This window comes from Gopherus evgoodei, chromosome 8, assembly GCF_007399415.2.
Source record: "Gopherus evgoodei ecotype Sinaloan lineage chromosome 8, rGopEvg1_v1.p, whole genome shotgun sequence".
In the NCBI taxonomy this organism is placed as follows: Eukaryota; Metazoa; Chordata; order Testudines; family Testudinidae; genus Gopherus; species Gopherus evgoodei.
The window spans coordinates 107,745,296-107,817,384 of NC_044329.1; the positions used below are offsets into that span (position 1 = coordinate 107,745,296).

The 72,089-nt window shown below is 43.1% G+C and overlaps 1 protein-coding gene across 1 annotated transcript; it reads left to right on the forward strand.

Moving 5' to 3' along the window:
- The first annotated feature begins 8,539 nt into the window (after positions 1-8,539).
- DMBX1 (diencephalon/mesencephalon homeobox 1) lies at positions 8,540-39,725 on the forward strand. Its single transcript, XM_030573214.1, has 5 exons — positions 8,540-8,576; positions 27,159-27,324; positions 34,280-34,458; positions 37,265-37,619; positions 39,308-39,725. Exons 2-5 carry the CDS (start codon positions 27,171-27,173, stop codon positions 39,706-39,708), a joined length of 1,089 nt encoding a protein of 362 aa, XP_030429074.1. The 5' UTR covers positions 8,540-8,576; positions 27,159-27,170; the 3' UTR covers positions 39,709-39,725.
- The last annotated feature ends 32,364 nt before the right edge of the window (positions 39,726-72,089 follow it).

A 72,089-nucleotide genomic window follows, 5' to 3' on the forward strand; every position in this document is an offset into this window, starting at 1 on the left:
TCAAGTGCAGTAGCTATTTTTAGAAATCTCACATTGGTACCGTCTTTGTGTTTTGACAAATCTGCTGTGAAAGTGTTCTTAAAATAAACATGTGCTGGGTTATCATCTAAGACTGCTATAACATGAAATATATGGCAGAATGAGGGTAAAGCAGAACAGGAGACATACAATTCTCCCCCAAGGAGTTCAGACACAAATTTAATTAATGAATTATTTTTTTAATGAGCATCATCAGCATGGAAGCATGTCCTCTGGAATGGTGGCCGAAGCATAAAGGGGCATACAAATGTTTAGCATATGTGGCCCATAAATACCTTGCAACGAATGCCTGTTCTTACTTTCAGGTGACATTGTAAATAAGAAACAGGCAGCAATATCTCCTGTAAATGTAAACAAATTTGTTTGTCTTAGTGATTGGCTGAACAACAAGTAGGACTGAGGCTCTAAACTTTGTAGGCTCTAAAGTTTTACAATGTTTTGTTTTTGAGTGCAGTTATATAAAAAAAAAATCTACATTTGTAAGTTGCACTTTCAGGATAAAGAGATTCCACTAAAGTACTTGTATGAGATGAACTGAAAAATACTATTTCTTTTGTTTATCATTTTACAGTGCAAATAATTTGTCATAAAAAATAATATGAAGTGAGCACTGTACACTTTGTATTCTGTGTTGCAATAGAAAACAGTATACTTGAAAATGTAGAAAAACATCCAAAAATATTTAATAAATTTAAATTGGTATTCTATTGTTTAACAGTGTGATTAGTCACAATTAATTTTTTGAGCTAATCATGTGAGTTAACTGTGATTAATCAACAGCCCTAGTTTAAATCAAAATATTTCAGTTTTCCACTGAATTTTTTTGGTATGCCAATATCCAATGAAAACTGAATTTGTCTATGGGAGAAACCTATTTTTTGACAAGCTCTCTTTAATATAAGAAAATATGGATGTTTCCATAAATACACTGTAGAGATCTGAAGAGCAGCTAAAATTGGCAAATGTTCACCAAAGGTCTTATCCAGAAGACATTGAGGTCAATGCCAAGATTACAACAGGCTTTGGATCACACTCTAAATTAACATTTAGGAGTTCTTGAGATCCATCAAGTGTGAAAACTATCCTAAAGAAAATAAATACACATTGAATCTTTTTTATTTGTGTATTTCTCCGAGTGAGCTGAGAGGATTCAGATCTGGACTTCCATTGCCCATTGCAAGCTAGTTGTTGGTAGATGACACCATAAGTGAAAAAAAGGATAGAGTTTAGCTCCTTAAGTAACATTTCCCCCCAGGTCACGTGTGCAGATCAGCAGGGATATATTGCATGTAATGGTACTCATGGGTTTGTATCACTGATAAATATAGCTGGGGGAAAGAGGTGTCACGGTGTTCTGGTTTAGAGCATCTTAAACAAGTCACTTCACCTTTCTGTTCTTCTCATTCCCCTTGATCTGGCTTGTCTATGTAAAGCACTTCAGGGTAGGGATTGTTTTTCCACTATGTGGTTGTACAGCTCCAAACACAAATGGGGCCCTAATCTTGACTGAGGCCTCTGAGCACTACCATAACACACACACACAGACCTACACACAAATAATATCATCGACTTGTTGTAACCAAACTTTATATTCCATCCACGCTACAGACTTCCCTTTGCATTCTTTCTGCTAGCCTCCTTACCAGGAACCAGAGGCTGAAAAAAATTGATCTTTTTGCCTGGTTTCTCCTAATACTCTTGGTATATCTGAAATAATGGGGTACAGTAGAAAACAGCTTATTTCTGTTACAAACTGAAGCTAATGGCAAAAATCCTCTTGACTTCAATTGGGAGCAGGATTGGGCCCACAATTCAATTTTTTTTAAATAATAATAATGCAAGATTTAGCTGAAAACATAAAAATAGCCAAACTTCTGTAATTAAGCAAAAGCAGAAAAGTAAGAAAGAAGGGGGTGGGAGGGAATCAAGCTTTCTCCATGTTTCATGACATTCAGCTCACCTTGTGCCGGAGGATCAAAATTATAAAAGATGTGACATTGCAATCAAGGTATAAACTTTCTGTAGAGAGGTTCAAGTGGAGAGAGATCTCTTGTCACGAATAAAAGGAATTGAGAAGACTCCAAAGATGCGTTAAAAAGGAAGAGAAAGGGGGTGGTCCCTTTAAAGCAGGTACCTAAATCTGATTTGAAAAAAAAAAAAATCTTTAAGATGAAGGCTTTGCTAATAACATGTCCAGAAGATGGCTCCTGGCAAATTGCTTTGTTATTCTTGTCAAAAAAGTCCCTTGGAAGCAGTCAATTTTAAACCATATATCAAAATGATTAATTGCCCTTAAATGAGCAGATGTTGAAGTACCCTTGAATAGAGGCACAGAGGCTAAAGCCTTTTTGGATTGCAAACATAATGTATTCATGGAGTTGGAAAAATATCATTAGGGCTATTAATTAGCTATAAGCACCCAAGGTTTGGTGACTCCAAGGTGTTCACATGAAGAAAAAAAAAGGCAAAAAAGCTTAAGGGGGAACTAGTTGGCTGGAATAAGGTTAGTAGGTGTTTCCCACAGTGCTACATAGTCCAGATTTTAGGAATAGGGCAGAGGAGCCTTGCTCACTTCTGTGGGACTGTGTAGAATCCAGCATCAAGCAGATAATAGGTACAGAATGATGTCAAGGACATAGGATTTAGCAGAGGGACAGTACAGGCTCCAAACTCCAGTGATCCCCATGGGGCTCATTGGTAGGGGGAAATAAATGGACTAAATCTGACCTGGCATGGGGCTTTTATTTTAAAAAAATCAGTTCACATTAAATATTTGGAACCCACTCAAGGTGGAGCAAACGTGGTATGAGAGTTGAGGGTGCATGGCTGTATTGGGGAGCCATTTTTTTTTTGTTTAAAGAGGTTTTGTGTGCTCCCTCTCTCCAAATTAGGAACTTTTATGGCAGTGTGGACCCTTGCAAAATACAAATTCTCTCCCCCTCCACTAATCTTGGACTTTCCTCCAAGCCTCCAACAGCAAAAGAAGAAATACAGCAGCTACGGCTTGAGACATTTTAGTAACAGAAAATCCTTAAAAGTGAGCCTGTTTAGGTCTCTTTCAAATACTGCATGGAATATATTTTCAATGAATTCATGGGGGGGGGGGAAGAGGCAGAGGGGAAAAAAACTTTTTTAAATCTGTTTAAGTTTATAAACAAGATTAAAGAAACAATGTGAAGGGTCTTATGGAAATGGTGATAGTGCCCCTTTAAATAACAGCAAGTGGAGATTTTCTATATCACTGTGCAGTTTAAATCTTTCTTGATGGACTGGACATTAGTCCTCCTTAAATCCTTCAGAAAGCTGCTTTAAGGAAAAAGGCTGAGAGGAATTTCTTCTCGCTTTAATTGCTTAAGAAACGGTTCCCACAATAAGCTGTGGCCTAGATTTGCCTCTCATTTAAGTTCTGATTTTTAAAAGTTCACAAGTTAATCCCCTTTCAGTCTCACACGAATGCAGTTGGCATAGAGGACAAAGTACTGGACAATGTCTGGAACAGTTCAAACCAAAAAAAGATGCCCCATACCGAAAAACAAAACAAAACCAAAAGAAGTGGCCTTGATTTGGTTAAGTAGCTATTTTAAGACCTTGTTACCATTATAATTTGAGATGACTATAAATCATTTTGAACTGTACTTGCCATAGACGCAGGGAGAGAGAGCTTTCAGTTGTTTGCAGGTTTCTGCAGAGCCCATATTCCAAGGGGTTAGACAAAAAAATAACTTTGGCAATCTACAAATTAATTTCTGTATATATTTAGAACCTCTTGCTCTCCTAATTAGGATGCAAATAATTTACCAAAACTATGGAAGAGAGAGAGAGAACGAGTTATTTGTGTGTGTTTAATGCAGGAATTGTTTAAATCTTGAACAACTTGGGGTGCTTTTTTCCAGCTGATGCTGAACCAGTAACACAAAATAATTTTCTCTTCAACATACGATTTTTATATTTGCTGGACTAAAAAAAAAACACCATCAAGAAATATGGAACTTATGTCAAAATTAATGTACAAATAAAATGGGAGAAAAGCACATAAATATCCTCCAACCTCATGCAGTGCTTACTCCACTGAAACTTTAAATGTAGAAGTTTTAAAATGAAAAGAATCAGTTGTACTTAACTTCCAGCTATTCAGGTGGATGCGGATTAATATTTACACACACACAAACTCCCCCTCCCCACCAAGGTCTGTAATCACTTAGCAAAGATGTAAGGAATAGTCTTGAAGGGTGAGGATTTTTCAATTACTAGACCCAGTTAACCAAAATATTCCAGTTAATATTAATAAAATATTATTTCTAACTGGTGAATGAATAGATTTTTTTTCTCTCTCAAGCATAAGATCAATAGCGTTTGGGTGTGGGTGTGTGTGTGTGTGTGTGTGTAGATAGAAAAATCACTTTGGGTTGCAGATGAAAACACTGTAAATGAACATTTGCAGTATCTGCTCCACTCCCTATTTTTTTTAACAATGCTTGAAATGTAGATGTATATTTTTTCCCCAAGAAAAACAAAAATTCTGTCTCATGGACTTTAAACTGCAACTTTTTAGAGCAACTTATTTCCCCTGGGTAAATAAAAGGGGAAGGAAGAATCGACAGGGAAAAAATGTTTTACCAAGTGTTCCAACAAAATTAACTCATTTTTCAAAACGAACAGGAAGTATTTCTGACATCGTGTTCTTCTTTCTTGTATAAATCGCGTCCCTAGCGATCTACAATCTACCAATGTTTTAGAGGCAAACTGTGTCTATTTTCAGTATAACTCTCTTACAGGTTTATTTGTGTGTTGATATATTGCCCGCATCTATACATTAAAGCGGGGAATAAAGGCAATAGATCAGTTGTTAGGACAAAATAGCCTGGAAGAACTATTTAATCAAGTTACTCCTTCCAGTATATGCTAAATATATCGTTTGGCTAAATACCCAAAGAATTAAATTGAGCTAGTTAATTGTAAAGGTTGGGTTACAAGCAGAAATCTGTTCGTTTGATTTGTGACGTCGCACGTCCACAATTGGAAGATGCTTCTTTTTCGGTTACCCTTTTGTCATTTCTTCTGCAAGAAAAAACTTAAAGCCAGCTAAAAATATCCTTTTGTCAGGACCTCGGTTGATAGGGAGAGAGAATATCGGGGATCATATGCAGGGAGAATTGGGAACTGGGCATTATTATTCTGAGCTGTATGCAACAGTTCTGCCACCACCGATTAAAAATGTGTCGTGGGCTCCCCTCCTCACCCTCAATATTCAGTGACAGGAGGAGCAAGGGGATGACACCAAATAAAGAAGAGGAGTAAGTTGTTACAAACTTCCCAGGGGCTGTTATGCCCAGGAGAGAAGGTGGTTTGGGAAAGACGGGGAGAACAGTATCTTCCCAACTCCTAGATCCAGCTGGCACAACTCCCATTAACTACGGGTCTCCAGACAACCAAAAGTTCCTCCACCCAGGATTTTCTTGGAGCTGGTGTGGAGGAAGGGGGAGAGGGTTATGGCGAGTTTGTGTGTCCTTTTGAAGAAAACGATTGATTGGGGAGTATCATATCGTTTCTGCTCCGCCGATGCCATTTCGAGTGCATTTTATGAACTAATTTTAATTCACTCGAGTTTAGAGGAGAGTGTGATTTAAAAACCCGGGAGAATCCTTGGTAGTTTTCATCCTAGAATTTAAAGATCGACTATCTAAACGCTACCTTATTTTTTTTTTAAGGGTGAGGGGGTATAAGCGTAGTTCCTGAGCTTTATGACACCTTCATCGAACATTAGGGGTGCTAAGCACTTTAAACAAAACCCTCTGTCTCATTTTGTAAACGAATCGGTTTAAAGCACAGGAGCTGGAGATCATTAATAATAGCAACAAAAACAGCAAAACACCCTGTGTTTCGGTTCTCTTTTGCTGGAAAAAAAAAACTGTTTGCCAGATGCAAAGACTACGGGGATGCTTTCTAGGGGCCACGTGTAGGAAAGGGTGAAATTTACATGAAATTGATTAGGCTCTTGGGTACCCTTCCAAGTGTCCCCATTTCATTTCGCAATCGGAGTCTGCCTGGCCAGGGAGGAAAATGTAAGAGTCAACGCTACGGGAAGGTGGTGGGGGGGTCCTCTACAAAACTGCATGAGAGGCATGCGGACCCTACCCTGTATTCTTTGCACGCGCGCACGCACACCCCACAAGTTGGAAATCGGGGTGGGGGGGCACACGCGAAACTCAACTATCCCACGCACCACCTCGGGCTGAGGTTTGCTTTGCCTTTATTCCTCCTTCATCTCCTGCCCTCTTCCAGCACAGGTTGTATGCGAATATATTTAAATAGATTTTTCCCCTCCTTCTGGGACAGTCACTCGCTTTCCCCAATCCTCGGCAAAAAATGACCCCTTGGGTATTCTGCGGCCCTGCACATACAAACACTTTCAGATTCGTCCCCTCTCCCGTCTTTTGGGGCAGAACGTGTACAAAATATGCAAACTTTAAATTAAAAGGTACTTCCCTCCCCTGCCCCACACACCCCTTCTTTCTTGTTCCCTTAATTGCCTTGCCTAAACGGTTTTGCTCTGGGAGAAAAAATCTTTTCTATAGAAGGGAGGGGGGGGGAAAAAACCCTTCAAGAAGAGAAGGGTATTATTGTTTTAATCCTCTTACCCGCAGTCATTTTAAGACAGGGTGTTTTGGAGCCTGAAATGGCGTCTTGTCTCCTCAATCCCATCCTAAATCCTTCTGGGCTGGGAGAGAATCTAAAGGCAAGTACCCTAGCACCTATTAGCAATCCCTCTAAAGGCTTTAAACTGCTCTGTGCTGCTGCAAAGGCATGACAAAGCTGAAAAGCAAATAAAACGAACGCTCCAGTTAGTCAACTCGGCCAAATAACTAGCCCTGAGCTGCCTTCAGACTGCAGCCAGCCTGGAAGATACCTGCAAAGTTTAAGTACAGGAGTGTTCAGGGGGGGAAATGGAAGTAAAAAGCATAGGGAGAAAATATTAATATTCATTCCCTTCACATCCAGGCACTTAGCTTCTCCTGTTTCATTTATTTTTCCTCCCTCTTGTTCCTCTCTTTGGACTGATGATTTGTGAAAACCAGATCTCTCTCAGTCTGGTTGTGGCTTCTTTCCCTTAAGCAGGGAGCTGTACTGAAGTGGTCTGCAATTCACCACACATTCCCTCATCCTTACCTGGCTTGCAGTGTGCTCCTGGGAGGTCTTTCCACAATAAGGGAAGGGGCTTCGTTCATTCCCCCACCCCCGCCGGATCCTCTTTGTTTTCTTTCGCAAGAGAGAATGTTTTAAAACAACTAAAACACTGACAATGTTTCTAATAGACCCAGACTAACCACGATAGACACAAACCTGCACCACCTCTAACTTCCCTGGGTTAGGGCTGCAGGGTTCCCCACAAGGGCAAAGAACAACTGAAAGTTGCACTGGTACATGGCGTGGTACTTCTAGGAAATCTCAGCGATACACCTTCCCGCTTGGACACAGATCAGTGGGAAGCTGCGGGTGAGGACAGAACCGGGCCCGTGGTACAACACAAACATATTTACACCCCAGAGCCTGTATAGCTAGGTCGGCCTGGCTTATTTTTTTAGCACAGATCTGGCCAATCAATGTCTTTGCGGTGTGGGGAATAAGACAGATGTATTCACTGAAATTTAGAAGTTTGGTTTCCACTGAGATCTCGTGAGGAAAGACACCAAAGCGGCCCTTTTATTCATGTCCGAGGGTAAGGTGACCAGACAGCAAATGTGAAAAATCGGGCAAAGAGTGGGGAGTAATAGGAGCCTATATAAGAAAATGACTCAAAAATCGGGACTGTCCCTATAACATCAGGACATCTGGTCACTCTATCCGAGGGCATTATGAGGGTTTGGATTTTCCCCATAAAGCAGGAGTCTACCTTAGTGTCCTCCTGATGCCTAATCTCAGCCAAGGGGTGGGGGAGTGTTTGTGTAGGCATGTTTATAAATATGTACTCACCTTCCCCACCCCAAATCAAATCTATGCCCCAGATTCATCGCATCCAGCTCTCAATTCCTATAGCCAGGATAGAATCGTCTCCCCTCCTCCCACGACTGGCTTCTCATTATCTCCCAGTGATTTAATTAGGTGTTTACACCTGACTAGACTTGGAGTAAATGACTGGTAAGAAGTCTTATTAAAAAAAACAAAACTGGGTGGGGGGGAGCAGACAGAAATGTAGCAGCAAGCCCTGGTTTGATTGACAGGGTGGAGGACCATTGAAAATCTTGCAGGGTAGCTGCTAGGTCTGTGTGAAGCTCCTTTTAAAAATCCTTCCTCAATCCTCTCCTCCCAGTAGATGGCAGCTTCGCTGGACCCTGAGACAACTTGGGAACAAGGCAGGAGAACAGAGGGAAGGGGGAGGCAGGGACGGTAAAGTGCTCCGAGTCCTGCTCTGAAGTCAGCACTCCGCCGTCTCAACCCCTTTCGCTCCGAATCCGGTTTCTGGCTACACTCCGGAGTGAGACGTTACAGCCGCCGCTTGACCGTTTCCACTGAAGAGATCCTAGGACAAGATTCGAAAGGTAAGACGCTTTCCGATCTCCTTCGAGAAAATTCACGTTAGCAGTAGGCTTCCCCATACCTAGCACGCCTGGTTTGGCCGCTATAGGCGATCAATAAGCGCAGAAAGTTTTGTCTGGGGCGAGGCACTTTGCAGAAGGCTTAAGGGGCGTTACAGAGCTGCTTCTTTCTAGTCACAAAGTTTTAGGGCACATTTTAAGTGCAGAGGGTTTTTTGTCTCCTTGTAGACGCTTCAATCCCTGCCGGGTGTATTTGATGCCGGGTGTATTTGATGCCCTAACGAATCCTTTGAAGGAAGCAAATGAAATGTAGATGTGTGACTGAGGAAACAGGGGAAAACACTCTCACAAGTCGAGTTCCATCAGAATCCTGTGCCATCTGGTTGCCGATTGTTGTGGACGCTCTTAACTCTTCTCCTTCGAAAGAGTTTTATTCTGGTTTTGCTTTATTTGGAATGTATTAGTTTACTCCAGAATACAGGTGGTGAGTTGTTGTTGTTTTAAAAAAATCTTGCAGTTTTAAAAATGTAACTTTCAGCAGATGGCTACGTGACTAAAATTCAGACCCACTGATTCGTTGAGCTAAAGGGTAGGTTACACCACATGTAAGAAAGCAGGTCACAGACATGGATTTTAATGCTTCATTTCCAATCTCCGAACTTCTGTCAATCCTGTTCTGGCAGCTCCCTCTTGAGCGCCCCAGAAACACAATTAGAAAAGGAAAAGAGGTTGGTTTAGGTTTGGGCTTGGCTGTGTAAACACACCTTTTCTTTTACCGCTCGCTTCCTTTTTCGAGTCTCTCTCTTTCCTCTTTCTCAGGTTTTCTTTTTTGCCCAAGGGCACACACAGCTAACAACGCATCTCTTCATTTGTGGGAATCAAAGTAGGAGACTGTAAATTTCACGCCATTTACATAATGATGTTTAATAAGCCAAACAGCCTGGTGAGACAGAGAGAGAGAGAGCCGGAGGCAAAAATCAGATTCTGGGAAGAGACAAAAGCCCTTTGCACAAGAAAAGGGGCTGACACCACTGTCACTAAAGTTCAGCAGTGGTTAGGACAGGTCTCTTCTGCCAGGCGCGCATCCGAATGGGAGTGAAAATTCGGATTGTGCATCTGGCATTAGAGTATAAACCAAAACGGAGCCCAAACTGATCAGAAGTTTAACACCGAATTTCCCTCCCCTCCCCGTGCCTTTTAAATATTACTGAGCTTATAGTGAGACCCGAAGGCAAAGAACTGCTCTCTCGCTCCCTGTTTTCTAACGCAGAACTAGAGCTGGGAGGGTAAAGACAAGACTCCGAGAAGCCCACTTAGGAAGTGTATAAACTCAGGACGTGCGTTGTCAGGCGCAGTTAATAAATGAAGGGCTCAGCAGTCGAAACCTATTTGCACCTCCATTATCCGGCGAGCCAAATGGGGATCCGCATGCATATTTTACCGCAAAAGATCTCATACGTCTCAGCCAAAGTCTTCCCTCGGGCCATGGCATAACAGATAGGGGAGGGAGGAAGAAGGATGAAGGCAGAGGGACAGGCATCCATTCATCGCCACTTCTTAGGCAGGGAAGTAAATGTTTAGCCAAGTACCTTCTGTCTAGGCAATCGGCTATTTACACCCTCCCATTCATCAGCACACGTGCTTAATGCAGATACGTGGTGTGTGTGTGAGATACACGTCTCTCCCCTTACACAGCGCATCGTCACACGCGTGTGATTACAAAACACGTTACAGCACCTGCAAACGTGAGCATCGAAAGTAACTGTGTCAATTTCCTTAACCACCAAATTGGACCAGGCAATGGGGTCCTCAGGTCCTGGGGAGGGGGATGAGAGGATGGGGTACAGAAAGGACAATGCAGTAGGTAACACACACGCCTCTCCTTTTTCTAAATGAGCTATCCGGATACAAATCCTGTTCTCCGTGCCCTTGTCCTGAACGAGAAGCTGCTTGTGGAGGAGAGCGGACTCTCGAAAACTTTTGCTAGCTTCAGAAACAGACACAAGTCGGAATCGGCTGTGCCTCTGAAGGGCAGCCTGCACGCAGGCCTGCGGCTGACAGCTGCTTGAAGTGAGAATAGTTGGAATCAAGGGCTTTCCCACTTAAGTGATATAATTATTAATCGATGTGAAACGATTATGAATAAAGAGAGCGACCAAGCCGGTCTGGATGCCTATTGCCAGGGAACTTCGCGGCCCCGCACAGAAAAGGTCCCGAGTTCTGTTTTTAATTCGATATTTGCAGGACTTATAAAAAAAACTAGCTTAAAGCGAACAACTTTGCAGCCTCCCTCTGACGCACCCAGATCAGGTGGGAAAACTATATAAGTCCTCCACGTAGAGCAGAAACCTCTGCCCAATGCCGTAGGGTATTATAACTCTTCAAAGCGATGCGAAATTACGAGGCAAAGACCAATGCGTTTGCTGTTTTTGTGTAAAAACGTTATGTTGGTATTTCTGATGTAAAGGAATCCTCTTTCAAGAGGAAAAGCCTCTCCTTATCAACATATTCCTATCTTACAGCGATGGGTTCATTACTCTAGCTAAACATTTTGGAGCGCTTTTGGACAGTGCAGCCGAAAATATCCCATCTGTATTTAGACACAAATACACAGCAGCGTGGACGGACTTAAGCTTTCTCCAGCTACCCCTCTTTTCATCTATCATTCTGTACGCGTTTCTGTTGGGATCGATTTGGAAATAAGACGAAAATCTGTGTGTGTATAAAATGATCGGAAGTGTATGTGAAATAGATCTACACACACTTATATGGAATATCATTTAAAAACTATTTCACTTAAGTCTCATAGATTCACTTTTTTTTCCTTAACATGGAACAGGAGACTTTATTTTACCGTTTTAAATTCTTCAGGTCTTCCTGGGTGTAATTAATATTCACTTTTAATTCTCTGGAGTGATTGATTATATCTGTGTAGTTTAGTTCAGTTAAGAAACTATATAGATAATATTTAAAACAAAATCCCCCCCAAAAAAGTTCCCAAGCCATTGCCCCGGGTGAGGTGAACTTCTGACACTGTTAACAACTTCAAAAAAAAAACAAAACCACACCTTGGGAGAAGGAGAAAGCGGAACGCGGACTGAACTGCGAATGGTATCTTCATTTAAACTCAGCAGACTGTTTTGGGCTAAATGCATTTCCCCCATCAGCATTTCACTTTCATTTTAGGGAATGCAAATCTGGGCAGAAAACTTTTCCTTGTTTCACTAAATTCAGGACAAAGTGTGTGGTGACCGGAGGGTGGGAAAAATAATTACTTGACAGTTTGAGGGTTAGCGCTCAAAGTTTTATTCTAATCTGATTACACCTCTGAAGTGGAAGCACCTTTTTGCCCACCTCTTCAGAAAACACACACACACACACACACACACACACACACACACACACACTTCTGCTGTGAAACAACATTAGGACACGTTCCCGATCTTTGAACTGGCTTCTATTGTTTAATAATAATAATTAATAAATCCCCTTCTGTTCCACTTGGTTGGCTCCTCAAGTTTTCCATGTAAATGACAGTAATAAATATCTAATCATGCCCCCCAGCTATAGTCGGTTCTCTGAGCAGCCCTCATTAATGAAACATCAAGTCATGGAAAAGTTGTTTTTTTTTTTTTGGTTCCTGTAAACGATTTTCTGAGACATTATGGAAACAGTGTTTAGGAAGCCACAAGAGGACAACGAAAACTGCCCACAATGACAGTGCTGCTCATTTATTTTTAAATTAAAAAAAATGTGCATTTGGGACATTGCTTCATGGCTAGTTTCTCCTTCTAAATTAGCGGCAGTGTATGCACAGGAATCATCTTTCTTTTGGCATAGACTGAAAACAGCCTTGATTCATTTAGGGATTTAAAAAAAACTCAGAAACAACCACTCTCTTTTGCGGTTCATCATTACGAATCTTTTAGAAATACCTTCAGAGCAAGCACACTTGTAGCACACACTTAAATGTCTCCCAAACTCTTTTTTTTGTGGAAAGGTTTACAGATAATTGTCAAATATGCTGCTGTCAACCCACTATTTTTATTTTAAAATTCGTTATTCTAACTAAAAAAGAACATTCCCGGAAATTAAAGGTAAGGAGGAGCTATGATGCATTGCGAAGTCTATTTTCTTTTGCAAATGCAAATGAAAAGCAAAGAATTAAACGGAGAGTAGACAAAATAAATGGAGCCTCGACAAAACAGAGCAGGACAAATACAGAAGAGACAGAAAATACAACCCCCTTTTGCTCAAAGAACAAACAAACCAGCTTGACTCTGCCCACGAGCAGAACTGCGCTTTTAAAAAGCATTTGAAACCGATCTCTTAAAACGAGTGTCTCGAAGGGGTTTCTCCACAGAGAAGTGGCATGTGCCCCTCAAAAGCACCGTTCCCAAACAATTAATAGGGCCGTAAAGAGCTTTTAATGCTGATGAGGAGGAGGATAAGGCTAAAATTAAACCATGAGAGTTGGATTTGTTCTCCTCATGCTAAACAAATGGAGTGATTACACTCTTTCCAAACGCATCAGTCACACTACATTAAGAAGCAGAGAGCTAATTATCCCAATTAGGAGGCTGATTTATAATTAATGGCTTGGACCAAGTGATAATTGGATGTTAATGGATAACAGTTTTGTCTGGAAGTAGCCTCTAGCTTCCCCTAAGGCAGGGGTTGAGGGTGGGTTCTCCCCCTTCTCTCTTTCCTCCTCCTTCTGCTGGCAGCACAAAGCAAATGAGGAAATAAATCTGTTTTGAGATCAATCATCATGGAAAGGGCTTGGGGGAATTGCTTGCAAGGGGGGTTTCTGGTTTGAGAGGCCTGATGCAAACAGAGCCAGAAGAAGTAGAATAAATATCAAGCAAAACTGCAAGAACAAACCTTCCAAGTCACTTGCCTACCTGGGATCCTCCTTAGCTTTGGGTGAAGTCATTTCAGGCGGACAGCCCAAGTCAACAGCAAATAGCCCCAGATCCTGTACACAGAAGAGATGGCTATTGGGACAATCCCTTGCAGGTTAGTTTGCTGTAATCTGACTCCTTATCACTAGAAATACTGCACTGGATTGTCAAAGGTGTTCCGCTTCTGGATTTCACCTCACCAATTTGCTCTTGAATTTAAAAAAATTCCTTCCTTGAGGTTATTTTTAGTGTCACTCCCTCCAGATTTTAAACTGTGCCACCATCACAGGTAAGGGAAGAAATGGGCAGTTTAAATGCCCAGGGCCTGAGTCTGATCTTACTTTCACCTTTTTTGCACTACATTGATTTTAGTGGAGATTTAACTGATTTTGAGTCCTTGTCTGGGACAGCAGGTAAGCAGGCATACTTCAATCCTCTTGAAACCATTCCCCAGCCTGGAGCATGCAGTCAATGGGACTAAAGCACATGCTTAAAGTTAAGCATGTGCTTAAGTGCCGTATGCATGCTGGACAGTTTGCCTGCATCAGCACCTTTAATGGTATGATACCAGAATTTGGTAGCAGCTTCCAAACTTGTAATGATAACCAAACTTTCAGGAGAACCGTTTTTTCGTTTCCCCCTGATCTATGCAGTTCTAGGGGCAGATTCTGCTTCCATTTATGCCAGTGCACCCAGGGGAGTCACTCTACATGTAACGCGAACACAGAATCTGGCTTCATGCCTCCACTGCAAGCAGAGTTCAAACGAAAGGTGTCTTTTATCAACCTCAACTCAAAAAAGATGCATTAGAATGGAGAAAAGGTGCAGAAAAGAGCAGCAAAAATGTTTAGGGGGGATGGAACAACTTCTATCTGTGGAGAGATGGAAAAAGACTGGTCAGCTTAGAAAAGAGACCGGTGGCTAAGGGGGAATATGACAGAGGTCTATAAAATCATGACTGGTGTGAAGAAAGTGAATAGGGAAGTGTTATTTACACTTTCACATGACATAAGAACCAGGGGTCATCCAATGAAATTACTAGGTTGCAGGTTTAAAACTAACAAAAAGAAGCACGTCATCACATAACACACAGACAACCTCTGGAACTCATTGCCAGGGGATGTTGTGAAGGCCAAAAGTCTAACTGGGTTCCAAAAAATATCTAGATAAATTCATAGAGGAGAGGTCCATCAATGGCTGTTTGCCAAGATGGTCAGGGTTGCAACCCCATGCTCATGGTGTCCCTAAACCTCGAACTGCCAGAACCTGGAACTAGACAATAGGGGATGGATCACTTGATAATTGCTTTGTTCTGTTCATTCCCTCTGAAGCACCTGGCACCAGCCATTATTGGAAGACAGAATACTGGGCTAGATGAACCATTGGTCTGATCCAGTATGGCCGTTCTTGTGTTCTTATTTCCACTTAACTGCACTCACAGCCCTGATCTAAATGAAGGTTACTGTTATGACAAAAGTACTTGAGGCATTGGGGGTGTGATTGTCCTTACATTAGCTTTCTACCAGTGTCACTTGGTTGATTTCAATGGAGTTACTCTTGATTCTTCCTTGTGTGAAAGAAGGATCAAGGCTCTGCATCTCTCTGACCTTCAGGACACATCTCACAGCTCCTCTTCCCTCCCTGCCCTCAAGGCACTTAAATAACTGGAAATGTAAGGGTGGAAAAACTATGGGGGGGGATGAATTTGAGTTTCAAGTCACCTTCTTGATCGGGTGTAGGGGGTTGTATTAAATTGTACAGCTGCAGTTGGAAAATGATTTGTGCTGGTCTTTTTACATGGTCAGAGATGCCTGGAGTATATGCAAAGCAGCTCTTTCCCAGCCTATCTAATCAATCTAAATAAATCTTCAAGTATCCCTATAAGAAGCTCTCCTTACCATTCTGGAGTCAACTGGTACGTGCTATAGTGCTCTGACGAATCTTTCCACAGTCAGCAGGAAGCCGGATCTTTGTCCATTTCATATGGCAGTATGCATCTCTCTTTCCTGGGCATCAACCCCACTATCTGTGTCATAAAGGAACAGAACCAAAAGTTAGAAGAGGCTCCCCCTCTTCAGGTCCAGAGAAAGGGACAAAGGCAGGATGGCCCAGGCAAGTTTTGCACAGTGTTTGGTTTTGTAGCCGTCGGATGATTACAATGGATTTTGTTCCCAAAACCAGCAATCTCTTTCCTAAACACCAAATGCAGCATAGCAAAGAGGGTGAACTAGCTCAAGAGACACCAGACCTGAATGGGGACCTCTCTCAGTTTCAGTTTTGTCTTTTGGATGGAGATCAGAGAGATCAAAGCTAAAACAAGCTGCAAAAAAAAAAAAAAAAAAAAAATAACTGCATGAATAGTGTTAGGCCAAACTTTTCAAATCTGGTTGTGTGAAATCTGGTTGCATGAACTCCTAAATCCATATTTAAGCTCCTCAATAAAAATAGCTCAATTTTTCAAAGGTGGTAGGTGCCTGCAGCTTCCATTGATTTCAACAGGATTCTGAGACAGTGGGGACTTCTTTAAAATGAAGACACTTATTTAGGTGCCTACTTAGGTGAATACTCACTGATTAGTTCAGGAGTCTATATATATTATTCATTTTATTTTAAATGATGGACTTAGATGTCAAAAAAAATCATAGTGAGTGACATGAGAACAGTCACAGCGACATCATTAAATACTTTAAAAACAAAATCACGAGAGACCTGGTTGTACAGAAAATGCAGATAAAAATTAAGATACTGAAATAAGCCAAAATGTTTTTCATCATTATATAGTGGTTGCTAAGGCTGACCTACTTTTCTGAGAGACCCACTAGATTCCAATATTGTGAAGCTACAGAGGAGAAAAGAACCATTCCTCTTTGTGAGTTTCTATAAAAAGAGAAAAATGTGGATCTAAAAAACTAATTCAAGAAGTTCAATACTGCAATTTTTTAAAAGCAATTACCTATTTATTACATGAATTTAACTGTTGGGTTTATTCTGAGTTAATCCAAACTCTTTTTTACTGTGGGCCTGATCCAAAGTGCACTGAAATCTTTCCATTGACCTCAGTGCGTGTTGGATCTGGCTCTATAAAACCACTATTGCAGATTGTACAGCAATGCATCTTCCATAAGACTTGGTGTCATGAGTTACAAGTATGGAGAAGAATATGGCTGATAAATTTTATTCTTTTACTTAGTTTTACTCTCTTAGTATTTGGAAGATGCATACAGGAATCCTTTAGGATGTTCTAAAAGACACTATAAAGTACAAGGTAGAATAATAGGATGGCATGGGGGTGGAGAGGGGAAAAAGATCCTAACAGATTAGTCTATTGGGCCCTGGAATAGTCTCCCAAAGAGAGTGATGTAAAAACCCCATTGTTTTAAGTCTTTTAAAATTAAATTGTACAAAACTCTGGAAGCAGCCATGCTGCAGTGATAAGGATGGTCTCATGGGTTTATTCTGTCTCCAGTTTCGGAGGTGCTAAAGTGAACAGGGTAAACGTGTCAGTTAAGGAGAAAGAAGCACTGTGCATCTCCTTGTAAGATATGACTGACACAGGGCTATCATGCCTGGTATACATTACTTCTTACATTTTAAATTGCCTGTTGATGGGTAGAATTTACCCACCTATGCTAGATTCTTATATTGCATTCATCACAGCATCTGAGTGCTTAGAGGAATGGGAAGCATTAGATGAAGCTACAGTTATCTCCATCTGCTCTATTTCCATGTTACTATTATTTAAAGTATTGATCCCATAATTAAGGTCACACAAACAGCCACAATAATTTTCCTCCCTCCTGAACCAGTCATTGAGTATTCACTGCAGCAGCAAAGGCTTAAAGATTATTCCATGGGCAAGAGGGAAACTAGCATTAATCCAATGCCAAGATTGTGAAATCAAGTACTGAAAGGTCAGGAAAGAAGTTCCATACAAAAGCTTCTCCTCCTGGGATATTACAATGTCCCGGAGTTGTAAGTGTTGTTGGACAGTCCTAGAAATGTAGGGCTGGAAGAGACCTCAGGAGGTATCTTGCCCATCTCTGCCCTGAGGCAGGATTATACCTAGACCACCCCAACAGGTGTTTGTTTAACCTGACCTTAAAAAGCCTTCAAAGAAGGGGATTCCGCAACCTCCCTAGATAACCTGGTATTTGGCTGATCTTTGCAAGTTTTGAATAAGTTAAAACACTTAATGGTATCCCATTCATCCAAACCAGCTTTAGTATGAGCACAGACACCTAACAGAAAAGTCCATTGTGCATTGCATCCTCATTATTAGAAGTTGTAGACCTATTATTCTGGTGAACATCTATGAGGAAAAAAAAAATCTTTCTATGCTCATTAAGTTCTCCGCTTCTAAACTAGATTTCTTCAAAACTGGCTTATTCCTTAGATCTTCGTGAGATCTAGAAAACAAGCAATGTTTTAAAAAAATGCTTTAGCTATGGGTGTGTTATTGTTTGTGCACAAGATTTCTAATCAAAACATAAGGGGAAACTGTACATTGGAAAGCTATACATTTAAAACATGCATAGACTGAATTCCGATGCCCAGATTTCCAAGAATTCATCCTCATAAGGTCCAACTCAAAAATAATTTGCCGACATTACGAACAAGTCCAGAGGTGCTGGAACAATTTGCATAGTGGGGATGCCAAGAGCCATTGAATCAAACTGTAAAGCCTGTAGCTAACAGAAACCACTTCAAGCCAAGGGGTGTGGCAGCCCCCCTAGTTCCAGCATCTATGTGAACTGTAAAAAGAGTGCTACCACTTCCACTTTAAAGCAATGAATCAACGGGGCTACAGAGCCGATTGCAAGATCAGAGCCCCAGGTCTGCAGCACTGAGGATTTTTTTCTCCAAGGAGGCATCTTATTCCAAATAGGGGCCGTAGCTTCAAGCAGGATGACTAACTCCTTGCACCTAAAGCCACCTTTTGGCACAGAAATAGACAAACAGGGGCACCCAGCTTCTCTAGTGGCAAGTGTCCATGGGCCCAATTCTGTATGGTGCTGATCACAGCAAGGTGTTCTCAGCTCCCACCAAGATCAGGATGACATCTCAGAGGATCAAACCCTGAGCTAACACTGAGGCATGATCTCCCATTTAATAGGAGTCAAACACGCTGCAGCCACAACTACTTTACAGACAGAATTAGCCACAACTTTTCTCATGCTGGATGCCAGCAGCCATATAGAACTGCAGGCTTTGAAAAGGTCTAGGTCCACCTATTTATGCAGTTTTGAAAACCCCACCTGCCACTTTTCAGAAAAGTCATGTCATTAGCCTTTAAAATAAGTCCATTTTACATAAACAAATGGAGTGGTAGGCTTCAGCCAGACAAACCTGTGCAAACAAGACTTGTGAACTGCTAGCCAGAAACATGTTGATGGATTCTTTGATTTTTATTTTATTTATTTTTGCATATAAACTGTCAGGTTACACATCTAAACTGCTTGTAAATTGACAGTCACTTGATTGCTTGGTGCTTTAACGCTAATAAAAGCCACAGTTGTGAGCCAATGTCATATTGCAAAGCAAAAAGCTGCAATAACATAGCTGGAGTCGACGTGGCTTAGGTTGACTTACTGCAGTGTCCATGATGAGAGACTCTCTCCTGTCGACTTAATTTGTTCCCAGTGGAGTACCAGGGTCGACTAGAGAGCATTCTGCCATTGATTTAGCAGGTCTTCACTAGACCCACTAAAATCGACCCCCTGGTGCATTAATCACTGCAGCAGCGATCTGTGGCAGTGTAGACATAGCCTCAGTTTGGATCCAAAGTAAAGTTCCTAAAGCTTTTAACTTCCTTTGGTAGATAAGGAACTCTTGCTACTTTGACTAAGTATGTAAGAGCTTCAGATAAGATTGCAACTATATGGGCACATTTTCCCAATTATGTGGTTTCATTTTTAGGGTAAGAATAAGGAAAAAGAAAGAGAGCCATAACATATATATTTACACAAATTTCCTGTATCTGTAAACACAAGATTGAAATATTCAGTTGACAACTAGTGTGCTCAAAATAAGAGAGAGACTAGATGTCAAGACAACGCTTGAGCTCTAGTCCCAAGTAACTTGCCGAGCAGTATTGCCAAACTTAAGCATTTGAAAATCAGTAGTCGGGGCCCCCAGAATCAGGAGATTGGCTTAAAAATCAAGATTTTTAAAAATTATATTTGCAGGTTCTTTTTATTTGCCTTGGACCACACTTTCATGTTTCTCTTTCTCTGGGAATACTAGAAACTCACTTCTTTAAATGAAAGTGGAGAGTCTCCCATAGTCACATGACTTCAGGAGCTGGGGCTTTGAGGAAAAATGCCACGTATCATAAGAGCCATGATAAAATCGCAAAGGCTGGCAAACCCTGGTTGGGTGACCTTGTGCAAGTTCTCATTCCTTTGTACCCCAGCATGTGAATTTGTAAAATCAATATAATCAGAGTTCCCTACCACATAAGGGTATTGAGGTTTGTGCAACATTTATGATACCTCTGGAGATCCTGGTGTGATACTTAGAGTGAAAAAGATTATCATTATAAATATACTTGTTATGATATTCCTTAATCATAGTTCTCAAAACTACTGGACAATATAATGAAAATCTGCCTAATATTTTATTCCATGTATTTATGTACAAGAGACTATTGTACTGGACCTATATGCAAATAATTCAATTTCACTCACTAAAATGCTTCAAGATCTCATTTTTTCTTAAAATATTGTCATAGTTTTAAGAGACCTTGGAAATGAAGGTGGGGAGGGGGAGGAGGGAGGGAACAGATGCGGTGGTTAGATCTGAATCAGCAAGAAGTTTGAATAGAATTTACAAAAATCCATGTAGAAATCTGTTTTTCTTTTCTGTGGGTTTACACTTAGCTGAACAGATGAAGCTGAATTCTGGGATCATTCATGTCTGTGCAAACTGGGACAGTAACTCAGTTTAGGTCCCTCTAATTACACAGGTGTAAAAATATTGCAGGTAAATCAGACTGGAGTCCTTCAATATCGAGAGCTGTCCTCAACAACACCTTTATTCCAGTATTTTAACAAAATTCTTTGAATTTCATTTTTATGATGCATGACCCTCACTCTCTTGGAAAGCTGAATGAGGAAAATGATGGTGTTGCAATATTTCAAATAGTTATTTATACTACATCCACTGCAAAAAAAAAAAGTTTCCTTAGACATTCAACACATTCTCACAAGAGCAACAAAACTGATTGAAGACTTACTGTTTATTATATGATGTGAATTTTGGACCATCTGGATCTTAAAGATTTAAGCAATAAACGAAGAAATTGTGGAAAACGTCTTGCAAGGGACATTTATTTATAGCTCCCTAGACATGTAATGCATTCAGCACCAGAGACGTACAAAGCCTCATATCTGGGGTTAGAATGTGCCTTTTTGCATATTTTGTCAGATAAGCATAAGCAGAGAGATTTGCTATTTGTCTCCCTGACTTAGTGTGGTTGTACCCTAAAAAAGGCAAAGCTAATAAAAAATGGGTAAATATTTCCATTTCTTGCCATCATTTTATTTTCAGTACACCTTATTGATTGGCTGCAGTTGTGACAAAAGTGATATTAATATGGAGATACCATCTTTTATTTCAGTTAAGAATTCTGTCGACTAGGCACAAGCCAGGCTAGACTCCATCTCTGATGGTTGCAGAGGTTATGCTGCTAAAAAAAATAATTAAAAAACCCATCAATAGCTTATCTTTTGTCACTGCATTAAGCAAACATAGCTCTCCTCACACACCTGGAGCAGTTCTGTTGTGGAAGAAGGAGCACATTTTAAACTGTGACTCTTCTGATTGTAATTGCACTGTAGGCCCTGCCATCATTCTGTGCCTGGATCTCCCGTTGAAGTCGCTGGGCTTTTGCAGTGGCAGGTGGCTAGGTTATCAGATACTGGAGTGAGGAGCATGGTATAAATACCCAGAGGATCTCACCCAGTGGAATCTTTTCCCTGACTCCAGTGGGCTTTGGAACAGACAGATGACGGATCTAAATTACCTGTGCCTTTAGTGATGTCCCGAACCTGAGGGATTGTGTAGGCTGCTCCTGGATTCTCCCCATAGCAACAGGAGCCAAGAGCCCTTTGCTTTGCTGGGAGGTGGCTGCGTGTTTTTAATGATCATCCCCATCTGGCTAGGAAACTGCAGCCTTTCCTCCCAGGAGCCCAAGAATATTATACTTCAGTGCAATATACACACAGGCTACCTTTGAAGAGCACTAGGAAAATCCAGCTGGTGTAGATTGTGCTCAATTGCTTCTGCTTGTGCTCCATAAAGCGCTGTCACAGTTAGCACTAGCTTTTACAATTCTGCAGACTGCATTTTGCTCAGAGGTGCAACCCAACCTGTTAATTTTGAACCTAGAAAGACCTAAGTGTGTTTTGGTCCTGGTTAACCTCCTCTCCTTACAAAAGAACGCACCTGAGATGCTTTCACCACTAATGAAATACTAGTCCACCTATGGCTCTGGAATTATTTCTGCCATTGATCCATTAGCATCAAAATGTAACTTTTTTAGCCCTCACTAAATAGGCATTACCATGGCACAAATCACTGTAGTATCTGAGGAGCTGGCAAATTATCAATGGATTAAGCTCTGCAGCACCACTGTGAGGTGGGGAAGTATTGATTATACCCTTTCAAAGAAGGGAAACTGAGGCATAGAAGCAAAGTGACTGCTACAAGACCCCCGCACCACTCAGAACGCTCATCTCAGAGCACTGTGCCTTAATCCCAAGACCATCTTTCCCATCTAACTTTAGGATGTGTGATAAGGGTTCTCCTTCCGCAGGGCTTATCTGCATGAGGAAACGGACCAGAAAAGCTGTTGCAGAATAGCTCCAAATGGGGATGTTCTCTTCTGGAATAAAAATCACACTGTTCTGGAATAATTAGTTGTTTCCAAAGTGGAGTAATTATTTCCAAACAGAGCAAGTTTTATATCAGAATAGAGGGTCCTCACAAGAAGCCTGTTCTGCAATAGCTTTTTCGATCAATTTATTTTCCCATTCGAACCTCAAGCGAAAGTCTGAACTTTTATCTACGCAGGGAAATTGGATTCGCAGGCTGGAAGGAGTGTGTGGTTTTTTTGTTTTTTTTTAAATGGACTTTGCTTTGTCAGTTTCATGTAAGTTAAATTTAAATTTGGCTTGCTCACTTAGACTACAATGGAGACACTTTAATCAAATGACAAATTAAAGCAAGCATACAAAATATTCCTATGCTCCAATTTTTCAGTGCTGTAATAAATCTTTAGTTCTAGCTTTTCTTCACACTATCAGGAACATCTCAGTGAGAATGTGTGTATTTACCAATATGAAATATTTATGAAGTGTATATTTACATTTTTAAGTAGACATTTTATTTTTTTATTAGAAAACCCCCAGGAAGTTACTTTTAAAAAAAATAGCAAAAACAACCCAGAACAAATCTCTTTAACCAGGACGCAAGACATTATTTGTGTATTTCCTTTGCATATTTTGTACTTAGGACAGAATTATGCCCCTGGATACCTGCATCAAATGCCTACTCAGCATAAATTGAGAATTTTGGCCCTGGCATATTGAACAAATATTTAGGGCCATAGTGTCAGGCTAGTGTAAATCAGTGTAGCTCTGCTTATATCCCCTGAGACTCGGGCCCTACCAAAGTTCCTCATTCACACAAGCATATGGGCTACATCTTCAATTGGTGTAAACAAAACCAAACTGATTTACACCAGCTCAAGATCTGGCGTTCCACACCCCAGGGAAGTTATGTTAAACCATACCACTTACTGTAATAGTCGCTCACCCACTGTTCCCACTCACACTGGTAATTCCATTGACTTGAGAAGGATGATTTGCATGAGCAAGGGATACTTGGGTAAATAATGGTTGAAGGATCAGGCCAACAAAAAGCATACACTTAGGGCCCAATCCTGCAAAGTGATGGGAGTCAACCCCAGCTGAGAGCAATGAGAACCTTGCAATCCTCGGTTAGCTAGAGAGTTGGACCAGGCCAGATGGAAGTAAATGGCAGCCTTTCCTTGACATCTTTTTTACTAATCCCTACTACTCTGCACAGCCCCATTGAAACCCACTGTTCCCTGCCGTATGCACTACACAGAGCAGCAGGATGCACTTTTAAGTCCCAACCCTGAAATCCAATGGTTGTTCTGGATGCACAAGGAATGCATGGCTGGGCCCTATTCTGTTTACACTCATTGAGGACAACTAATTTGTATGAACTCCCCCCTCCGGTCCCTATTTCCTTTCTCCATGACTCAGACCCCACTTGGCATCCGTGGCACGCACACACGAGTTGCACAGGAAAGGAAAGCTACACCCTATTATTTAGGAGAAGATGAAGGTCCAAGCCCCATTTAATCAATGACAGCTTAGGATCCGCTCCTTTGCTGCCTGGCGTTAATTTACACAACGTAACACCTAATCAAACTCTGCTTTTATTCTCCAATTGGCTGTGGTTATTACTCAGACCCTCCAGCCAGAGAGAGACATAAAAGATGCATTTGCAGATTTTGAAAATTAAAGCCATCTATACAGCCGGTGGGGAGGATCAGCTTATTTGGTTGCTTAATGAAATATAAAGATTATTTTAACCAATGTAAGCACAATTCGACAGCTTGTGAAACCCAGCGGTGGCTTGATGAATGGCCTTCTCAATTTACAAAAAATTGCTGTATGGAATCTTTTAAATATTTAATTTATTCCGTTTCGGAATGTGCATAGAGGTAAATGACAACGAAAGTGGGTCTATGTGCAATCTTAGTTAACTCACATCTGCTAGATTAAGGAGACTATGAACATAGAACACTGATATCCCGGCTGGCTCTTTCATATTATTCTGTCTACCACTCTGTATTTACTGTGCACGGTAACAAAGACGTTACATCTGTCAATGCAGTATTCCAGACAGTTATTGAGAAAACTGGAACAATCTATTGACTGGTTTTACAAATAGTTAAAGTAACGTGAATCTCCTTTTTCAAATGTACACCTTTTCTTCCAGGCCAACACGAAGAGTTTAACACAGAGGAAAGCCTTTTAACAACCAAACAAATAGAAAGCTTACCAAAGAAAATGCTTTCCCATTGGAAAAAGTGGGCCTTTTATTGAGTCTCCCATAAGAACGGACATACTGGGTCAGACCAATGGTCGATTTAGCCCAGTATCCTATCTTCTGACAGTGACCAATCCAGGTGCCCCAGAGGGACTGAACAGAATAGGGAATCATCAAGTGATCCATCTCCTGTCGTCCACTCCCAGCTTCTGGCAAAAAGAGGTTAGGGACAGCCAGAGCATGGGGTTGCATCCCTGCCCATCTTGGCTAATTGCCATTGATGAACCTATCCTCCATGAATAATCCTCTCTGATAATTCTATCTTGCAGGGGGAATTTCCGTTTCAGTGACGGTTTCTAAACGCACCAGTTTATATGGGATTCTAAGTTACAGCCAACAGTGTACAAACTGCGTTAGAAAATAAACTGATCCAAGCTCTGGTTCTGAAAACTGCCTATGCAGATCATGAACCTGGCTCACAGTTGTTTGTAAACACAGGTCTAGCTGTTAAGTTGGATGAGCAAATGCAGACGCTGCCCAAGGTCAGATCCCACAGCTGGTGCAAATTGTCTTGGTTCTACGGACTTCAGTGGAGCTACCTGGCTTATTATTTATTTTCACTCCAACTAAGACTCTGGGCCAAACACTCAATGATGCTGCTACCTACACCAGACTCTGGTTCTGAGTTCTTGACAATCTGGCCCTATGTTCACTAGCGCACACTACCAGAAAATTTCCCCAGATACAGAAGACCAGCAAAAGGCTTCTGCACTATTTAAGTCTCACTTAAGCTCTATTTTGATGGCTTAAAATAGCACATAGGTTTTGTGTGCGCTGTCTATGCAAGAGAGAAACTTACCATATAGCATGACTGATGTGGGAGATATGCTGAGTTGCCAGCTAGTTTTCTTCAAATATAAGACTGAAGAAGAGCTTTGAAGTGAATTTAGAACTGCTCAGTATGAAGGCTCTAACACCACATGCTGAAGCTAGATACAGGATATGGCAGATCTTGGATCAGGTTTCTATGGAGTAACTCATCTAGCATATTAGACAGGCCTTTCCTTCAATGGAGATAACATGGATGGAGCTTTGTGGAAAAACAGGCATATTTAAAGTCTACTTATTGTTAATCCTGTCTGTCCTGATTTAGTTTGTCTCATGACTGCACAAAATTACTCCAACACTGTATAAAGCCTCAAGAATATTTCGGACTTATGGAAATATCTCTGTGGTAAGGAACATTCCTGCACTGATGCAGCGAAAGAACTAGATAGCTGAATAGGTCTTTGATTCTAGTCATGAGTGAAAGACTCCTAGGGGAGATCCCATAAACATCCTATCCTGTTGCAAACTCCCATAGAAAGCAATACAACTTCTGGTTCCAGATGCACGGAAGTTCTATGGATGCCTTATGAAGTCCTTGTATGTTTGGGTTTAGATTTGCATTCCAGAAGTCCTCAGTCAATGAGACCTTTGACTGCAGATTCGCACGCTCCTGTGTATTGAGATTCTTTCCTTGGTGGTATAAATCTTCTACATGGAAAAATGAAAACTTGTTAGGGATAAAGGTGAAATTTAAAGAAACAAGTTGTTGTTCTTTGAATTATAGTGGTTAATTTATTTGACATAATAGATCTATGCAAAGATAAGATTTGGGCTCAGTTTTTGCCTTCAGCTACAGACCTCAAACTCCCGCTGAGGTCAATGAGACTTGAGCATGACCTCCATCACCTGATGTTAGCTCCACGGTTTTCTCTCTCAGGGAGCCACTATCTTAACCTGGTAAATAACCAAAACAGAACTGTCCCAGCCTCTCTGATACTGTAGCTTCTCCATCTTCATTTGGTGACTGCTATTTCATCTCCATTTAACACCTTCTGTTAGAAGAATTCAAATTCCTTTACAGATACGAGTTAATTCAACCTCCCAACACTGCCGCGAGATTGGTATTAGCCCCATTTTTCAGATGGAGAAACTAAGGCACATCAAGGTAAAGTGACTTTTTTTGAGGTTGCCCAATGAGAAAATAGCAGAAAAAAAAACAGAGGAGCAGGGCTTGGATAGTCTACAAACCATGTCCTTGATATTGGGGAAACAGAGTCACTCCAAATGCCAGATGCACTCAATTATCAGCAACTCTGCCACAAGTTTCTCTCTCACACACACAATTTTTTTTTGCCTTTCATTTAAATGTCATTTGGAAAAGTTCTTTTTATTTCTTAATACTATTTGGGGGGAATACATTCATATGCTTTTTCCTAAGGTGGCAGCTAGGCCTCGGGGCTGGTATTCTGTTTTCATTGCTGACTTTAACCTCAGTATTACTGTCTCAGGTCCCGAAGCTCACCGCAGTTCAAGGGTCTTGCCATTCATTCAGTGGGCTTTGGATCGGGACCCATGAGCATTATTTTTATTTCACATCAAAGCTTCCAAGGATCTAACTAACCAGACTGTTCAGAGAGGCCAGCAGGGACCACAGAGATCGTCTAATCTGCCCACCTGTGTAGCAGGCCACAGAACTTCCCCTAAATAACTCCTTTGTATTGTAACGAATGAGTTTCTAACCAGGCCTTTTCTGCCTGGTTGTTTTTAGGTGTATGCCGCCATGCAGCACTATGGAGTGAACGGTTACTCTCTTCATGCCATGAATTCTCTGAGTGCCATGTACAACCTTCACCAGCAGGCGGCGCAACAAGCCCAGCATGCCCCTGACTACAGACCCTCGGTGCACGCCCTCACGCTGGCAGAGAGACTGGCTGGTAAGAACAATTAATGGATTTTTTTGCATTGAGCCGGACACGTGGTCTAGGCTAACGCTGAGCGAGACTCTGCTGCTGTATGGAACCTTACACAGGCCTGAAATGTTCTATAGCAAACTCTTAGATCCCCATAGACAAACATGGCTGGATCAGATACACCTTGGCAGTCAACTCACCTCCATGCATACATACAAACAAACTACTAGGCTCCTCCAAAAGACCCACTAAGTCCTTCGAGTGAAATTCACGCTGGGCAGAGGGCCAGTGCCCCACCTATGTCCTATTTCAGAGCTGATGTGGGATTGGAGTGGTGCACTGACATTGTACCAGCCCTCTGCCCTGGGGTGAATTTCTCCTGATGGGCTTAGACCAGTGGTTCCCAAATTTGTTCCACCGCTTGTGCAGAGAGCCCCTGGCGGGCTGAGCCAGTTTGTTTACCTGCCACATCCGCAGGTTCAGCCAATCGTGGCTCCCACTGGCCACGGTTCACTGCGGGAAGTGGCACAGGCCAAGGGACATACTGGCCGCTGCTTCTAGCAGCCCCCATTGGCCTGGAGCAGCAAATTGCGGCCAGTGGGAGCCACGATCGACTGAACCTGTGGACACAGCAGATACACAAACTGGCCCGGCCTGCCAGGGGATTTCTCTGCACAAGCAGCAGAACAAGTTTGTGAACCAGTGGCATAGATACTTGCTTATTCTCTACACTTGAAGCCCTTGTCCCACCTTGGACTTGCTGTCCTGCAGACCCTCTTCTCCCATCAGCACTTTACTCTGGATCCCTCCAGAGCACCCCTTGCCCAATCTGTCACCCTAGGGTTTGGCACATCTACGTCAGAGTGTAACAGCTTTGGAAAAGGGACCATGTCGCCATCTAGCCTTTGTAAAGTGCTGCATGGACTGACAGCACTGTGAAATACTGAAAGGAGAGCTAAGCAGTGCAAGACACCCCCCTTATTGGCTTGACGAGATGACGGTCGGGAGGCGTGGGTCAGAGTTAGCAGAGGCAGCAAACAACCGTGCCCTGTGGGCCAGGGACTGTGTAGTGTGTGCACAATGCAGGCTCTGACTCGTTGGAGGTCACTCGCTGGTGACTGCAATATAAAGGATGGACAGAAATAATAATACCCTGATGTGGCAGTAGCTAGGGGGCCCTGCCCTCAGGAGTTCACAATCTAACGGGTTCGGCCTGGAAAGGCAGATCTTGCTGAGAAGCAGCTGGAGGGCAACTGTATCCTGACCTGTGTTGCAAGAGCGTATGAAAAATTAGTTGCTAAGAGGTAAGTAAAACTGGGCAATCTCCAGCTGACTGTCAGAACTCACTGATCAACTGGGTCTGGATGAAGATGAATCTCAAGAGCTTTGAATAAGCATCTGGGTGTTTCTCTGTCCTTGAGCATATAACTGAGGGACAGATATCTCAGGGGGCGGTGTGGTCTAGTCTATAGGGCAGGAGTTCTGAAACTGTGGGTCGGGACACCACAGTGGGGCCACTAGGGCTGATATTAGACTTCCTGGGGCCAGGGACCAAAACCCGAGCCCCACTGCCTTTGGCCAAAGCCCAAAGACTTCAGCTCTGGGGGGCTGTTGGGTTTCAGGCTCCCCTCCTGGGGCTGAAGCCCTTGGGCTTTGGCCCCGCCCATCTGGAGCAATGGGGCTCAGGCTTTGGCCCTGCCAACCAGGGGGGCAGGGCTCAGATTTTGGCCCCCCAGCCTGGAGTGGTGGGGCTCAGGTGGGCTCATGCTTTAGGCCCCTTGGGGTTGTGTAGAAATTGTTGTTCTCAAAAGAGGGTCGTGGTGCAAGGAAGTTTGAGTACCTCTGGAATAGGGCCAGGGGTGAAAGTAATATTAAATTCTTATCGGTACGGGGACCTGGCTCTGAGCCCCTGGAAGGGGCGGGGCGGGGCCTCAGGCAGAAGGGGCGGGACTGGGGGTCAGCCTTCCCCAGCCAGCCAATCTGCACTGCCTGGGGTTCCAGCGACAATTTAAAAGGGCCTGGGGCTCCAGCCGCTGCCATAGTACTGGCAGTTGGGAGCCCTGGGCCCTTTTAAATTGGCAGCCCCGGGGCAGCTGCCCCTTTTGTCCCCCCATTGGCGGCCTGGCGGGAGGGGCAAAAGGAGCAGGGATGTTAATGTTGGCTGGGTACAAGTCGGTACCGGCTTCTAACCGGTACACCGTACCGGCCCACTTTCATCCCTGAAGAGGGCAAAGGACTGGGAGTCAGGAGGCCTGATTCTGTGACCTTTGGCAAGTCACCTTCCCTTTTGTGGGCCTGTTTCACCTCTTACCCTTTGTCTACTTAGCTTGTAAGCTGCTGGAGACAGGGACTGTTTCACTAGGTGTTTATACAGCACATAGTGAACTTGGGGGCCTCAAGATGCTACTGTAAGACACAGAATAAGGATCTCTTGGAAGGCTTCTGATCAGAAAATCCCAAAAAAACACAGCTGAACTCATGTGCTGTGGTTTTACATATCTGGCCTGAGCCATAAACAAGCAGGAAAACACAGGGGTGGCTGAAAACAGTGGGGGCCGGGGGAAGCTTTTCAGACTCCTTTCACTACTACTCAGAGCAAAGATTCAAGTTGGTTTCTGACTACTTATTTTATCTTAACCTTTGGTTCTCTTTGTTAACAAATCTGGATAATTTCAGTAAATTAATCAAGCTGTCCTCTTCTGATCCAAACACACCTTCCACCAATCTAGTGAGCAGCAAAGGAGACCTGGCTTCAGTTTATACTGCAGGCTCCTAACGTGATTACTTAGTTCACATTTTGTTACCACTGAACCTCTTTTAGTGCATGGTTATAGATCACACTTGCCTTCCAGGGACAGTCAGAATAAGCCAGCACCAAAGCAAACAACCTTACATTGGAAAACAGAGGTTTCAGATTGTAACTGCAAAGAGCCTCACCTGCGATTCATGATCTCCTTCTTGAACTGAACCTGAAAACCTAGTTAAAGCATTGAAATAATTGTTGTCTAGATCCTTGTTAGCAGCCAAATTAAATATTTGAACCACCACCTCTGAGAAACTGGCAGGTTTAACCTCCACTGTGGAATGTTGGGAATATTCCAGCCAGTAGATGTTAAACCACAATCTCTCCTTGGTTTTTATACTTGATATATTGAAGCTAGGTGCCATGGGACTGTAAAAATGATTTTAGGGATCTTTTGTCCTGAAAGAATATTCCTTTCCTTACGAAAGCAGCCAGGCAGCAGTGTGAGCTATTTCTGAATGCATAAAGGATACTTCCTGCCTTCTCCTACAAAAGTGGCTGTATTACCAGTATCTAATAACTCATTGCTTCCTTGAATGCAGAGGTCTTTGTTTTGTATTCTTCTGGAAACTTTTAGCCTGACTGAGCATTCCCTGGGTCACCAAAACCACTCTTTCTTTGGCAATAGTTTGGGGAAGCATCGTAGAATCTGGCCTAGAATGAAACAGCTGGAAGTTTGGAACTGGAATATTCAAATAGCACAAAGCTGATTTGCTACGCTCGTTAGCTAACATATTTGGAACCAAACTGTGTGGTTCTGGGATTGGCCTGACAGCCGGCTTTGTTTTATTGTTTACATTCATGCCAAGGGACTTACAACAAAAGCTCACATAAAAAGCAATGCCCGCAAAACAAGAGAGCCTTACTCTGGCTTTGTAAAATTTGCTTTCTAGTGTGTCCATTCCCTCTCTGTCTGAACAGTTGCATTCTTAGCTCTATTAAAATGATGCCATAGACTATTAAAGCTGGAATTTAAACAGGAAAAGAAATATCAAATGCGTTTCTCATTCGGGCTCTTCGTTTACTTCTTTTGCACTTCATCTTAGACGGTGAATCGCTACTGCGCCATTTAGGTCCGTTTCCCATGCGCTACCACAGTGTCGGGTCTGGGTTCACAACACCACAGAACTGAAAATAAAAACAGCCTGTTTTTCATTGACTTTTCAAAAACCAACCCTAAAACCAGGTTTGCTCCTAGGAAGTTTCGTAAACCCCTCTTGTTTATTGAGAGCTTTTAGTGGCAGAATCGGGAGGCCTGATTTTTTTCCAGCCCGTATTTCATTTTTGGCATCTCCAATTTTGTGGGCACAAATAAACTGAAGGCATAATTTGTATCTTTGAGACATGTAACTAGCTCATCTGCCTGGAATGGAAGGGTGGTCAGTGACTAGGGCTCCAGACTGGTACTCAGGAGAGCTGGTTCTGTCACTGAACTTCAGCAAGTCATTTCAGTTTCCCCTCCGATTCTTTGTGTTTTTTGTCTATTTAAAAAGTAAGCCCTTCAGGATCAGGTCTGTCTCGCTCTCTCTCTGTACAGTTACTCTAGTCATCTAAAACGTGGATGCTAAAAAGGAGACCAGGTTATAAAAGTTAAGCCTCTTTTGTCCTTGAAATTGTCTAGCAAACTGTCAGCCTTCTATAAACAACCATTAAAATCTCAAATTTGGGTCACACCTAAGTTGGCATGGGGTCCCTTTAAGATCCATCTTTTGCATCGAGTCCAATTAGCTGGGTTACATCTTCTCCATCAGCACCCTGTTGGTCCTGTATGTCCTCTATGACATAGAATCATAGGACTGGAAGGGACCTCGTGAGGTCATCTAGTCCAGTCCCCTGCACTCATGGCAGGACTGAGTAATTATCTAGACCGGGGAAGGCAACCTATGGCACGAGTGCCGAAGGCAGCACGCAAGCTGATTTTCAGTGACACACACAATGCCTGGGTCCTGGGCACTGGTCCGGGGGGCTCTGCATTTTAATTTCATTTTAAATGAAGTTTCTTAAACATTTTAAAAACCTTATTTACTTTACATACAACAATAGTTTAGTTATATATTATAGACTTATAGAAAGAGACCTTCTAAAAACGTTTAAATGTATTACTGGCACGTGAAACCTTAAATTAGAGTGAATAAATGAAGACTCGGCACAGCACTTCTGAAAGGGTGTCGACCCCTGATCTAGACCATCCCTGACAAAGTGTTTGTCCAACCTGCTCTTAATCTCCAATGATGGAGATTCCACAACCTCCCTGGGCAATTTATTCCAGTGCTTAATCATCCTGATAGATAGGAAGTTTTTCCTAATGTCCAACATAAACTGCCCTTGCTGCAATTTAAGTCCACTGCTTCTAGTCCTATTCTCAGAGGTTAAGGTTTTCTCCCTCCTCTTTGTAACAGCCTGTTATGTACTTTAAAACTATTATCATGTCCCCTCTCAGTCTGGAGAAGAGAAGACAAAACAAACCCAATTGTTTAGGTCTTCCCTCACAGGTCATGTTTTCTAAACCTTTAATCATTTTTGTCGCTCTTCTCTGGACTTTCTCCAATTTGTCCACATCTTTCCTGAAATGTGGCACCCAGAACTGGACACAATACTCCACTTGAGGCCTAATCAGTGCAGAGTAAAGCAGAAAATTACTTCTTGTGTCTTGCTTACAACACTCCTGCTAATGCATCCCAGAATGATGTTTGCTTTTTTTTTTTTTTTTTTTTTTTGCAACAGCGTTACACTGTTGACTCATATTTCATTTGTCATCCACTATGACCCCCAGATCTCTTTCCACAGTACACTCCTTCCTAGGCAATCATTTCCCATTCTGTATGCGTGCAACTGATTGTTCCTCCCTAAGCGGAGTACTTTACATTTGTCCTTATTGAATTTCACCCTATTTACCTTAGACCAGGGCTTGGCAACCTGTGGCACACAGCTCGCTAGGGTAAGCACCCTGGCGGGTTGGGCAAGTTTGTTTACCTGCTGCATCCATAGGTTCGGCTGATCGCAGCTCCCATTGGCTACGGTTCGCCGCTCCAGGCCAATGGGGGCAGCGGGAAGCCACGGCCAGCACATCCCTCGGCCCATGCCACTTTCCGCAGCCCATATTGGCTGGGAGCGGCAAACCGTGGCCAGTGGGAGCCACGATCGGCAGAACCTGTGGATGCGGCAGGTAAACAAACTGGCCTGGGTCACCAGGGTGCTTACCCTGGCGAGCCGCGTGCCAGAGATTGCCGACCCCACTTTAGACCATTTCTCCAGATCATTTTGAATTTTAATCCTATCCTCCAAAGCACTTGCAACCCCTCCCAGCTTGGTATCGTTCACAAACTTGATAAGTGTCCTCTCTATGCCATTAGCTAAATCATTGATGAAGATATTGAACAGAACAGAACCCAGAACTGATCCCTGCAGGACCCCACTCGATATGCCCTTCCTGCTTGAGTGTGAACCACTGATAACTACTCTGGGAACAGTTTTCCAACCAGTTCTGCACCCACTTTATAGTAACTCCATCTAGGTTGCATTTCCCTAGTTTATGAGAAGGTCACGTGAGACATCAAAAGACTTACTAAAGTCAAGATATACCACATCTACCACATCCCCTCTATCCACCAGACTTGTTACCCTGCCAAAGAACATGAGTTGATGTGGGGAGAGTTCAGAGGACGGGAATGTATAGGCCTACTTTCACTAAAGCATCCCTATTTAAGAAAAGCACTTAAGCCTATGCATTGAAATCAATGGGACCTAAGCATGTGTGTACGTGTTTTCCTGAATCAGAGCCCATGATCTTTAAGTCTGCCTCTCCAGCTCAGTGTTTTGAGGACTGTGATAAGCTATATGAGACACACAACAGGAGCCAAAAAGTGACCTCTAATCCTGACAGCAATGTGCCTTCTAACAGTTGGACCCTCAAAAAAACCCAAAACAAAACCAGAGGCAGCTGTTTTATGAGTTACACCTCATCACCCCATTAATTGACACAGAGCCTGACTGCAGAATTGAAGCTAGTTGGACTTCAATGAGAACAAGAACAGGGCCACTGAGAGAATTGCTCCACCTTTAGGCCACCATCCCCACCTCCTTGTTTGTTTGGGGCCTGATTTCAGATGTCAACATGCAAATTCCAATAATTAAATTGGCCACTTTTCTTGTCTTCCAACGGCTGTACATTTCAAGACATCATTTTGGAGGCCCGTTATGGATCCCAGCATCGCAAACAGAGGAGAAGCCGCACAGCCTTCACCGCCCAACAACTAGAAGCCCTGGAGAAGACTTTCCAGAAGACTCACTATCCAGATGTGGTGATGCGGGAGCGACTGGCCATGTGCACCAACCTACCAGAAGCCAGAGTACAGGTATGAGCGTTCTACCTTGCTTGCTTTAATAGGGCTATTTAAGAGAGATAGGAAGAGGGCCCACTGGATTGGCTTGATCTGTAGTTCTTTCAAAATGGTTTCATAGTAACCAAAGAAGGAGGGTTTTCTCTGCAGCAAAAAATGGACTTAAATCTTTGCGTCAGACTGAGGGAGCTGCAACAGAAACTGAATCCACACACGCATTTTTGAGGGCTTGTGTTGTCTGAGGGTAGCCCTGGCTTTCATTTGTGATTCAAACTCTCTTTGGGGGAAACCTTAGAAATGGCCACAAAAGTCTACTTATTTATTTATTTACTTATATGACTGTTTCTCTGGCATCCTCAGAGGTCTGGGAGCACAAGTAATTCCAGCTGTTCCCTCCCAACAATGTCAATATATATAACATCTCAGACCATCTGGTCCAACAGTTTCTGTTCTCCTCCAATGAAACAAATAAGTAGAGCTGGTCAGGAATTTTTTCACAAAACTTTTTGCAGTATAAAATGCCAGTTAATCAGAACTGAAATTATTTGAAGGAGGTGGTTGGTTTTTGAGGAGTTTCTCAGTTTGAATTTTTTAAAAAAGGAGCTTAGAAATTGTCAAAATGGGACATTTTCAAAACAACAAAAAATTAAAGTTCTGGATTTTGGATCAACATTACTCTTCTTGAGAAACTTACATTTAAAAAAAGGAAAATAGAAAGGATAAAATCAAAATAAAAACAGAATTGTCAAAAGAAAACCTCATTTTGACTGACCTGAGCTGAATTTATTTTTTGTTCATGAAAATTTGAGCTTGACTTTTTGTCCCAATTTGAGGTAAAAATATTCTTCGAACTCTCAAGTTCTTGTGGGATGGGAAAATAATTTTTCACCTACAAATACTGATGTGCTGCATGACACTGATATTATGGGTGCCTGCTCAGTATGGGTTTAAGGAGCTACATAGCAGGCCAGACTTAACTGGAAAAAACGGGAAGGGGACATGAGGTTTCAGTCTAGCAGAAAAAGATATAACATGATCCAAGGCTGGAAGTTGAAGGTAGACACAGTCCGACTAAATAAGGCCTAAATTCTTGATAAGAGTAATTAACCATTGGAACAATTTACCAAAAGTTGTGGTGGATTCGCTATCATTGATTTTTAAACTAAGATTGGATGCTTTCCTCAAAGATCTGCTCTAGGAGTTATTTGCATGAAGTTCTGCAGGCTGTGCTATACATGAGATCAGACTAGATGATCACAATGGTCCCTTCAGGCTTTGCAATCTACGAATTACAATCTTGAGCCGATTGTCTCCTGAACTTATTCCCAAAGTGAGTTACATTGGGATAGTATGTTGAAAAGGACACACACACACACTATACTAGTATTAGCGATTGGATAGTTTCCTGTAACTTAAGAGTAAGAACCTTTGACTTTGCTCCTAATGGTTATTGGTTCAATTCCCACCAAGGAAACTTCCTTCACCACCTGACCTGACATACTGGAGTCAAATGTCCTGTGATACCAGATACTACCTTGCTGTATAGCTTTAAAGGATTAGCCCAAATATCTTAATGTGAGACATTGCATCATACAGATGATACATATTTGGCCCAGCAAGGGTACGTACCACTCGAGACCTGGTTCCCAGTACCGTCACACAACACCACAATACCACAACAGAGCTGCATTCATCACAGAGAGGGCTTGTTTACAACATACATAATGAAGTCAGTTAAATTGCAAAATTTATCATTTATCATCAGCAATGAGCCCTGGTCTACAATGGGGGTTGGGGATTGACCTAAGATACACAACTTCAGCTACAAGACTAGTGTAGCTGAAGTCAACATATTTAGGTCGACTTACCGCGGCATGTGCACGGCGCTGAATCGACTGCTGCTGCTCCCCTGTCGACTCCGCTTACGCCTCTCACAGCAGTGGAGTACCGGAGTCGACGGGCGAGCGCTCAAGGATCAATTTTATTGCATCTACACTAGACTCGACAAATCGATCCCCAATAGATCAATCTCTACCTGCCAATCCAGAGGGTAGTGTAGACGTACCCTTAGAGTCTACACTCAGGGATCAAGGTATTACTGCTAGTTACTATGCACGGATGCGCACACACATACTTCATGCCCCAAACAGCTTACAGTCTAGAGACTTTAGAGTATTCTAATGTACAGAGCACTGAGACTCAAGACATGTGAGTTCCATTCCCAGCTCTGCCACTGGCTTGTCAGGTGACCTTGTGCAAGTCACTTCCCCCCTCTGTGCCTCAGTTTCCCCATCTGTAAAACAGGGATAAGATTTTAGACCTCCATTGTAAAGAGCTCTGAGATCTACTGAGCTGAAAAGTGCTACATAAGAGGTGGTTGTTGTTATTTAAGTCCACTCAGCTAATCATCAAGTCAAATAATCTAAAGCGTTGGCCCTAATTAACGCATATGTATGTCCTCTATAATATGACTTATTCTGACTGTTTCTATGTGGTTTTGGTACAAATTAACATGATATAGGCTGTTTTTAGAAAGCAAGCAGAACATTGTGCTCTCTACCTATTTAATATCTCAGGTCTGTGGGTTACAGATTTATTTTTTTTTCTTGACAGCTGTGTTTTCTTAAAGAACCAGCATTAAATCTGGGGATTTTAAAAGCACCTAAGGGGGTTAGGCACCCAAATGCCATTGAAATACAAGTGGAATTTGGGTGCCTGCATACCTTGAGTTCTCTTCAAAATCCCAGTCTATTTGACTTCTTGATTTTTACATTAACTGGGGTTTTTATCCTGTCTCTCTGTGGCTGTTTGCGGGATCAAGGTTTGGTTTAAGAACCGAAGAGCCAAATTCCGGAAGAAACAGCGCAGCCTCCAGAAGGAGCAGCTGCAGAAGCAAAAGGACTCAGAAGGGAGCCACAGCGAGGGGAAGACGGACGTGGTTGTGCTGGAAAGCCAGACTTCCGCCCCGGACGCAGACAAGCCACAGAGCCAGCCGAGCGAAGTGAGCACGGAGCTCAGCCTCACCTTGTCGGAGCAGTCGGCCAGCGAGTCCGCAGCAGAGGACCAGACGGACAGAGAGGAGGACTTTAAGAACCCCTTGGAGGAGTCCAAAGCGGACAAAAGTCCTGGCACTGAGAACAAGGCTCTGAACTGCAAGAGAGCCAGTCCGAAAGCAGGTGAGGGTCAGTGCGCGTGTGGATGCCTGGTCTCGGGGCCAGAATGGGTGCCAGAGGCTGAGCATTGGCTAGTACAGTATGATATGCCCTCAATCATGGGCTTCTCCCAGCCTGGAAGGGGGAAATCACAATCCCCTGGGAGGGAAACAAACTGGTCCAGGTGTGTGATGACAATTCTTCCTTTCTTTATGGCTAGACAGGATGCAGGGAGGCCCTCTGTGTAACATGGGGTCCCAGTGCAGAGAGGGCTGAGATCCCCCTATTAGATTAGATGAGAACAGAAGAACACTGCTCAGTGACAGCATGCCATTAACAGGCATACTGGATGCACACTTCCCCATTGAATAAGAGTCTAAATGCCCTCTGGGGATCACACACTTGCTAAAAAACCTGGCTCCCTCTCACAAGCCAGATCCGCCAGACACTTTAATGACGTAGATGCCAGTTGCATGTGACCCAGTAGGGCAAACATGACTGACAAGTTTAGCACATAAATAGTTCATAGTGTGGAATCAGAATCTCCGCTCCTGATGGACTGTAAAGGCTTGCAAAGGGTCACAAGGGGTCAAATCCTAGCCCTCCAAGAGCTTGTTGGGAATATACCACAAAACCTGAAAGACAGACAACCAGGCCTATTCTCGCCAGAGAAGACAGTGACAGGTTTGCTCATGCTTGGCCAATGCATTTCTCCACTAAACACAGAACAAATACATCCATCCTACTCGCGCGCAAACCCTCTTCAAGAATGAAGTGGAAGGCCACAAGGATAGAGGTGGCCCTTACTGGGGAATGTAGAAATTGACAGACTGTATCCAATTAGTGAGCCATCTAATCTTGACTCTGATGGTGGCCAGCTCTTGCAGCGGGCAGCTCTAGAAGAATCTGCCCATGGCAAGTTTCTTCCAAGGTCCATCAGTTAGAGATTGACTTAACACGAAGCATGAGAGTGTATGCCTCTTCCAAATTATTTATTATTCATAATTATTATTGTTTTTAAATGTTCAGTCCTTTTGGGACGCCTGTTTATCTCTCGGCTTCAGATATATCTTGTGGCAATGAGTTCCCCAGGCCAATTTGTGCTTTCTGTGGGAAAAATATTTCTTTTTTGATCAGATTTAAATTTGATCATTTTTTAATTTCCTTGAATGACATCCCCAACCTCGCACTCCTCCCATTCTTGTATTTTGAGAAAAGGTGGCTTGAATCTGCTGTTTGGATGAGTATTATAGGGCCCCAATCTTGCTTGCTTGGGTTTCTCCACCATGGACTCAGCAAACAAGATCTCCTCTGAACAGCCATTGTGGAAAAATCAGTTCTCCATTCTGATTCTTTTTGGGTCTTCACAATAATAGTTCCACTCTCTCGCTTTCCACGGCCTTGTCTGAGCCTTGCTTGGAAAGGATATGGGGAGGCAGTTACAGGAATGCTGGTCCAGATAATTCATTCATCAACACCCTTGCTGCAATTTGGCTTCTGGTTAATTAGCACCCAGATGTGCAAGGTGATTTGCATATTCTGTCCATGCTCTGGAGAACTTACTCTGTATAAAAGGTCCACAGCACCTCTCTCCTTCCTTCTTCTCTGTAAATCAGCTGCCTTCCTCAGCCACCACCCTCCTTAGGGAGATAGTTCTATTCAGCGGCCACATATGTCTAACCCTGCTCCCTACCTCTTGTCTTCTAATGCAGACTCTCCCATCAGTGCCACGGTGACGCCTTCCTCCAGCAGCGGCATGTCTCAGACTCACTCCTACTCCTCCTCGCCTCTGAGCCTCTTCCGTCTCCAGGAGCAATTTCGTCAGCACATGGCCGCCACTAACAACTTGGTCCATTACTCCTCCTTTGAAATGGGGACCCCAACTGCTATGCCCTACTTGGGCATGAATGTCAACATGGCGCCCCTCAGCTCTCTCCACTGTCAGTCTTATTACCAGTCACTCTCCCATGCCCAGCAGGTCTGGTCTTCACCCATCTTACAGGCGTCTAGCTCCCTCCCTACCATGAACAGTAAAACGACAAGTATTGAGAATCTAAGGCTCCGGGCAAAGCAGCATGCTGCCTCCCTCGGACTCGATACCTTACCAAACTGACCGCAAGGCAGCAGGGGCACCCCGACCCTACCGTCAGCCGCAAGAGAAGGCACCTTCCGCTGGCACTAAACGTGTGGCTCTTTTGAAAATGCACAGCTCTCCTCTCCACCTGGATCAAGGTGCTCCCTTTCGGGGGATACTTTAAATCCTTTACTTCTTCACTAGCTCCATTTTCACGTCAGGTACTGCTGCTGGCCCCACTTCCACTGAAGTATTTAATACGGAAGGAAAGAGGGCATGTACTTCGATGTTAAACTCTCCTGAGGGCCGAGGAGTTAAAACTGTAATGTCCAGAAAGATCCCTCTTTCGCTGATACTGTGATAACGTGCCGACTGTGATTTTTGCTTTGTTTGGTTCTCTGGAATACCTAGTCCCCCTCAGTTTCATACTGTATATAGATTCTATTGTTGAAAACATCCTTCACTTGTGTGTTGCTGTCTGTGTTGCCTTATGCAGAATTATGGAGCATTTTGCTGTCTTTCCTCCCTCCCCCTTTCTTTCAGATTTATACTTGTAGTAGCTAGAATCAAAATTACAATCCAAAAACCCCCCCGCAAGCTCTGAGCGGGAGGTGCTTCTTTGGCCAGACTTCTGAATGAGTCTAGCAAGAGGAATTCAGAGAAAAGATTCTGAATGCCATTATCGTATCTTCTCCAGTTCTCCGTTAAAACCAATCCTACAAACACCAGGGATGATGTACAGGGTTGGTTCCTGTTAAAGCACTTCCTCTCGGTAGGAATTATTTTTTTTTAAAGCACTTCGAAGACAGAGGACAAAGAATTTGCCACTGGGCTCTGCTGGCTAGAGAGCAAGGAAAAATGAAAGCACTAGATTTTGTCAAATTCACAAGACTTTTACTGAGGTTGCTGCATCTTTGTTCTTCACTGAAGTGTACACTCTGCTATTTATAAATGATGTGTAAAAAAAGCATTTTGGTCTAACTTGGACAACAAAGAACAATAAAAAGTTGGTATGAACTCCTGCTGTGTTCATACACCATTTGCATTATGTGGCGGTTCATCAAAACCGTAATTAATTCAAGCTGTGTTTAGGAAAACTGTCTCCATGCCAAATTCTGTCCTCAGACCACAAACCCTGGGGGCTCCCCTGCTTGTCTCAGAAACTGACTGAGCAGAGAATGAATACGGATAGGCTAGAGGTGGGCCTGAACCAATACCCAGATCTGAACACTCTTGAGCTTAGGAGATGACTTAAATCCAAGCCCAGATGCAGATTTCAATTTTGCAAATAGCCATTCCTCTCGGGAGAAGGCCAAACCAAAATCCCTGATCCAGACATCCCGCAATCCAGTGGGATGTTGAAGATCTGAATCAAAATTATACATTAGCCTGAGCCTCTCTGATACTGTTAATGGAACTATGCCCGTTTACACCAGCTAAAATAGGGCCCTTATGCGACTTGTGTGTGTGTGTGTGTGATATATATACACAGACACACACACACCATGGATATCTGATGAATTAAAAGCTTTTACTGACTTCTGTTTTGCCTAGCTCTGTCCCATTACCAATGTGATTACGCTAGCACAGAGGATAATGGCCAACTTACTTCTCTAAATGTGGAAAAAAGAATACAACCCGCTCGACTACAACTGTCTCTCTCAAGCTGTTCTGCTAAAAGTCTCTCTTGGTGAGTTTCCAGTGGTGACCAGACCTGGCTGGGAAATGATTTCTCTTCTCCTCTTTGAAAAATGTCAACAAAAACTGAAGACACATTTTCAACAAACATGGTAATAAGTTTGTGTACATTTCAGTTCAGTCAAACGTTTTGATGGAAAATGTTCATTCGGCTCGAGTGGTTGACAGGATTACGCATGTCACCAATACTGCAAGATGCAGCCCTAACAACGGGTATTTTGTCTAGGATCTGCAAAGAACCCAAACCATATTGACACCTTCTACCTGAGGCCTTCTTGAAAATCCCAGTCTTTACATTTTATAGCACTTGGGTGCCTGCCACCCAAAACCATTGACACCAAATATGAGCTTTCATTTTATTACCTGTTTGTTTCCTCTCCTCCCTATCTCCTACAGCCCTAAGGATGATGGTGGGCAGGCGAAAAGATGGTTTTAATACAGCAGAGCAATTGAAAAGCATTTTAAGCACCCAAGGCTAAGTTTTGCCCAGGAAGGGTGATAGAGTGAGACATCGAGAAGGGTGGCCTCAGTGACATGACATTCAATTCTGCTATGGTATGACTGGAGTCAGTGACATCCCTTTGCAGGTCAGGACACTAATCGTGTTACACTAGGGGATATAGAAACACACCATAGAAGATTACAAGGATCAAAATCTATCAGTGCCCGACCTCTGCTTGTAGCCGTCAGCAAGCTCAGGAAATGGAGTGTGGCAGATACACGCACCTGACGCTACAATTAACTTCCCTCAATCCACCAGAGGAAGCAGAAACTTCCCTACAGTTCTTCTCAGCTTGCCTCAGGAGGAAATTCCTTCCAGAATCACAGTGTAGCAATCCGTTGAACTTTATGCACATTGTGTTACATATCTAATCCCATTGATCTCCAGAGATAAAATTAGTATGCAAGATACAGGTCCTGTTCTGACCGCTGAGTTCCTTCCCTTCTATGCTTGTGTCACTCCATTAAAACTCCAGGTCTTTTAATCCTAAAGGCAGCTGATCCAGGGGCAGAGAATTTCAAGTCTTGTATCACTCTTTGAGGAGGAATCTTTCCATGTGGTACATGTTTGTTTATTTCCAGGACTGTTTATGCTGAATTTGTCAGTGTAGCCTGCAACCATAAATACATAGGGAAGACAAATCGTGTATCCCGTTCCCAGGAATTTTAGGTATTCAAATCCATTAGAACCCTGTTCCAAATCACCCCTCTTTTTGGTTTGGCAAAATCTGGTATCTTTGTTCCATCTTCTCTTACATCCAACCAAGCTAGTCTGAATTTCAAAGTTTTGATGAATTTCCAAAAACAAAAACTGAGGAAAACTTTCAATGAATTTTTTTTTAACTATTTCTCCCTCTTTAACTCACCTCCACCATTTTAAATCAGCCATAGAGCTGGTCAAAATTTCTAAATGTTCACAATTTTTTCCCCTTTTGTCACTTGTTCTCATTAGATGTGATATACATTGTGTACATCACACATAGTGCAGATACATAAGGCCCAAAGGTCATTTAAGAAAAAGACAGTGTAATGATCAGTGCAGATAGCATCTCCCAAGTTAGACGGTGCTTTATCTTTATCTTGCTTTCAGGCTGTTGTTCTAGTATTCCAAGCAGAACTAGTGCACTGAAAAGAAACTCTATGCCTCTCCCACCATCACCCTGACAGCGTCACTACTCTGGGACTGAATGAAATGTTGTTTCACTTAGCAGGGTTCTGTAGTCCACAGCAAACTGTCAAAAATTAATTGTTATGTATTAGTCGGAATGGAAGAAGAACATTCCCCAAACACAACACATCGCATAAATGTTGGAATGAACATGTTGGCTTCCTTACAGACGACCAGGCAAGGACCTCCAGAATCTCCACAACTTCTATTTTACATGGGCCATGAAAAGAATATGTACCGGGAGACTGTGTCAATGTGCAAGAGATTCACCCCCGCACCCCTCAGCTTTGCTCATATTACCTTCCCTTCGCACCACATGTGGCCAAAACCTATAATTTTGCATTCATAATTGATTTTCCAAGTACAAGCCGATCCTGTGAATTAGGATCAGATCCCACTTGAGAAAAATACTGAGCAAAAGGGTTAAAACAATGTAGGAGTAAGAGTTTGCAGTAAGACTGATGGACTTGTTATGCAAGGAAAATGTCCTGGGGCCAATGAATTCAGTGGGAGTTTTGTTATTAGGCCACGTCCAGACTAGGAATTAAAATCGATTTTAGATACGCAACTTCAGCTACGAGAATAACGTAGCTGAAGTCGAATTTCTAAAATCGAGGTACTCACCAGTCTGGACGGCGCCGCATCGATGTCCGCGGCTCTCCGTGTCGATTCCGGAACTCCGTTCGGATTGATGGAGTTCCGGAATCGATGTAAGCGCGCTCGGGGATCGATACACCGCGTCCAGACTAGACGCGATATATCGATCCCCGAGCAATCGATTTTTACCCGCCGATGCCGCGGGTTAGTCTGGACGAGAGTGTTCTAAGAAAGAATTAGCTGCATAGAGAAGAAATGCTGATTCTGAGTGAGGCCTGCTACCATAGAAGGTTCTTTTAGTGCTGGTTGGGAGGGGAAAAGGCAAACTTTGAAATTCCTGAATTTGAACTAAAAGGGGCAGGGGTTGCAAATTTTGTCTGCATTTTTTTTCCCCCCCAAAACTTCAAAATTTCCAGTATGAAACATTTCAGCCAGGTCTACAGATGGTTGAAAAAAAACGCAAATGTTACATCAACTTCTGAAGAATTTCTGCCTGTTATAGGTTCTTGTAACCACAGCAGCCAAACAAACTTGTGCATCAGGAAACGCCCAAGTGGCATGGACATAAGTGGGGAATTTGAGGTTGTTTTCTACCCTGGAGCATTGTGTATCAGACTCTCATTGACACGACAGAGCTTTTAGCAAAGAGTGGAAACGAAAAGATGGTCCTTGGGGTTTAATGTGCAAAAAGTCTAAACAAACCTTTATGAAGGAAACCAAAACCACTATGCTATATAGGTCTATTATAAGAACTGTGCAGTGAGATTAGATTCAGCCAAAACTAGTGAATTCAGAGAATTTTCCTTTTGGTTATACAAGCTGCATTCGGGTTTTTTACCCCTTGTGTGCCTCTTTGCCATTCCTTACAATTTACTGGGGAATGAGACAAAAAGCCTGTGTTGTTTGATGCATCTAAACAGCTATTTATTTCTTAAGTGACTGAGGTTCACACCTGAATCAAAAGCACACCGATAGACTGATAGGGAAAGAGAGAAGGAATCCTACTATAGCAACTGGGAGGGATTCTCCATCAGATCCAAAACCAAACCCAGTAACAATTAACATTCTGTATATTCAACAGATGTTCTGTAGATCCACCGGTTTGTCCTTGACCGTATGACCAGAGCCACTCAATTCATTAGATTTCCCACAGTACACAAAGGGACAGCTTCAATCTTGATTTAAAAACAAGAGGCCAACTTCTCCACTCCTGTAAAAGAATTGCAACTCCATTGACTCCAATGGAACTGCGCTGACTTCTGCCCAAAAGCGTTGACAAAATTCAGGATTGGCCACTTGCGTGAAATCTTATCGGTTGCTAGGAGCTGCGTGGAGCGAAAGCAGTTATTACTTATAAAAGCTGGAGGAGAAACCAGACTCTGCTCTCATTTGTATTGGTATAAAATTGGAGTAATTCCACGACCTTCACTGGAGTAATGCCAGATTCACATCTATGTAACTGAGAACAAAACCTGGCCTAAGAATATGACACATTTGAAGTATACTCAAAATAGACCATCTTTCCAACCTAGCTGATCTACTACGCACCCAGTGAGACAGCCACTTGTAAATTGTTTTATGAAGACATCAGTTAACCCCACAGGAAGTTAATCTCATGTTTGGTGTACAATTCATGGCCATACCCTTCATAACCTTTCTAGTTATTGCGAAGGGCTGCCGTATGCTGCTGAAATTTAGACGTGTCTTTGCAGTTTAAAGTAATTTTTTAGTATTTCTTCTCCAACAGTATTGATGGCCCATTTGGCTACTGATCAGAGTTGTCCAGTTAGCTCCAAAGTGTAACCATGTGTGTGTCAAACATATCTTGCAAAGGAACAAAGACTTTTAAAGGGGAAAAAAAAATCAAAGTTATGTACTGTGCAAACTGCTGTAAAATTAAGCTGTAGTGTAACAATTTGTGCTTTAGAAGTCACTCTCTGCAAACCCAAACATGTGTATGATATTTATTTATTCTGATAGTTAAAAGAAAAACCAAGAGTTTATATTCATTTTGAAAAAGCTGCCGCATGATACTGTGTACCACTTGTGCCAGTCTTGCTTTCTGTATAGTTAGTGCCTGTTTTCATACTCCGCTAATAAAAAAACAAAATGCAAGGAAAGCTTTTTTTTGCCCCTCTCAAGTCATTCAGTAAAAGTGATTTGCGAGGATCGACAGAAATAGAGATGGCAAGCAGCCTGAATTGTTTTGCACCAACTTTGTGGCGATTTTGGCTGAATATCATCACTATTATGCCAAGGTTGTTACAAGGAGGAGGGAGAAAAATTGTTCTCTTTACCCTCTGAGGATAGGACAAGAAGCAATAGGCTTAAATTGCAGCAAGGGTGGTTTAGGTTGGACATTAGGAAAAAACTTCCTGTCAGGGTGGTTAAGCCCTGGCACAAATTGCCTAGGGAGGTTGTGGAATCCCCATCATCATAGGCACCAGCCTTCCCCCCCAGCCCCAACCCCGCTCTGACTCCACCCTGTCCCTGCCCCTGCCTTGCCCAGATTCCAACCCCTTCCCTAAAGTCCCCACCCCAACTCCGCCCCCTCCCTGCCCCTATTGGACCCCTTCCTCAAATCCCCGCCCTGGCCCTGCCTCTTTCCCGAGCACACCATGTTCCCCCTTCTCCCCCCTCCCTCCCAGCCACGGGAAACAGCTGTTTCATGGTGCAAGTGCTGGGAGCTAGGGGGAAACAGCGGGCATGCGGCACGTTCAGGGGAGGAGGTGGAGGTGAGCTGGGCATGGGGGCGGGGAGCTGCTGGTGGGTCTCTCTCAGGATAGTCATCAGCCATCCCTGGAAACTGAGTCAGTAGCCCAAAGTAATTCAAAATAGTCCTCAGTGTCCCAAACATTCTAGCAGCCCCATAGCTTGGGCCCATCTCCACCATGCTGGTTGACTACAGAGCCTTGATTCTATCAAGCAGAAGCCTAGCATTCCAGCTCTGCCTTTCTTCCTTCCACGCACCCAGTTCTAAGAGGTGGCATGCCATGTCACGCTGTACGGTGGGTACCATTTCAGTTTCTCTTTAAGTGCCAAAATGGTATTCCGATCCCACTACCCCTTTGCCCAGGAACACCTCTTCTCTTCCAGTTTCGGGCAGCTCCTGAGCTCTTGCTAACACCAACATCCCTGGGACAGGGTCTTCTGTCCCAGCCTTTAGTCTTTAAGGGCGGGTACATCCCATCACACCAACCTAACTGGTAATTTCCAGCTACCATGCCTCAGAATCACTGTTTTTAATACGCTGGGGTCATATGTACCAAGGCCTCTTCAGCTGAATGACAACAAAGCTTTATTGTGCCAACGCATTTAGGCTACACCAGGTACACGGCTGGTTCAGTGGCCTTGCCTCTCAGAGTAAAGGAGGAACCTGTTCCTAGGGCAGCAAAACAAAGCGCTTTTTCTTGTTCCAGGCAAAGTCACGGCTTAGCCCAAAGAATGACAAATGATGGTTGGTGGCAAGTCTCAGGGAAGTGATGAAGAAATATTTATAAAATTCTTTCTCTGCTATCTAACACTGGCTTCATTTGGACAAGGAGACCAATCTATCTAGCCAGTGAAAAATGTACAGATGGTGTGCAGCGAGCAGTGCCACACCTACCATATTTGTGAGTTAAAAAACCTAATCCAATGCCCAATTAATTCAATGGAAAGACTCATTTTTCCAAACTTTTTCTGACTAAATTTACCAACATTCAAGTTTTCAACTAAACTTTATTGTTGAATTAAAAAAAAAAAGACCAAACTTTCACAAATATCTTTGTCCTCATTTTCAAAACATTTTGAAAAAAAAAGATATTGAAATTTTGGCAAAGAAATGCAAAAAAATTATGTTATAATAAATAATTACTAGCTAGCTCCTACAGCATTTTCAGCCATAGATCTCAAAGGGTTTTATATAGGTCAGGATCATTATCTCTATTTTATATATGGGGAAACTGAGGCAGAGAAAGGTGATGCAACTCGCCCAAGGTCATCAAGGAAAACTTTTTTTTCTAAACAGACCTTTTTGCAAAAAAAGGTTTCAGTCTTGACCAATTGGCATTTTCCAACAAAAAAAAGGTTGAACAATTCACAAGCAACTCTAACTATAACACAGTTGTCCCCTGCCCCAGGTATAGGGTGACCAAAGAGCAAGTGTGAAAAATCGGGACACTTTTTTTGGGGGTGGTGGTGAAGTTGTATATATAAGACAAAGCCCCTACTACCGGGACATGTGGTCAACCTACTCAAGTAGAACACACTAGAAAGCAGAAGTACAGATAGACTGTAACCATTTCCCTGGTAGGGGGCGAACGTCTTGGTCAATCCATGGTTTCAGCATGGCTGTTGAGAGACATACAGGTTCCGACTCCTATTTTGATCGTGATGGAACCTGGTGGCGGAACAACTGCACTGTGATGGGGTCCCTCTGATAGGGCCTCTGTTTATGTAAGGCCAAAGTCTCAATCAACTCCTACTGAGCCTGGAATCCATAGTTCCAGGAAATCATACCTGGTGCTTAGGCCAGGAAAGCCGTCCCCTAAAATTACTGACGGGTCTGTTCCAGAAAAATATAATGCCAGAGTTAAAATCAGACTATTTGAGAGAGATTCAGAGCTCAGTAATAAGAGCCTATGTGGTATTTTGATCCATTTCCATAACGCATACATAATATTTGCTGAAGGAAAGGAGAATTAAAAAATACTCGACCACAGTTAATATTCTCCCATGGATACCCCATTTGCTGTTCACTCTTCAAACTGTGTAATTGGGTGTCTCCGGCAACACGATGAAATGTGCCACAAACATCAAAAAACGGTGCCGAATTAAATCTGCTTTTCATAATCTCCTCATTTCCCAGACCTGACATTTTATTCAATTTTTCCTGTCTAGGTTGATATGTAAAGCCATATAAACACATCAATGCAAATAAATACACATATATATATTTCAAACGCTCATAAAAATGCACTCCTGACTAAGATTCACATCAAGTGTTTACCGCATTGTTGCTCCTCAATGTAATTCAATTTTTTGTTGTGTGTTGCTTTACTTCTAAGAATGTCTAGGGGAGCTTCATGCTACTGATTATTGTTTGTTCCCAGGTTGCCCTCCATACATCATGTTTCAACTTCATTATCTGCACCTGATTAAAAAAATTTCCCATTTGCACTAACTGTAAAAAAAAAAAAAAAATCTATGCCAACTACCCTTAATATTATTCAAAATAAGGAAAGAAAATGAGATCCTATTAGATGCTGGAGTTGTCTATATTTTCATAGATTAATGCTAAAGGGACCATTATACAATCATCTACTCTGACGTCCTGCATTACACAAGTCAGAGAATTTCACCCTACATTAATAAATTCAATGTGTACATTTTTCAAAAGTGACTAAGTGATTTAGGTGTCTGGAACATAAGCACCTAGATCACTTAGGTCCAGATCCATACAGGAATTTAGCACCTAATTTCAATTGATATCTATGGGAGTTAGCCAGATTCATGAAGGGACTTAGGCACCAGTTTGGCACTTTTCAATATACACCCCATTATGGTCAGGGTTCAGCTGTGCCCCTCGCTGCCTGGTTTTTTTTAAGGGGGGGGGGTCTGTGATGGTGTTATAAAAACACTCTTGTTGCTCAGCTTTATGAAGTCACCTGATATGAATCCTGATATCAGTTCTACTTCTAGAGAAATGCCCTTAGGGTAATGTCTCCTTAATGACTCTAGACAAACACTCCTACTTTACAGTTTCAAGGCCTAATCTGCAATCTTCCCTATAGTGAGTACTCCTTATGCCTGTGGCAGGAGTTGCATGGGAGAAGACTCTCGCATTAGTAGTGGCAAGACTGTAGAGAAGGGGAGGGAGGAGCTGACTATGGAAGGGTAAGAACACATCCTACCTAGACTGGGCTTATCAGCTTAGAGGCTAAGGTCTTGGTCCTGCAAAGAACTGACACATGAGCTTAACTTGAATCACACAATTAATCTCATTGAGTCCAATGAAGCTGCATAAACTTGCATGAAAGCAGCAAAGAGTCCTGTGGCACCTTATAGACTAACAGACCTATCTCTCTGTTAGTCTATCAGGTGCCACAGGACTCTCTGCTGCTTTTACAGATCCAGACTAACACGGCTACCCTCTGAAACTTGCATGAGTCTGTGTATACAGGCCTTAGTCTCTCTAGTGTTACCAGTGCAGCTCTGAGGCTTGCCCTTGATTGGTGGCACCTTCCTCTTCACCCATCCCTTAACGGGTATGTCTGGGTTTGAAACAAAGCCAGTTCACCAAGGGAGGGACAGAGAGCTTGCCAGCTGCCTGGGAGATACCTTTGCCGCCCAGTTCAGTAGCAGGGCAAAGAGATTCCCTTCAGCTGTAATTCGTTACCAACACATCCTGTCTTTATTAGGCTCAATAAACAGGGAGGATGGGGTGTTGGAGGAAAAAATAACAGTGCTAAACAACCAATAGGAAGTGTGATTCTGCTCAGGGTTTCAGTTTCCTCGGGGACTAAAGCTTCCTCCATAGCTTAAGCTTAAACTGCAGCAAGGGAGATTTAGGCTGGACATTAGGAAAAAGTTCCTAACTGTCAGGGTAGTCAAACACTGGAATAGATTGCCTAGGGAAGTTGTGGAATCTCCATCTCTGGAGATATTTAAGAGTAGGTTAGATAAATGTCTATTAGGGATGGTCTAGACAGTATTTGGTCCTGCCATGAGGGCAGGGGACTGGACTCGATGACCTCTCGAGGTCCCTTCCAGTCCTAGAGTCTATGAATCTATGAGTCTATATTTTGAAGCTTTTCCTTACAGGAATCAGAATGGTAAAATCAGGAAAAAGTCTTCCCACTCTATTATGTGAAAGGGAAACCCAGGTAGTTTAACATTAATCAATGTAAAACACAAATACAGGTTCATTGATTATGGTAAATCCCATCCACAACCTCCTCTACGGGTTTTTTATCACTCCACTCCATAGTAAAAATAATAAGCTCTTAAATAGCACTTTTTCTTCATTGATCTCAAAGCAGAAGTATTTTTATTCCCATTTTACTGGTAGGAAAACTGAGGCACAGAGTGATGAAGTGACTTGCCAAGGGCCACCCAGTAAGCCAGTGGCAGAGCCAGTGGTCTCCTGACTCCCAGTAGAGTTCTGTAGCCAGTGGACCACACTGCCTCTCACAACATAGACTGTTCTTCCAGAGTTCATATGCCAGGGCATTCCCACTCCATCGCTGGAAAAGCAGTGTGAGGTGACGGATAAGACACAGGACTGAAACTCAAAAGACTCTGAGTTCTAGTTCCATTTTACCTCCTCATCTGACATGTGACAAGCCATGTCCTTAGTCTCCAGCTCTATCTTTTGTCCATCTTGCCTAATTAGACTGTAAATTCTGTGGGCAGAAAGTAACTCTTATTATGTACCTGCCACAATGGGGCCCTGGTCTCAGTTGGGGCCTGAAGTTGCTTCTGAAATATAAATAAGGCGGCTCATTTCTGTAGCTACATTGTCATCAAACAAAAATACTGAATTTATTTTTTAAAAGTGCTCCTCCAAGCTGCACACTAGCCTTTGCCCATGTGATCTCAGCAACGTAACCATAATAGACTCATAGACCAAGGCCAGAAGGGACCATCATGATCTTCTAGTTTGACCTCATGAACACTGTAGACCACAGAACCTCACCCACCTACTAAGTGATCTTAGTCAAGTCACTTAACTTTTCTGCCTCAGTTTCCCTAACTATAAAATGGGGACAATAGCACTTCCCCACCTCACAGAGAGGCTGAGAGGATTACTACAGTAGCGGGGACTCCTTGTGCCTGTGGCAGGAGTTGCATGTTTGTACATGTTTTTTTAAGTATTAAGTAGCAGGTTGAAATTTTTCACCTAATTTTTTGTTTGTTTGTTTGTTTTAAAATGTGGTTTCAGGTTAATAACAATTAAAACAAACGTCTTTAGTCCAAATTCTCAATTTTTGTTGAAAAAAATTCAAAATCAAAATCTGCTTTTCATTTTCACTGAAATATTCTGGGAGGGGGAGAGAAAATCTCCACTGGAATTCATGTCATTCAACAATTTTTTTGCAGAAATAAAATTGGAACGTGCCAACTCGCCATTGTACAAACTAACGTGAGTTCACCTTTCAGAGCCCGCCAGGGATGCCAAGCTTATCCTGGCCATCTACTGGGGACAGACCTGTGTACGGCAGGGCAGGATCATTGCGATGCCTGAGACCAGCTTAGCACTGGAGAGTCAGGAAACATTACAGCTCCATGAAGATCTCTCCTCACATCTCCCAAACTCTCCTAGCGTGTTTGCCTAAGATCCCCACAACAGCCACCTTAAAGAAAGGCATTCTGCTCTGTGGTGAAACATGACACATTCCTGAATCCACAGTAACTCCTTAATTCCCACCCCACTAGCCCCATGTTGGAACCTACTACCCAAGCAGGAATGTTTCTGAAGTAGGACCAAAAAAAAAAAAATTAAATTAAATTAGTGAATAACAAAGGGTTGAAGAACCAGTGAAGCAGAAGGGAGAGAGAATTAGTTTTGCTTTAAGACACAAATCCCCCCAAAGGTGTCAGAGGTATTATTTTTAGGCAGCCCTATCTCAGCCAAGCTTCTCTAACCTGTTTAAACAGAGATCAGAGATGTGCTTTTGATTTCAGACACAATTCCCCAATGTTGTCTGCTTGCTTGCTTTAATCTCCCAGGGAGCTTGTCTTTTTTGCCTCACACAACTGTGTTGTTATAACTCTGGCCAAATGAATTAGGGAAAGGTCAAGATTTTCACAAGTTCTCGAGTGCACAAAAGTGGGGCCTGATTTTCAAAACTGCTCAGTGCTCCCCAGCAGCTTCCGTTGAGAGCAATAGGAAAAAACTGCCCTAGGTATTTCATTCTGCCTAAGAATTTCAATTTAACAACAATTTCACCTAAGCTAAATTCACCTAAGCCAGAGTTCACTTCATAAAATCCATTCCCCTTTGATGTGACTGGAAGCTCCTACGCCTTGATGATAACCAGTAACTGAAATAAATACGTTAGAGCCTCATTTACCCTAAATACCCTTTAGGTGTTGTGTTCCCTTCTGAAGATGGCCGTGCACAGGTTTCCGGTGGCCCGGGTTCTGCTCAAGCCCTCAGCTGACAACATCCCAAAGCTGGCCCTAAATGGGTATGTGGCCTGGACCAGCAGCCAGAGCATCTCAGTGGATCTCACCAGCTGTGGTGGGAGTTGAGGAGGAAAAGTGGTCTTTCATATGGGTGCCAGACCATTAGGGCTTGGGTCGCTGCTCACCTCGTTTGTTGTTTATATCCCTGGCTGCAGTCCTGCATTTGGGCTAATAGTCATGGTGCACATGTAGGATTTTTGGCCCTTGTAACCTGGTTTGAAGGCCTCATTGGTTTAACTCCCCTGTCTCTCTCATTAATTCAGTTCCCTCTAGCTGCCAGATTATTTCTGGAACCTTCTCCTGGGGTCACCAAGGGGCCTGAGCCTGCTGAGCGCCCTCTGCTCCCCCAGAGGTGAGGGTGAGGTGGTGATATTCTGTGCCTGGCAGAATCAGGGCCTGACTTGTAACTGTCTGCCTGCTCCTGCTGGAACGTAGGGTCCTAGCAGATGGTGATCGTCCCACCATCTGCCTTTATAGTACAGACCAGGAGATGCCTCGCTACCATGGGGACGAATCTTGCAGCCCTCACTCAAGGCCCCAGTCAATGGGAAGACTACCATGGTCTTCAAGGGAGGTGTTCGGATGCGCAAGCCCAACTCCCGCTAACCTCTGTCAGAGCAGTGCCGGAGTCAGGGCTCCATAGACCGCAGGCAGGACACAGAACCCTTAGCCGTTAGACAAAGCAGGCTTGGTTCTCCTCTCAGCTACAGGGGTGTAAACAAACTGGAGGGCAAGGAGAATTGGACTCCATGTCTCTGCCCTCTTCTGTTGTTGTGACTAAACCCCTCTCAAACTGAAACCCCTCAGATAAGGCGTGGAGCGAGGGATTTTATTTCATGAGCAGCCTATATGGACTTGATCATCACATGACATGTATAATTACACTAATAAAGCCTCAGCTCTGAGCCTGCATCCTGTACGAATCTGCTGCATGTTAAAATGGCTAACTCGTGGAAGGGTGGGGTTACAGAGGGTAACACAGGACCGCCATGACAAACACACAAGTGTTGTGAACTGAATGAATGGCTCCTACCAGAGACCAGAGATTATCCCCTTTTAATGCTCCATTCTGCCTGTACTTGGCTGCTGGGTAAACCAGGTTTGGCTCACCCCTGCGTGGCACACAGAACTCTTTGCTAATTCTGTCTGTCTAAAGTACTCACACCCTCCCCGCATTACCACTGTATTTGAGCATCTTTAATGTATTTGCCTCCACAGCCCCCCCAGGAGACAGGGCTGATTGTCCCCATTGCACAGATGGGGAACTGAGGTGCAGAGACACTAAGGGACTTGCTCAAGGCACAGAAGAAGGTCGGTGATGGTGTAGAACTGATAAATGAAATTGTTTTTAATTTATTAATGTAACTTCTGTTCACCATCCACACTACACTTGCCTACACTGTAACTTCTGTTCCATATTGTAATTCAAACCCCATTTTAAAACACTCACTCCATTTTGTAAAAGCTTCCTCCAAACTTCATTTTTGCAAATCTTGATGTAATCTTATTAGTTTAGTTTAGATGTGTGAATGAGGTATGTATGGATGATGGAATCAACCTCCAGCCCCAGCCTGTCCTGATGAGATAAAGTTCAAATACCAACAGCTGAAGACCTAAACAGCCCTAAACAAAGTAAGAAGCATCCACCCTAAAAAGAAAAGGACAACAGAACAACAGAAGGAAGATCAAAGCCAGGTTCAAGGCTGAAAGTCACGCCTGCAATTGATGGGTGATCAATCCAAACTCAGAGGCAGCGTGACACAGCAAGACCTATAGACTTTGAATCCAAACTAAAAGCCTATAAAAAAGAAGGGTGAGATGAGAGACTCTGGGTAACATTCTGCTGCCAACATGGAAGGACATCAATGCCTGCCCAACAGAGATCCAGCTTGTCCTTGTGCCTGGCTTTCCTGGCCAGTTAGCTGCCACAAGCTACGAACCCAAGCTACAAAATCAAGCTATGAACTTAAGCTATCTTCAGGACTGGTAACTTTGCAGCAGCTGCAGAACATCTGATGGATGTGTGTGTGTGTGTACGTATTAGGTATAATGTGTATGTATAAGAATTAAGATATCAGTTATTAGCCATAAATCAAATTGTTATCATAATAAATGTGGTATCTTTGTCTTGCCTCCTGAAAAGATCCTGTGCAGTTTTGTCTGTACAACAATGGGTCAGGAATTGAACCCATGTCTCCCGAGTCCCAAGCGAGTAGCCTAAGCATTGGACAGCCTCCCTCCCTTCCAACAGGTGAAGATCGCTAGTCCCAATCCAAAGCCCATCAAAATCAACAGGGATCTTCCATTGAGTTCAATGGGCTCTGGATCAGGCCCTTCTATACCAATCATAGCAATGCCTGACACAACCTTAGGCAGGAACTGGAGCATCACTGTAGCCAATACTGCTCAGTATCCTCTATGTAAAAAAGCATTCCAATGGTACGGTCTCTTTATTCTGTGTCTGTACAGCTCCCATCACAACGGACTGAGGCTTTTAGATGCTACTGAAATACAACCAATAGCAATGGCCCAAGTTGCTACAGAGTAACGGTGTTTGGAGGATCTTCGCATTCACAGTGTTTGCGGGATCTTCCACCCTAAACCGAAGTCGATCAGCATTGGCATGGGGGGAATAGTGGAAAAGCACATTCCAAAAAATAACGATTGACTGGGGGAAATCGTCATTCTAGGGGCTTTGCTGTTGTGATGGATTTTCCGTGCTCGGGTTCTGCGGTGATGGGTGGCAGTATAAAACCCACCCTGTAGGTGATAAATTCTTTGTGATCATTATTCAACCAGCTCGTTTTAAAAATGAGAGAGTAGCGGCTGCAGTGTTAAAATCATGACAATCCCAGCCTTCAAGACAGTGATGGCTGGGGTCAATGGTAGGGGATGGCTGGTGCACATGTGTAATTGCACACAGACTCACTCGGTGGCACCTCCTGCTGGTCTCTCAGGAAATTAGCTCTCCAGCCTCTGGAGTGCCCTCTGTCAGCCGGTGTCTTGCCTTGTTCTGGCCCCTGGGTCCCTCCCGGACCCCGGTGCCCCTTTCTGTGAGTGCTGCCCCCAGGCAGTACTCCCACAGTTTCTCTGGGTCTCCCCACTCCCGTATCCCCGCTTTGCCTCAGTCGTAGGCTACTGCCAGTCACCAACTAGCCCCCGCTCCCTGGGGCAGACCGAAGTATAAGCCACTCATCACAGGCAAGGTTGAGTTTGGACCTGCTACCTCTACCTATAGGGGGGCTGCCTCTCTGAAACCCTATTACTCTTGAGTGGGCCCTTAGTTCAGCCTGCAGCCTGGAGCTCCCAGCTCCCTGGCCCTTCCCCAGCCCTGCTCCACCCTCTGCCCCTTCCTCAGCATCCTGCAGCCAGTCCCTCCCTCTCCAAAGGCGAGAAAGAGCGTGTCTGTCTGCTCCTAGCCCACTGCCCTCTTATAAGGGTCAGCTGGGCCCTGATTGGGGCATGGCCACAGCTGAGGCTGCTTCCCTAATCAGCCCAGATTTTCCCCCTGCCCCAGCCCTCTCCAAGGGCTGGCTTTTAACCCTTTCCGGCCAGGAGGGGCTGATCAGCCCGCTACAACATGGCTTTTGTGAATAGAGCTTCCTGGGTTTCCTTTACCCATTGGATGTGCCTATGCTAGAGTCTTTCCCCACATTTCCCTACCCCCATTGTGACACACCAGTTAACCTCCATCAGTAGCAGCAAACCAGGGAGTGCTAGGTAGAGCGCTTGACACGCTCAGCATTGTAACCACAGCTCAGAAGGGGTAGGGCCACAAATGCGCCAGTAGCTACAAAGTGTGTGTGTTGGGGCGGGGGGCGGGGGGGGAAGGATTCAGAAGATATAAGCCTAGGAGCACGTATATGCATTTCATTTACTTTTTCCTAGCAGAACATGTTTACATTGAACAAGAAGAGCCTAACATAACACAGGCGGAAGGAGACTGTTCTGAGCATAAGCAGGGAACACATGGATGGGAGAGAGATGCAGCGGGAACAGATCTTTTGTCCTGTGCGAGGATATAGGAGTACCAGCCTAAGCTGCGTCAGACATGATTTCGATTCCCATCTCTGCCACAGATTCCTTGTGTGACCTTGAGCAAGTCACTTAATCTTTCTATGTCCCAGTTCCCCACCTGTAAAATTAGGTTAGTAACCCTTCTTTTCTCCCAGCCTTCATGTGTCTTATGTATTTACACCGTAAAATCTGGGCAGAGACTGTCTGTTCTTATGTCTCTGCACAGTACCTAAGACGATGGGCCCATGATCTTGGCTGGATCTCTAGGCACAGCCTATAATACAAAGAAATAATAATCTCAAAGTCCAGATAGGCAGAATTAGATAGAGGAAAGGGAATGAGAGGAATGAGAGGAAGGAAGAAGGGATAGGAAGAGTGGAGAGTGATGTGTTTCACAGGGAACCGCAGAATGGCCACCAGTCACAAATAATGAGCATTAATAGGCATTATTTTCATCTAAATCTTTTTTAAACCAAAAATAGGTTTTCAGGCAACAATTTTTGCAGAAAAATTCCATTTGGGTTAATTTTTTTGCCAAAAAATTGGAAACTGACATTTGAGCATTTTCAAAGAACTGAATTTTTTCCCATGGGAAACCTGTGGGGGAGGGGGAACAAAATTAAAAAAAAACCATGAAAAATATTGGCGTTCTCAATCAGCTTTACATTACTTTTCAGCTAGTTGTCTGGCTGTGGCACTAGGACCTCAGTTTTGCTAAGCATTTAAGGACGTGCACTTCTTTGTCTCAGAAGTGCTTTGCTGAATCAGACTTCCGCTCAGAAACGCCAAATAGAATTTCAAACAATACCTTTTGCAATGTAACTGCGGTGCTTCTGATCTGGTGAAGGTTCAGGCTGAACAAAAATGGGCACCAGTTTCTTTTTAAGGATGGAGTAGAATGCACACGGCAACCCAAAGGTCGGATGCACAGAAATATTCCTGCACGGTCACGCTTAGCTAATAAATTGTCATGCTATAGAAACAGTTCAAATATTTTTTTTTCATGTTTGTCTTTGGGTTCCTGGCCAAACCCACCTCAAGAGTTGGAGGAGAAGTATCACCAGCAAATAGTTAATACAAAGACCCCCCCAAACTGGGGAAAATTGCTTCCTGTCAGATATCACCTATTCCAAATAAGACAGAAATACACGTAATCTTGTAAAATGAAGGCCAACAACAGACTTGTACCTGCCTTAGATGAATAAGTATCCCATTATCATGAAAAATGACAGCCGCAGGCTGTGATTATGCCACTATTGTATTCTAAATGGCATGGTTTGTCAAACGGAATAAATCCTCGCACAATAAACATTTTTTTAAAAATCCAAAACACACAATTTATTATTTTGCTTAACATCACGCACTCTGTTTTACTGATTTTTGAGCAAATAGCACCGTGTTTAAGCATGTGTTTAGAATCAGCCGTGCTATTTGCCAACTCTGCAAACCAGGGGTGTGATCCTAGCTTTGAACACAGGAGCAACTTTACTTATGTGAGTAAACCTCACTGACCTTGGTGGAGTTAAAATGATATAAAGCCATTTGCAAGCACATTGGAATCCTGCATCCTTCAAGAGGATTGGCAGGTGTTGAGAAATGAAATATTGATCTTTGCTGTTTTGGTTTGGTACCCTGAGACGGCTGCTTTGAACACTCTGTGGCCTGGAGAAAGGAGAGTGTTTCACAGTATGTTAATTTGTACCAAACGGGAAAGATTTTGATAATAATAATTTAATATCTAATAATTTAATTCTTGTGCTGGTTGTTTATGCAAACTTCCCCACAAGCTGTTATCCTCGTTAGCCATTGTGGGCGTAGAAGAGCAGAGGTTCCTCTCCCCGCCCTGTATTTTAAAAAAACTAGTTGACTCAGGTAGCTTCCCCCTTATTGGAAAACACCTTCATTCCAACTTTTATATTGCATCAGTATTGGGTAAAAGAGGAGTACAAGAAGAAGAAAATAAAGACAAGATCTATACAAGTTTTGCAATTATTATTGGTTTTATAAGGTCGAAACTTACGGCGGTATGTATAGTGCAGACGCTGCCCGCCCAGCTGGTGTGGATATAAACAGCAGTGTAGAAGTGAGGCACAGCTCAGGCAAGGAGGGCAGACGAGACTGCCTTACACACCCGAACCCCCATGGTATATACCCTACACGAGCTCTCTGCATTCCCAAGCGGTGCCTCCTAGTCTACACCACTATTTTTAGCAGTGTAGTGTCCAGCTACTCCCCTTTGCCAGAACCTTTCACTGTGGCATGTAGCTACACTTGCCTGTGCTCTACACGTCACCATGACAGTGGACAGAGCCATATCATCACACAGAAGCCCCAGTCAGAGCCCTATTGTGCTAGGTGCTGTACATGCCTCCAGTTTTGGACACCCCCCCCCCAGTACAGAAGGGATGAGGACAAATTGGAGAGAGTCTAGCGGAGGGCAACGAAAATGATCAGGGGGTTGGGACACATGACTTATGAGGAGATGCTGAGGGCACTGGGGTTATTTAGTCTGCAGAAGAGAAGGGGGCGGGGGGATTTGATAGCAGCCTTCAACTACCGGAAAGGGGGTTACAAAGAGGATGGAGCTCGGCTGTTCTCAGTGGCAGCAGATGACAGAACAAGGAGCAATGGTCTCAAGTTGCAGTGGGGGAGGTCTAGGTTGGATATTAGGAAACACTATTTCACTAGGAGGGTGGTGAAGCACTGGAATGGGTTCCCTAGGGAGGTGGTGGAATCTCCTTCCTCAGAGGTTTTTAAGGTCAGGCTTGACAAACCCCTGGCTGGGATGATTTAGTTGGTGTTGGTCCTGCTTTGAGCAGGGGGTTGGACTAGATGACCTCCTGAGGTCTCTTCCAATCCAGATATTCTGTGATTCTACAGAACAAAAAGACAGTAGTGCATATTTTGTTGATACAAAGTGCTAAAAGGACAAATTCATTCTTGCTGTTAACTCCATCAACTTCAAAATATTTACAGGAATAATTATTGCTTTCCCACATCAATTGACCTGGGCTCTGAGACTCAGTGCTGTGGGGTTTTTTAGTGCCGTGTCGACATTCCCTGTCTGCACAGTGGATGTAACAGTACTTCCTTTTGTCCATTTTGTCTATGTAGTTTGTAATCGTGTTGCCTCTTATTACTTGCGCGTGTGCACTACGTTACACAATGGGGTCTGATCATCACAGAGGTCACTGTACTACAAATTAAAATACTACGAAGTATGAATATTGGACATAAAGAGACACTGTCAAAATAAAAATCATGACCTAAGCCTTATTTAAGGCCAAACTCCGAGTGAAATAGATAAGAATGGCATAAAAGGCTGCAGAATGTGGCCTCGGCTTTTGAAAGAAAAATTGTTGCTTGTGGTTACTAAAAATAAACCCATGGGCAAAAAAAAAAGAAAGAACTTTAAAAATCGAATGTATATTTCATTATTTTTGCTGCCTGTTTAATTTTCCTGCATTTCACTCTGCTTGGGCAGGGAAACCAGATCAGTGAGTTTCATTTCCCGGTTCTAGGTAGTGTCAGTTCCCAGTCCTAATCACAAGTCAGGCCCTAAAAATCATGAGATTTGCTTAAAAATCATGATATTTTTAATAAATAATAAATGTGGTGTTCTTTTTCTCTGCCTTCTGGTTTTGAGCCTTTAGATTACACTCAGGTCACGCTTTCTATCTTTTTGCTACAACCATGAGGGCTAGAAATTTTTTTTTTTTTTTTAACAAAAGCTGAGATTCTCACATGTTCAAAAGCTTCCAGGAGCTGGGGCTTTAAGAAAATCACCAAAATATTGCATCTGAAGTAGTGGGGTTTTTTACCCACAAAAGCTTATGCCCAAACAAATCTATTAGACTTTAAGGTGCCACCAGACTCCTCGTTATTTTTATAGATCCAGACTAACATGACTACCCTTCTGGTACTTGACATCAAAATATTGTAAGAGATGGCAACAATGAGTTTCTGTTTCTGATGCACTAATGCAGCGCTGCTGGCCCTGGGGTTTCTGGTGCTTGCGCGAATTTTGTTTTTAAATTATTATTAACGTACCCCATAAACTGTTGTCACTGAAATTTTAAAACAAAATTCATGAAAATATTTCTATTCGTTTCATGTAGATTTCATCAAACTTAAATGAAAAATCTAAATTATAGGATGAAAAAAAAATGTGCAGTTTCCCTTCAAAGGGTTTGAGTATTTTTATCCATTTCTCTCTCTCTACCTAATTTCTACTGGTACATACTATGCCCTGAAGAAAGCACTTTCCAACCTCCTCCTCTTTGAAAGATTGTTGATTACACCTCAGCTGCTCTCCCATTTTCAGATAGGTTGTGTATGTTTAACATAGAGCAAATAAAGGGCCTTTCTGTTTATCCAGATGGTTTAGAAAGGTGCTAATACTGGTCCTGACCTTATGAAGAAAGGATCCAACAAATCTTTGCTGCTATCAGGTTCATAACTAAACCAAAGCTTTGAAATTTACAGGTGGAACAGCTGAGATTCCCTATGATCTTAGCTTTCTGAGGCTAGCACCTGAATATTTCCTGTGTAGATTTCATCCAGTTTGAACATTACAGACCAGCATATCCAATATGTTTATTATTGTTATGTAGAGGTGAGTCCCACTCCTCCTCCCACCCCTGCCCCTCAAAAAATCACCAGAATTTCTAAACTTTCAAAAGTATTTGCATTCCATTGGCGGTTTGCAAACACAACCAATGTTTTGGTTTCCAAAATGTTCTGCTGTTCTGGAACGTTGTCGTTTTCCAAATAAGAAACTTTGGGAAAATTAAAATATTTTCAAATTAAACAAATGCCACCACGTGACCAGTCTGACCAATCGAAGTTGGTGCTGTAAAACTGGTACTCCTTTGAATACCTCAGCATAGCCTTTTCTGACCTATTTTTGAGCAACGGGGGGCCCCCCATGTCCGCTACCCAGAACTCCCTGCCTAACTCTGCTGTATATCTGAGCATCATCTCTCCTGCTCCATCGGATGGAATTTCCAATATCACATCTCCCCATTCAGGGCAATGATTATTCTTTCATCATTACACTGAAAGCTTTATGTGAAGGGGAGGGCGAGGAGGGGCAGGAGAAATCCCAACTGGGACAAAAGAGTCCAGCCACCCTGGGCCAATAAGGAACTTTAGCCTTATTCACAACCTGACAAACACTGGTAGAATATGATCCTAATCCTGTTTCCAACATTCTTTTTGCCACTCGGCCTCCCAATTCCATGCCGTATTTATTCTTCTAACTGTCGCTTTAGCAAATCCCCCAAATAGAATTACTAGGGAGATAAACATCAAAGGGGATTCAGAAATCTACAGTAGGTTCACACAGCAGGAGAAAGAGGGGCTGGTGGAAAGACATCGCCTACCTCCTTGCATTTTTTTCTGATTGCATTCCAAAGGTTTTAGGACTCTCTCCTGCACTCTGAAGATCAGGCATCCAGACCTGCTCAGCGTTATGTTATGTCTATTACAATAGCGCCTAAAGGGCCCCCAGTTGAGATCAGTGCCCTGTGGTGCGAGGCGCTGTATATCCACTTAGTAAAAGGCAATCCGTGCCCCAAAGAACTTCCACAATCGAAACAGAGACGATAAAGGAAGAATAGTTTACAGACATGGATCTGAGGCCCAGGAATATTAAATCATCTGCCCAAGATCACACAGATGTCTGTTGCATAGCTCAGAACTGAACCTAGATGTCATGAGTTCCAATCCAGTGCCTTAACCACAAAAGCCGCAGCTCCAGAAGCTCCAGCCGGAATAAGGACCCATAGTGCACATCACTGTATATAAACATACAAAATCAGGTGTCCTGCCCCAAAAAGCCTTGTAACGTAAGAACTCGCTTATGCCACTCAGTTGTCACCCACTCAGCAACATTTTTGGGGAATGAACCACTGCGTGAGGCCACGAACAGCATTTAAATTTGCCATCCAGCCCGCTTTTAGGTCTGTAAATTCCAGGTTCAAAAACCCCAGATCAGTTTCTAGCTGACTGATTTTTATCTGATAGGCACTGAGAAATAACAGACATGGAGCCCCATGATGTCCTTTTCACAGCCTACTTTTTCAGGTTAAAACCACAATTTTAACAGGTTTTTAAAAGCTGAGACTGAAAAGAATCAGCAGTCCAAGATACAGAGGTGGGAAGAAAATAGAAAAGAGAGTTTGAGCTCAGTGCAAAGGTGAAATTGCCCTAGATCAGGAGAGATGGAGATTCCAGAAGAACCCTATGTGACAATAGCCATGGCTGGGAGTATAAAGGTGATAATTAAAAACAAAATGGAGGATGATCAAACATGGTACTCCAACACAAGAGGAAATAGGGCAACAGCTACTCGGTACCATACCTCATTATAAGGCCAGAAGGGGTTATTGTGATCATCCAATTTGACCTCCAGGACACAACAGAAAGCCCCAAGAAAAGTCTGTCTCCTGCCCAGTCAAGCTTTTACTTTATAGTAGAAAGTTCCATTGTGCCGGAGGAGCAGAGCTGTTGACCACAATATCACCTCAGAGCTTCAGGTGATCTGGGTCTGTCAGGGATGGCGAAGGATGGTCTAGATAATACTTAGTCCTGCCATAAGTGCAGGGGACTGGACTAGAGACCTCTGGCAGTCCCTTCCAGGCCTAGGTTCTCTGATTCTATCTTTTAGACATGCTGGACCCAGCTCTCTGAATGCCTTAAAGACAAGGACCAAGACCTGATTCAATATTCCATGGGAAGCCAGTGTGGAGAGTTGGGGAAAGGTCCTTCCTGGTCATTCATTTGCAGCATGGCCTTTGAAACATGCTTAACTTGCTTTGAGTGGAATTTGTCAGTGAGTTGTTAAGATGTTGCCCTTGGAAAACCTGAGGTTATCCACACACTTTCACCCATACCGAGCCTCTTCTTGTTGTTTAGGGGCCATGTTTGCTCACCTTACATGTTTCTGCTTCAGTGAAAATTGGGGGAAAACCACGGAGGCTCTAGGGTTTAACCAAAAACACCAGCTCGTTCCAGCCATGTGGAAGAGAGATGCTGTTGCCCAGTGGATTAACGTAGCAGCTTTCTCCTTTAACCGCCCAAGACTAAGTTGAAATCTGCATAGGGGAGCTTGCATCCTAGTGCCCACACAGGCTAATTATAATGTTCTTGCAATTATATAGGGCCTCTTATCCTGAAAAATCCCATGATTCTTTGCTGTTTATTCACAGGGGACAGGAAACTGCAAGTCTGGACACACAGAGCTGCTGCTTAATGAGCATTTTTGGGAAAGAGGGAACCAGCAAGGAGTTCTGACCCTACAACTATAGATCTTGTGAGATCTGTGTAGAGTGCTTCATGCCTGCAAGCCACCCCCCGCCCCAGCTATTGCCACAGGCTCCCAAAGTCCTCCTGCAGCCAGGGTGTTCACTGAGTAATAGGAAAACTAACTCTCATTGATGGGCTGAGAAATCCCTCTGGAAGCTAAGAGAAGGATTTGGTTTTGTACCAGGCTCATTCCACTCATCACTGGGACGGAACGTGGCAGCTGTTCAACAGTGCAGAGCATGATCCGAGTGCAGGGCAGCAGAGACGAATCCTGTATCCAGTTGTAAATGCCAGGGGAATTCAGTGCGGCAGACTGGATGTCTTTCTAAAAGAGAGGCTCTCGTTCAACCAGAAGTTATGGCCTGTGTAACAGACTCATACAAAATCCAAGCATGGAAGGGACCTCAAGTGGTCATCTAGTGCACTCCCCAGCACTGAGGCAGTACCAAGGAAACCTAGACTGCTCCTGCCAGGTCCAACCTGTTCTTAAAATCCTCCAATGATGGGGATTCCACAATCCCGTTTAAAACAGCATTTTAACAGCGTTTAAAAGAGAACTGGATAAATTCATGGAGGTTAAGTCCATTAATGCCTATTAGCCAGGATGGGTGAGGAATGCTGTCCCTAGCCTCTGTTTGTCAGAGGATGGAGATGGATGGCAGGAGAGAGATCATTTGATCATTACCTGTTAGGTTCACTCCCTCTGGGGCACCTTGCATTGGCCACTGTCGGTAGACAGGATACTGGGCTGGATAGACCTTTGGTATGACCCAGTACTGATGTTCTTATGTTATGTTCTCCCTCAGAAACCTAGTTCAGAGCTTAATGACCCTGATAGTTAGAAAGATTTTCTTAATATCTAACCTAAGTCTCCCTTGCTGCAGATGAAGCCCATTGCTTCTTATCCTGCCTTCAGAGGACATTCAGAACATTTGATCATTGTCCTCTTTATAACAGCCCTTAACATATTTGAAGACTGTTATCAGGTCCCTCCTTAGTTTTCTCTTCTCAGGACTAACCATGCCTGATTTTTTTTTAACTCTCCTCAGAGGTGAGGTTTTATCATTTTTGTAGCTGTCCTCTGGACTCTGTTTCCTGGAGTCTCTCCATTGACTTCAATTGCAGCTGAATCAGGTCCTTTGATCTGCCGGATGAGCCCATCAGAGAACAGAAATCTGTTCCTTTCTTTGAGTTTACACCACAACTTTCATTTGCTTTTGCAGAACTCTGGATGGAGGACATGGCATCGCCACAAATTGCTTGTACAGTCCAGATGGTTCGCATTTGCCTACAAAAGTTTTTCCTTAACAGGAATATTCCATTTACATTTTCACATTCCTGCTGCAGTCGATTCCTTCTATTTAACACGCTTCATATTTATAATGCTACTTCCAGAGAAAGCTGGGACTGATGCTGCTTCAAATTCCAAGAACTATTCTCATGCAATGAGAAAAAAGCTTTCATCACAATACAGCACAAGCAGCAAAGAATCCTGTGGCACCTTATAGACTAACAGACGTTTTGGAGCATGAGCTTTCGTGGGTGAATACCCACTTCCTCAGATGCATGTCTCTGAGGAAGTGGGTATTCACCCACGAAAGCTCATGCTCCAAAACGTCTGTTAGTCTATAAGGTGCCACAGGATTCTTTGCTGCTTTTACAGATCCAGACTAACACGGCTACCCTCTGATACAATACAGCACAGACATTCTACCATTTGCCATTTGGTCCTAAGCAACCTTTACAAGGGTTTGACAGCCAAGCACCCTGATTTGCATCAGATGATGCAAGTTTGCACTTGGAATTCTTCGGCAACTAGACAATACCAAATTATTCTGCAACAAACTTAATATGGCAGAAGGGCCACAGGGTGTGATTTGGTTCAGTGTTTCCTTCTTAAATATTCAAAGTGAATTCCATACCAACCTTATTAAGGATACTAAAGTGAAATTCAAGAGCTGTAGTGAGTACAACAGATTAAAGTTGAAATGATGAAATTAAAAAAGCATATTTTAATGGCAGTTCCATTAATTTCCCCTCATTTTTCAACCCACTATAGAGCTGAACCATTTTTTCAATATTTTGTTTTTTATTAAAAAGGGGTGGGATGGAGAATTTTGCAAACAAAAAATCTTGATCAGCTCTTAATAAGCACTTCAGACACTGCAGTAGCATTATGCTAAACTGCGGTGTTTTGGAAGATTACTACAGAAGTAGATGCAGGAGTGAGGTCAGATTGACAACCCAGGAGAGGCTGTAAGAACAGGCACAGAGAGGAGCTCCTAGGATGATCAGGAGAATGGACGGCTGATTGTACAAGAGGCCTGGTCTACACTAGAAAATTAAGTTGGCTTAACTACATGTCCCAGGGGTGGGACAAATCCACATTGCTGAGCTGCGTAGTTAAGACGACTTAACCGCCAGTGTAAACAGCACCCAGTCAATGGAAGAATTCTGTAAACCTAGTTACCACCTCTCAGGAAGATGGAACCCCCTCCTGTCAGTGTAGGTAGCATCTATACCGAAGCCCTACAACGTTGAAGCCGTGCCACTGTAGCATTTCAAGTGTGGACAAGCCCTAAACTGGCCATGACTGGAAATTAGAAGATTTACTACCATCAGAGGAGTGAGGCTTGGGAACAGCCTCCCAATAGGAGCGTGAGGACACCCTAACTCATTATACAATGGAGTTTGATGAATCATGAACGGGATTATAGGATAAGGTTGCCTGAAACAGTAGGGGACTGGACCTGATGACCCCAGAGGTCCCTCCCAGTCTTGTGCTTCTTGATAGAAGAAATAGCATAAGCAGCCACCAAAGCAGCCTTCTGATGCACTCCTATCTATCTCTGACAGACATATTAATGACACATTAACAAGGAGCTCCTCCCAGCTACTGGTTAATGGTACTTTCCCTATGGGATCCACAGCCGCCGCGGCTCCTTCTTACTCAGGTTGACCAAAATGTTTTCCATGATTAATAATGGAATCCAGAGCCCTAGTGGTTGTGAAAATCTCGGGCAGATCAGCAGGATTAAGTAAGTGTTTCCAACACAATAATGGAAATTCCTTTCTTTAGAAACTGCCACCCCAACTTGAAACTCTATACTCAGGGGTGGCCTCTAATTTAATTGAAGACAAAAGCCAAAAGCATTTAAAATTTGTCACTCTTTTTTTTTTTTTTTTTTTTAGTCTGGGCAGCTTTATCACAAAATGGTTGAGCTCTAAATCACCTTCGCACTGATTTGTTTTTGGTTTGTTTGTTTTTCTCTCCGCAGAACCTTGAATGCAGAAGGGCACGTCTCATCTCTGCACCACAAAGAGGACAGAAGGATCAGAAAGCTCAGCAATGCCTGGACGCCAATAAACATTCACTCTGCTTGATGTATTGTTCCCACTAATGTTTAATTTACCATTAAGTCCTCCAGTCACTTAAAAGCTAATGGAACACAGATTCAACTGAACTCTTAAATGTCTTCTGTAGGTAGAGCACATGCTTCCAAAAGTTGAGGCATCAAGCATGCAAACGTGACCTTCTAGCCTCTTATTCTTATACTTTCTGCTTGTTTCATTTCTTGTTCCCCAGCAAAATGCTGCTTTATTGACACCATTATAGCTATTCCGTCATGCATTGCACCACACTCTTATTTCAGGAGAATTCACTTGAGCCCTGAAATGAAGGACATGCCCAACCCATGAAGAGTGTGGATGTGTTTATCCTAGTATCTAGCCAGGAGTATGTTGCCAAGTGTTTGACAACAGTCCCTGAAACGATACAGCTCGGAATGCCATCAAACTGTGGCAGGCTGGTGGGCATGTGAGCATTCCTGGAGTACCCAGAGAGATGGTGACTCTAACCAGTGTGACCTACCCAGAGACAGTGAGGACAACTCTGGGTAATAAGCTGTTACCCACACAGAGATGGATTATTCACTGATTCATAGAATATCAAGGTTAGAAGGGAGCTCAGGAGGTCATCCAGTCTAACCTGCTGCTCAAAGCAGGACCAATCCTCAAATGGCTCCCTCAAGGGCTAGCGCAATGGTTTGAGCATTGGCCTGCTAAACCCAGGGTTGTGAGTTCAATCCTTAAGGGGGACATTTAGGGATCTGGGCAAAATCAGTACTTAGTCCTGCTAGTGAAGGCAGGGGGCTGGACTCAGTGACCCTTTAGGGTCCCTTCCAGTTCTAGGAGATAGGGATATCTCCATTTTTAATAATAATAAAAAAAACCCTCACAACCCTGGGTTTAGCAGGCCAAATGCTCAAATCACTGAGCTGTCCCTCCCCCCAAATTACTAAGCTTTAACCTGCCCCTCCTTAGGCGTACAAACAAGAGTGAGAACATCAGTCTGCATTTTGACTTCAGTATATACCTTCAACCGTAGAGACAGACACTGTATTTTAAATTTAAATAGAAAGAGGCCTCCACAGAGTTTGATGCTGGAAAAAAAAAAAAAAGTCTGAGTGCCTCCTCTCTCATATTCCTTATCCTCTTGCTCTACCTGCTTATATCTAATCTTTCAAGGTATATATGTAAAAGCAGCAAAGAATCCTGTGGCACCTTATAGACTAACAGACGTTTTGGAGCATGAGCTTTCATGGGTGAATACCCACTTCCTCAGATGCATGGTATATATGGTATCACGAGGCACACAATCTACAGTTCACATGCTAGCAGAGCTATGTGGCATGGTCTGCTCTAGGGAAATTAAACCTATGAGAGCACCCGGAGAGCTCCCGGGACATTTGCATCCGCACATCCCCACTGTCTACGAATGGCCCAATAAACAGTCAAACAGACAATTTTCCAGCGAGTTTAACAGCTGGTTTAGGGTTAAACGGTTCATCCTGAACTAGGCTTGTGTGAACACAGACACAGAGAAGCTGAAAGGGGCAGACTAGTCCACCTGATACTGTCCCATAATGCACTTGTTGCCTTTTGAAATCTCCCAGGATGCATTGCTTCTGGGAGCTGAGCCAGGACTTGTGGGGTAGGTATGCAGAGACTATTGCAACTAAAAGAGCGTGGGGACAACTGTTGGGGGCCAAAACTTAAAGCAATTCATCATGACTAGTGTGAACGCACCAGCTGGTGCCTGAACCACTTCACTTGTGAAAGGGATACAGTGTACCCCCAAGTTCCACCTCACTTAAAAACTACTTGTTTACAAAATCACACATAAAAGTACCAAAGGGTTGCAGCTATTAGTGAAAAATTGCTTACTTTCTCATTTTTACCATATAATTATAAATAAGTCAATTGGAATATAAATATTGTACTTATATTTCAGTGTACAGTATATAGAGCAGTATGAACAAGTCATTGTCTGTATGAAATTTTAGTTTGTACTGACATTGCTAGTGCTTTTTATGTGGGCTGTTGTAAAACTAGCCAAATATCTAGATGAGTTGGTGTACCCCCTGGAAGACCTCTGTGTACCCCCAGGGGTAGTTGAGAACCACTGATCTAATGTAGATAACGTCTCAAGAGCCAATCCTGCATGAACTGCCCTGCACGTTTCTTGAAGCCATTGGGATTAAGCTCTTAGTAACATCTGTCCTTGCAAAGCAAGTTCCTACAAGAGTTCACCTTCTCATTGACAAAGTCTGTCTATATGGTGGGAACTTCCCCCAAAAATTCTAGCCAGTTTTTAAACCAAATCAGTTGAAACTGGCTTTAAATAAGAGTGGGCAAAAAATTCAGTCAAAATGTTTTTTCCAGTAGAAAACTGGGTTTTCAACTAAACAAATGTTTGTGTGAAAAGGATCCGCTTTCCCTGGAAACACTTGGTTTTTTAGAGAAAGCAGGAAAACCAAACTATTTTGGCCCAAAACTGAAATATTTCAATTTCTAGTCAAACTTTTCAGCATTCAAATTTCAGCAAAAAAATAAATACATAAATTAAACTTATCCATGGAAAATTTAAATGAAAATGATGTTTTTATTTTGTTTTCATCAAAATGTTCCATAAGGGAAATAAAGCAACTAAGCACTTTTTGACCAGCTCTAGTTTTAAACCAGTTGGAGCTGTAGCATAGACCAGGTCTGGGTATCCTAATCATTTTTACTTGTGATGGTTCTGCAAAAGCGGTTCAGGCCATCTAAGCCTCGTCTATACCGCAGCTCCAACCAGTTTTGAAACCAGTTTAGCTAAACCGGTTTAAAACCAGAGAGAATTTTTTGGAAAATATCCCGGCTGCAGACTGACCAGCTCACTTTCCATGAGTTCAGTGTGGAGAGCTGTACTTTAATGTTTATATAACAGCAAATATCCTAATCAAAGATTCTTCCTACTTTCTTTCCTAAATAGTGAAATTCACATTTTCATGGAATTTTCTACCTTTTTCATAGAAAGTCCTTGGGATTTATCTGTGCAATGACAAAGCAGCTACCATTATTCAGAGGAATCAATTGCTGTGAGATACAAGCACGAGGTGCTGTGTTTTCCAGTTCAAAACATCGGGAGATTAGATAGGACGGCTAGATAGATTGGATGGAGACAGCAAGCGAATAAGCAAACCTAAGTACCCTCATAGACCCAGTGACCACCAGTCCTTGATTGTGATTGGTCTGGGCTGGATAATGCCAGGAATAGGCATATTAAACACATGAATGTCAAGTTCTAATTCATCTCTTTAATGTTGTACAGTAGAAGGACTGTAGCCCCCTGCTGCTGTGTAATTTCACGCTAAGGAGTCTGATGGGGTTTCCTACAGACTGATCCTTTATGGATCAGAAAACTCACTTTCACTTTGTGTTAGAGGGCCTGGAGATTATCTTATTAACTCCTTTCATGCCAGACCTGATTAAACAGAAGGCTTTGCCTCCTCTAAGGAATCCTATAGCGCATCCCAGAGGTGAACAGCTTGGGGTTTTGCTGTGGTTTTTTTCCAGTGAAACCCTACAAAAGGAATAAAAATCAAATGTCAATAATCTACCACATTTACTTGAGGGAGGGACTTGCTTTGCCTCTGCTGAACACACTCAAACAGCACAGCCATGTCTACACTAGAGAACTAAACTGGCTGCCACAAATGGTTTGGTGCGTCTAAGCTAGCCCTGCTGACCGGTTTGAGTTTTAGCTCATGTCCACACGAGCGCAGTCCTTAAACAACTTTCAGCCACAATGCCTTCTGGACGCCTATCCCACTGTTCCTGGCTCAGTTCCCAGGAGATTGTGAAAGGCCAGCAGTGCATTATGGGACAGTGGGTAGAGAACTAGTTGAACTGTTTCAGGTTGACTGCATCCACACTGGCTCTAAACTGCTTCAGACTGAACCAGTTTAGCTCTAACTGGCTATTGCATCAAACTTCCTCCAAGGTCATCTTTTCTAACTGACTATTGGACCAGTTTAATTTCCCCAGCGAACACCAGGCCCATGAACCCAAAACATATGACTTGAACAAGGTGAAAAAAAAAAATGGCCTTGACGGGCAAAATGAAAACCAGAGAGACAGAGAGATCAAAAAAGAGCAAAGAAGGGAGGAGTAATTATTATGATAAAATAAATGTGGCTTATAAATCATCCCCAGGCCCACCCCATTTCTGACCATCTCACTTATGGAGGAGCGTTAGCGTTAGGAGAGTCTGTTCCCAACCAGATTACAGTTCTCGGGTGGCACAGAAGAGCTGAGAGGTGGCTGACTATAAAGGGGATTCTGTCCTGAGGCTACCAGACTCTTTTTCTGGGTGCTGGACTGACTGAAGACAATAGGCCCATCAACCTCCAGCACCTTTAGATCACTCCAGTGGCAGCAGAACACCTGCAGACCACCCCACTGTTCACTCTGCTTGTGAGTTACATCACTAACCCGCCGGTGTTTTTTCTTGTCTATTTCGATTGCAAGCTCGCCAGGAAAGGGGTGACTCTCGCTGTATGTACGTACAGCACCTGGCATCATGGAGCTTTGATCTCAGTGGGGGACCCCAGGCACTACCATAATACAAAGAGGAAAT

Excerpts from the sequence above, each read along its gene's own strand:
- DMBX1 (XM_030573214.1), top strand. The coding sequence starts at position 27,171 with ATGCAGCACTATGGAGTGAACGGTTACTCTCTTCATGCCATGAATTCT. Across the intron at positions 34,459-37,264 it reads TACCAGAAGCCAGAGTACAG|GTTTGGTTTAAGAACCGAAG; the intron begins GTATGAGCGTTC and ends TGCGGGATCAAG. Across the intron at positions 37,620-39,307 it reads GAGAGCCAGTCCGAAAGCAG|ACTCTCCCATCAGTGCCACG; the intron begins GTGAGGGTCAGT and ends CTTCTAATGCAG.